The 72,089-nt window shown below is 40.3% G+C and overlaps 6 protein-coding genes across 7 annotated transcripts in view; all 6 read right to left on the reverse strand.

Annotated features, from left to right (window-relative positions):
- LOC110076383 (disintegrin and metalloproteinase domain-containing protein 21-like) overlaps positions 1–4,670 on the reverse strand; it is a 5,223-nt gene extending 553 nt beyond the window's left edge. Inside the window, exon 1 of the mRNA XM_020788457.3 lies at positions 1–4,670. This exon is cut by the window's left edge and continues 553 nt beyond it. Coding sequence (XP_020644116.3) covers positions 1,740–4,079 — 2,340 coding nt within the window. The 5' untranslated portion in view covers positions 4,080–4,670 and the 3' untranslated portion in view covers positions 1–1,739.
- A 6,543-nt stretch (positions 4,671–11,213) lies between these two features.
- Positions 11,214–16,856, reverse strand: LOC110076384 (disintegrin and metalloproteinase domain-containing protein 20). The gene has a single exon (XM_020788458.3). The coding sequence runs from the start codon at positions 14,814–14,816 to the stop codon at positions 12,660–12,662; it is 2,157 nt and encodes a 718-aa protein (XP_020644117.3). The 5' UTR covers positions 14,817–16,856; the 3' UTR covers positions 11,214–12,659.
- Positions 16,857–21,311: 4,455 nt separating this feature from the next.
- On the reverse strand, positions 21,312–25,684 carry LOC110076414 (disintegrin and metalloproteinase domain-containing protein 20). The gene has a single exon (XM_020788515.3). The coding sequence runs from the start codon at positions 23,631–23,633 to the stop codon at positions 21,312–21,314; it is 2,322 nt and encodes a 773-aa protein (XP_020644174.3). The 5' UTR covers positions 23,634–25,684.
- Positions 25,566–27,913, reverse strand: LOC110076417 (disintegrin and metalloproteinase domain-containing protein 21-like). Its single transcript, XM_078390751.1, is given in 2 exon segments — positions 25,566–25,730; positions 25,733–27,913. Coding segments are annotated over 2 exon segments (810 nt in total). The 5' UTR covers positions 26,378–27,913.
- Positions 27,914–29,479: 1,566 nt separating this feature from the next.
- Positions 29,480–33,739, reverse strand: LOC110076409 (disintegrin and metalloproteinase domain-containing protein 20-like). 2 transcript variants are annotated; one of them, XM_072986171.2, is made up of 2 exons: positions 31,767–33,739; positions 29,480–29,580 (listed from the first exon to the last, which is right to left on the reverse strand). In XM_072986171.2, exons 1-2 carry the CDS (start codon positions 33,609–33,611, stop codon positions 29,572–29,574), a joined length of 1,854 nt encoding a protein of 617 aa, XP_072842272.2. In that variant the 5' UTR covers positions 33,612–33,739; the 3' UTR covers positions 29,480–29,571. The 2 variants fall into 2 exon arrangements, with proteins under 2 accessions (XP_072842272.2, XP_078246873.1); XM_078390747.1 differs by lacking the exon at positions 29,480–29,580 and having other exon boundaries at positions 31,311–33,739.
- A 2,925-nt stretch (positions 33,740–36,664) lies between these two features.
- On the reverse strand, positions 36,665–48,488 carry MED6 (mediator complex subunit 6). The gene is made up of 8 exons (XM_020788513.3): positions 48,365–48,488; positions 44,087–44,246; positions 43,173–43,264; positions 42,069–42,151; positions 40,760–40,868; positions 40,237–40,352; positions 39,336–39,363; positions 36,665–38,777 (listed from the first exon to the last, which is right to left on the reverse strand). Exons 1-8 carry the CDS (start codon positions 48,384–48,386, stop codon positions 38,647–38,649), a joined length of 741 nt encoding a protein of 246 aa, XP_020644172.1. The 5' UTR covers positions 48,387–48,488; the 3' UTR covers positions 36,665–38,646.
- Positions 48,489–72,089: the final 23,601 nt, after the last annotated feature.

Below are 72,089 nucleotides of genomic sequence, written 5' to 3' on the forward strand. Positions count from 1 at the left end.
TTTTAAAACATTTTAGTATTGAAGATGTCAGCAGGCCAAACATAAGTATCAAAGACGTTTGGTGGGGTTTGTAGTCCCCTTTGCAAATATTTAGGTGCAGAATGGCACAGCAGAGTTAAAGTTATTTGTATTCTCGAAGGCTTTCATGGCCAGGATCTAATGGTTGTTGTGGGTTTTTCATGCTCTTTGACCGTGTTCTGAAGGTTGTTTTTCCTGACGTTTCGCCAGTCTCTGTGGCCGGCTTCTTCAGTGGACAGGAGTAGGAACTCAGTCCATGCTCTGCTGCTGTTTGTTGGATAGTTGAGTATTTATAGCCATGGGAACAGCTTTTGTCCTTTTCAGGAGATAGGGTGATGATGGTGATCAGCATGTTTTGGTTGTGGATGTATTGTTGTGATAAGAGGGAGAAATTATCTGTCACTGTGATTGATGGGTGTCTTTAGCAGGTCTTTTTTGTGCCATGATCCCTGGTCCTTGTGGCTGGGTAGAGTTCGTTGACCTTTTGCAGCCTGTATTTTCCAGTGCTGGGAGCCAGACCTTATTAAGTTTTAGACTTTCCTCTTTTTTGTTGAAGCTCTGTTGGCGTTTATGAATTTCAACACCAAGGAGCCCAAAAAATCCACAACAACCATTAAAGTTATTTATTCTATAAAAGCATGATTCACATTTAATTCATGTGAGTTAAATATTTCTTTTTACATAATCCAAAAGGTACAAGAGTTTTTCATTGCTTATTACTTGTTCTATTTGCTTTTAAATTAGTTGCTTGTAGCCTCTGTAATTTCAAGGCTTATCAGTCCTTTAAAAGTTTCTTTTCTGTTTTCTCTCACCCATGAGGAAATATCCATGCAGATGCCTCTCACTTCATCTGGCAATATATCTTCATTCTGCTACTACTTTCTTCCTCTCTCTCTCCTCTGGCCTCTTTTCTTTACTGCTTCTTTTATACTGATCTTACTCAGAGACACTCAGCATTTCTCAAGGTCAATAAAACTCCTTAATCTCACCTGCCTGTCTTTTGTAACTTTACTGAGCAGAAATGCTATTTGTAAAATATAACTCCAACAATCTATGCATGCAAAACAGCATTTTATTCAGGCTCAGGGTACATTAGAGCATCATGACCACAATTACAACCTCAGTAGTCTTTTACCAAGATTTGGATGTCTATTTGATATGTACTACATATATTTGATATTTATGTTTTTATAGTTTAAGCCCTGCCTTTTGTATATTAAATTTACACTTAGCAACATTGGAGATTGTATATTTGACATTTTAATACAATTAAAAGGGATATTTCTTATTTTAATATTAATATGTTTGCTATGTTTCCATGGCTAGCCATGTTCTATTCTCATTGCTACTGGATCTGATTAAAAACTAATCTTGATGCAACCAGCATACCTTGCAGATAGGATTTCAGCTAACCAGACAACCCAGAGATGCTTATAGCACTTTCTGCAGGAACAGGGTCCTATTTGAGAAATGGGCTTCTGCTCAGAGACTTCTGTGTTTCCTGTTAGAGGCCAGAAGCTTTTTCCAGGTGGCCTGACAAGAGATCTTTCAGTAGGCTAGAGAATATCAGAGAACGTTTTCCCTGTTGTTGAACCCAAACCTGGAATTAATGATAGTTCTGTGGGGGGAAATTCCACCAAAAAGAAGCTATGAAAATAACAGTGAAAAGCTTGCACACTCCTGCATACTGCTACTCTCCATTATTTTGTTCTTCTTTGTCTTTAATGCTTAATTCTATTCCGAAATTTGTGATGGGCTTTCTTCTTTTTTGGTTCTGTTGGATGGATTTTTGAACTCAGTGTTTTAAAGATGTGCCAGAGCTCATTCCTGTAATACGCAGAGAAGCCAATACAAACCAAAGCAACACAAAGAGCAAATATAATCCCTATAATAGTTCCAGTGATAGCTTTCTTTGGTGGAGGGGGTCCACTGTCAATGCTACCTCCAAAGCCTTTATTTATGCAGTCAGGAGGAGCCCAGCCATAATCACAGTGGCAATGTTTGTAGGTGTTGCATATTCCCCGATTATGGCACTTTGTGGAATTACAGTCATATTTCAAGAGGGACACGTTCACACATACCCTATTAATACACAGCCTATCTTTGCCACAAGGAGTGCCATCTCTCACTGCCCCAATATCAGCTATCTCCATTCCACTATGATAGTCTATACTCCAACACTGCTTATTGCCAACAATTGTTTGAATTATGGTACTGTGTTCTGCTAGAGAAGGTATGCTATCAACATTTTCACACTGAATTCGACCACAGAGGATATTATCTAGATCACATTTTTTATAGATTCCATGCTTAAGTCCACAGTTGCCAAAGCGATCAACTCTAGTATTCATTTTCCTGAAACAGTCCTCTGAAGTTGAAGTGGCTTTTTGGCCAAATATGTTTTTACACTGCTCACTGTGAGTGGTACAAACTCCGTGATAACAGTGTGCACCATCTTTGCATGGGGCACCATCTTGTACATATACATCTTCAGGGCACCATTCTGAAGTCCCATTGCAGTACTCAGGAAGATCACAAATGCCAGTCTTTTGTCTGCAAACTGTTTGAGCAGGAAGGTACTCACACTTGAAGCAACATTGGCCAAAGGCACATTTAGCATTACTTTTCAAAGTACAATCAGATTGGCAACATGAATCCGATTCACATAGAGCTTTGGAACCACAATCACATTGCTCTCCCTTTTCCACTATTTTGTTACCACAATACTTGGGTTTATATATTTTCTCAAGGTCTGGTGGAATTAGTAAGCAATGAGAATTCTTTTGGTTGACATACTCCACATAACTGCAGTTGCTAAACTTATCAGTAGGTACAAGAAATCCAGACATAATACAGGCCTTTCGATCACACACACAGTATTTTTTGTCATGTAGCATTCCAAGATTATGTCCCAGCTGATGGGCAAATAATACAGAGAAGTCAAATAAATATGAAGTCACATACGATTCAACAGCAGATCCATATTGATCATTACATACTCCTCCCATGTAAGCTAATCCATCTGAATTTCCAAAATCCTTATATACAAATAAGTGGCCAACATCATTCTCTATGTGCTTAAGTAGTGAATCTTGCCTCCAACTAGTGAAAGAGTTGAGCGTGTCTTCTATGCTGTCAGATATTTGTATGAGATTCTTTTCTGACCAGATCACAAGACCAGCTATAGACAACTGAACATCAAGGGAGTCATAGAATGAATTTGCAATATGGAAGACATCCATAACATGCATAGCAACAAGAGTTTCATTTTTGCCAAACTTCCCATATAGTTCATAGTCCACTACAATGGCAATCTTGACGTACCTGATGTGCGTCCACCAGAATCTTTTAGATCTACTTTCCATCTCTCCTTTCTTTATCTTCTCCATCATGATCACTTCATGTTTTGGCTCTTTCCCTGTCAGTCCACACCTCAAGTGGGAAGCACCTCCTTTCTCTTCCAACCGATACACCACATGTTGAAAGGTAGCAGATCCCTGGACAGGTTCAATCTCATAGATCTCATTTGCTAATTGCAACAGACCCCTGAGCCCTCCTGAGCAGGTGCTGAGGGTCACTGAAGAGTGAGGGGTGTTCTGAATAAAGCCATTATAGAAACAGCCATTGTTGATGAATGGATAGTCCACATGGAGGTCCCCTTTCTTGCCATATGTGAAAACAGGAAAGTGTTTAGAAATATAGTCCCTCTTCTGCTCAAGGTGCACTATGTGACCCTTCCCTCCAATCTGCAGCAGGTAGCTGATATTCTGGGGTTCCTCTGCAAACCTGGGTGTCAGTTTCCTTGGGATAGTTACCTCATAAAAAGCATATCTAAAACCCTGATATGGCATCTGCCTTGCTGTCTCACTCAGGACATTCTGTACCATCAGTATCAGTATCCAGGCAGTATTGTTCCTCATTTCGCCAGGAAGGGAATGTATTTTAGAATACTCCACTCTACCTTCCTCTTCTTTAGAATAGAGAGGAAGGCCCCTGCAGTGCTGTTCAGCAAGACAGCACATACAATTGCAAAAGGTGGGGGGAGGGGGGGTTCTGACCATAGCAACAGTCGGTAGAGTAATCTTTGGAACAGGGGCGGAGCTTGTTGTCTTAATGATGATAGAGAATGAGCTGCTATTCACGATGGAAGAATAAGAAGAAAAGATGCCTGAGGGATGCAGGAACTAGAGGTAAGAAAGTGAGAACCATATTTAATGAAAATAAAAGATAATGAAGGTAATTGATCACACAGTAATAGAAGACTGTTGTGCTGTGCATTCAGAAAAGGCTTCTCAAAGCTTGCCCTTAATATTGTTAGAGAGAATGGATATTCCTAGTAAAACTGATGAGCTAGAAGTATGAAACACAAAGAATAGCTTCCCAGAAAGGTGTTTGAATAAGCAGAACCACAGAGGCAGTATGTGACTGCTCCTATTGGGTAGCTATATCATAAAGCTTAGTATATTTCAGAGAAGTTCAACCAAGCTATTTATTCATGTATTTTTGTTTCTGCCATCCCAGCCTCCTTGGATGAAATATCCATTTTGTTGTGGGAAAGATAGCAAGAGCAAGGGATACCAGAGATGGCACTACTTAGAGATGGGTAACTTCAAAGCCCCGCCTCCTCTGGCGAGCAACCCCTTGGAGGCAGCCGCTGGTCTTCCCTGCCCTGCCTCCTCTGGGTGCTGCTTCTGAGTGGATGCCCACTGGAGAGGGTGTGGCTTTGAAGCGCTGAACGCCTCTTTGGCTAATAAACAAACTGGCACAAGCTGCCAAACTGGTGGTTCCGACTCATCCCTAGTACTCCTTAATTATCTCTGTCATTTGATAGTGAAATTAAGGAGAACTGCCACCATGAACTCCACAAGCATGCACCTTTGTGGTTGACTGCCAAGTAACTACAGCCAATTTCAATTCTGGGAGTTACACCTGAGAGGCGGACAACTAAATGTGGCTGACCTGAAATCTTGAAATGTTTATTTTCTTTTATTGCTTGATTTGTTCTTTGATTTTAGCTTCATAACTGCCCAGGATTGTGCTTTGTACTAAAGGGTTGGAATATAAAGGACAGAACGAAACAAATAATGGTACTGTATATCTTTTTGTTTCTCAAAAAGAGAAACATGGTCTCTTTTTGTGAGACCATGTTTCTCACAAAACATGGTCCATTCCCAAAGCATCCCCATACCCAGATGCCTGGGCATTACTTTTGTTCTGTATAACTTCTTACCCTTTCTCATGTGCATCTTATTGTTGACTCACCTGACTTTAAGTCAGTGAAGTAACCAAGATCCTTCGTGACACTTCTTTCCATTCCTCAGAATCAAGCTCTCCATCCTGTTGTTCTACAGCAGCCTTGATCTGGCCAGAGCTATCAATTTTTTCTATCCTTTGTTTTCAAGGGTACTCGGCATAGGCTTTCAGTACTCTGGGGATTCACTATGGACAAACTCTCTCTAATTCTGTAAGAATTAGTAGGAGTTCTCTCATTTGTTAAATTTATTCCTCATCATATGTCTATCACTCTTCATTCTCATCAGGGCTTCTGGCTGTGCTGATGAAGAACTCAGAGAAGCTTCCTAATCAATTCATTCTCCATGTGTGCCACACCAGTGTAACAAATTACAGGTGCAATACCTTGCCATACATAGCTTCTGTGTCTCATAAGAATGTGTGCAAAGCTGACTCTTGAGTTTAGTGGTTTATTTATTTTTAATGACAAGCAAGGAGTCTTTGGCATTGTCCCAGTTGTGCCAGTTGTCTTGGGTCATGTACTACTGTGTACACCTCTTGGCTAGGATGAGCCTCGTGGTGCAGTGGTTAAACTGTACTGCAGCCAAGACTGTGCTCACGACCCAGGGTTCAATCCCAGGTAGCCGGCTCAAGGTTGACTCAACCTTCTATCCTTCCAAGGTCAGTAAAATAAGTACCCAGCTTGCTGGGGTGGGGCAATGTGTAGCCTGCATAATTACTGTAACTTGTAAACCGCCCAGAGATTGCTTGAAGCGCTATGGGGCGGTATATAAGCAGCACACTTTGCTTTTTGCTTTAGTTTCCACGTATTGTGTCCTTTTCACAGTTCTCTCTAGCCTACTGCCATGTCTGATACATTTTCTCTGAGTTACAAGGAAAACTCTCATTTTTAGACTCTCCTACTTATTTAATTAATAACTTCTGTTCCTGACATTTCTGCATCATGTAGCAATGCAGGGTACAGGATACTATCAGATTCAATAACCTCTCCTTCATGTTCAGTGTGACTCCGCTTAGCAGAGTTATTCCCCTCTGCTTAAAGGAAGACTATCAGTTATGGGACAATGCTGATGGGAGAAATCACAGGTTACATATAGTCACATATGGGGAGCATCTTGGCAATTAAGACTAGAACTTTCACACAAGGAGCTTCCCTATTATTCTTTCTGAAATATCTGGCAAGAGCAAATGATCTCTGATGGCACAGATCATTGTCAGGATTAGGACTCTCCTTTTGAGCTCCAGATGAAATTAAATTCCCAGGGCTATTATATACTCTCAATCCTGAATTTATACAGAAAATTAAATTGAAATGTTTCTAGATTTTAGGGAATCAACATCATGCGGTGCCATGGTCCTTATTCTTGGCAATAATTATGATTCCAACCTCAACACAGAGAGACCAGCTAGATTGGAAGAACTAGTAGCAATCACATAAAGGTTAGACTCAAACAAAGGCCTCGCAATAGACCTGTGTCAAACTTTCTGAGCTAATGACTCCAGAACAGTGATTCCCTGAGACAATAAGCCTGGAGTCCCTGAGGAACCAGTCACTTCTGCATTTTGTCATAGTACCGTGTTTCCACAAATTATTTTTTGCTTTAAAAATGCATTAGGGCTTATTTTCAGGGGATGTTTTATTTTACAATTATGTCATCTTCTGGTTGCTGCACAGTGGTGGAGGGTGGTGTTTCACTTAACTGGGGCTTATTTTTGGAGTAGGGCTTATATTACGAGCATCCTGAAAAATCATACTAGGCTAGGGCTTATTTTCAGGTTAGGTCTTATTTTCAGGGAAACAGGGTACATTAATTTTGTTAGGCCTTCAGCGCAGAAATCAATGAGGAAATAAATGGGAAGGAAGTAATTTACAAGGTTCTAGAGCAGTAGAGTGGCCTTTTTGGTTATGTGACATCATCAGAAGAGAACTGATAGTTCCAATGGGGATGAGGGTGAAGAAACCCTTGGGGGACAGCTACTGGGCAGCAGGAGTAGTGGAAGGTGATATTGGCAGAGGACCTCTCAAAGTCAATCTCAGTGACACCCAAGGTCCCTCTTGTTAGCACTGTGAAGAAGGCAGCAATGTAAAGCATTTCTGAATATTGCACACTTTGAAACTCCTATGATGAGACGATCCAAAATGAAACAATAAATTATGCTGGAAGATGAGACTTCCTGGTGATTCCAGTAAGCTACTGGGCGAGAGCCAAGGACAAATACAAATAATACTGTCATTAATGAAGGAAATTGATTAAAGCAGAAAATATGTCTAGTGGCTGACATGAGCAGAAGAGAAAGAAAGGTCAAATATCTACGCATACACTTGGAACATGAAATGTGAGAAGTATGGACCAAGGTAAACTGGAAAACATAAAGCATGAAATGGAACATTTAATCATTACACTATGTAGTATGAGTGAACTCAAGTGGGCAAAAATAAGACATTTTCACTCCAGCAGGTTTTTTTTTTTTTACTCTGGGTACGACAAACTCAAAAGACAAAAGAAACATTGTGGCTCTAATACTTAGGCAAATTGTAGCACAGGCAGTTAGGAGCTGTAATGCAAGATCTGACTAAATAATATTAATTAGACTTCTTGGAAAACCTGTCAGTATAACCACCATTTAAATCTAAGTTCCAATGACAGATATTGAAAAAGAAATGGAAAAGTTTTATACCCATCTAGGAGGAAACTGATCACACACCAAAACAAGTTGAGCTGATAATTATAGAAATCTGGAATGCAAAAGTAGGAAACAAAGCAGAAACAAAGAAGGAGAATGTTTCGTAAAGCTATGTGAAGTTGGAAATGTGTTTATTGCAAATACATGCTTCAGGCAATTGAACAGATGACTGTACATATGGACATCACCAGTTCGCCATCACAGAAATCAAACGCAGACTCCATAATTGGAAGTAGTAGATGGAGAAGCTATTTCTCTCCGCCAAAACAAGACCAGGAGCAGATTGTGGTACAGACCACATGTTATTAGTATTTTTAAAAACTGTTAAGCTAAAAACAAATGTAAAAAGAATCAAAATACTGAAACATAATCTAAATAACATTTCTAACAAATTTAAGTCCAAATAAAGAACTGAATGAATGAATGAATGAATGAATGAATGAATGAATGAATGAATGAATGAATGAATGAATGAATGAATGATAGCAGTTCGAAAACATGTAAAAATGTGAATAGATAAATAGGTATCACCTCGGTGGGAAGGTAACAGAGTTCCGTGTCTAGTTGCACTGGCCACGTGACCACGGAAACTATCTTCGGACAAACGCTAGCTCTATGGCTTAGAAACGGGGATGCGCACTGCACCCTAGAGTCAGATATGACTGGACAAAATGTCAAGGGGAACCTTTGCCTAAAGAAGAGATTTGCATAATTAAACTCAATTGCTTGTGTACCAGAAACCAGAGATATTATTAGGAAAGGAATGTAAAAAGACTATTCCTGTTGTAAAAAGAAAAGAAAAGCCTAGATGCATGATGAAAGAAGTATTTAAAATTGTTACACAGACAAAAAGCAAAAGTAAAAGATGAAAGAGAGTCAGAATCTTCAATACAACTCCTCAGTGACTGTCATGTAGAAGGAAAGGGAACGATACAATCATTCATCATCATCATGTTGGAAGGTACTCAATGGATCATTGAGTCCAGCCCCTGTCACAACTTCTCATAAAGGTGGAAGAAGAAAACTGCAAAAGCAGGATTGCAAATAAACTTTATTTTACAATTGTGTGCTATCAAATCAATTCTGATTTAAACTGACTCTCTTGGGACTTTCTAGGTATAGAGTACTCAGAAGTGGTTTATCATTTCCTTCCTTGTCTGTCCCTTTGGGTTGAGTGTGATTCCAGGTACAAGAGGTCAAATCATTCCTGCCCTTCTCCCTTTTCCCACAAAGCAGAGCTGGCCTTGAACTTTCTTACTGGCCAGAAAGAATGTAAATTCAGCCATCTCAATTTCTGGACTAGAAAGAAGAAGAACAAACCAAGAGCACGGCGGTGCTTTCTCTTTTCTCTTTCCTCCCTTTCCACTCCCTCCTCTTCCTATTGCTGGAAGCAGTAGAGATGGACTAGCAGTCAGGAAAAGAGAAAGGAGAGAGAAACGGCCAGAGTAATGAAAGGCAGGGAAGGAGAGAGAGAAAGTGCATGATGTGGCCCTGCTTAATAGTTCGGGGATGGGGTGAACCACGACATTAAGAATGTACAAAAATGAATCACAAAATGGTTTGTTTAAACATAAATTTAATAAAACATCGTTGCTATGTGCTGTTATGGCACACTGATTTGTGGCGACCCTGAGAATGGGTGATCTCCACAATGTCCTATCCTCAACAGCCCTGCTCAGGTCTCAAGCCTGTGCTTTCCTTTAGAAAGCCTATCCATCTCATATTTGGCCTTCCTTTTTTTCCTGCTGCCTTCAACCTTTCCCAGCATCATTGTCTTTTCTAGCAAATATTGCCTTATCCTGATGTGCCAAAAATATGACAGTCTCAGTTTCAGCATTTTTGCCTCCAGAGATAGGCTTGATTTTATCTAGGACCTCCTTGTTCATCTTTATGGCAGTTCAGGGTATTTGCAAAACTCTTCACTAGCATCACATTTCTAGTGAATCAATTTTTTTTTCTCATGTCAGCTTTCTTTACTATCCAGTTTTCAACACCCATGCAGGGAAATATAAGGATGGGGATGATCTTGGTCTTATTCTCCAATGAAACATCCTTACACCTGATAATATTTTCTAATTTCTTCATAACTGGCCTTATGAGTCATGATTTCTTGGCTGCAGTCTCTATTTGAACTGATGATTGAGCCAAAATCTTTTAACAATTTCAGTTTCTTCGTTGTCAACATTAAAGTTGTGTAGTTCTTCTATAGTCATGATTTTCATCTTCTTAAGACAAATCTGCTGTCCTGCTTTGGCACTCTCTTCTTTCACTTTCGCCAGAAGTCGTTTCAAGTCATTGCTGGTTTATGCAATAAGACAGTGTTGTCTGCATATGTCTCTTCCACCAGTTTACCCTTCACCTTCATCTGAATCTTGTCTGTCTTTCCGTAATGTTCTGCGTACAGATTGAACTGGTAAGGAGATAAATTGTACCTTTGTCTGACGCCGTACTATCTCTCCATCTTCTGTCCTAATGGTAGCTCCTTGTCCACAATACAGATTGCCCATAAGGACACTCAAGTGCTGAGGCACACCCATTTCTTTCCTATAGATGTTCACAATCCGCCCAAGCAAGAGCTTTGCTGTTGTCTATCAAACATAGACTGATCTTCTTCTGAAATCCTTTGGTGCACTCCAGTAGACAGCAGATATTTTAAGACGATCTCAGGTGCTCTTCTTTTTTGGAATCCATCTTGAACATCGGACATTTCTTACTCCATGGAAGGTAAAAGCTTTTGTTGCAACACCTTGAGTATCACTTTGCTTGCATGGGAAATTAGAGCAATGGTCTTATAGTTATTGCACTCCATGGCATCTCCTTTCTTGGGAACTGGAACATATATTGAACATTTCCAGTCTGTGGGCCATTGTTTTGTTTCCCATATTTGAGCAATTCGGTCTCTGTGGCTTGAAATGTTGCAAAATAATTTTCTTTACTCTGGCAGTGGGAGTATATTTTAAATTTATCTGCTTAAATTGTACTGAATATATAAAAACACCTTATCTTTTGAGGACACAGACGTGGTATAGAAGCCCATTTTATGTTCTGTAAATGTAACAGCTATGTAGTAGTCTTTCTTTTTAAACATAAAAGGATCTCAGGGAGAGCCTATTTAATGTCTAATGACCTCAAAACCTGTTTAAAACCTTTTTAACCAACTTTTAATAAGTACATTGAGCATTAAAGCTAGATTCTCCTTGATAGCTTTATCATCCTATTTTTCAGTATGTTTTAATGGTTCTTTTAGTGTTTTTAGATTTTTAATTTTTATACTACAGTACATTTAATTGTTTTAATTGAATAATTTATTGCACTGTTAATCTTACATGCATTTTTAATTATTGTGAGCCATTTTGTGTCTTTTTATGGAATAAAAATGGCATAACATTTGTCATTTAGTCTTGTGTGTGTGTGTGTGTGTGTGTGTGTGTGTGTGTGTGTGCGCACGCGCACGTGTGCAAATTTTCATACCAAATTAGACAAATGGTAATTGTTCAGATTTCCCTTTAAATACACTTAAAATTGGCAGGCAAATCATTTAGGTGCTGTGGTGTGAAACCATTATCTGGACTGAGTGGCCAACTGCTGGTACATATGGGTTAAATCAAACACTAGAGCATTATTAGAAGTGCATAACAATTCCACAAAACTACATGGCTAATCAATTGCAATTACCTCCTCTTGATCTGTCACCAAACAAAGCAATCTAATTTGCAAGAAAGGAAGGTGAGAAACCCCATGCCTTGAGAAGCAGACATCATTCAAACCCTTCAGTGATCTGCACTTCTAACCATGTGCTAGCTCCATCATTTGGTTTCAGTCTACATCACTGTACTTTGATTTGGAATGATGACTATTGTGCTTTATTTGGTTTTTTTTCTGCTCTGTCAACCATAACAAAAAAAGAGAGGATATAGTGGTCATTACTCTGTTAAAAGGCTCTGCAAAAAGCATAATAGCAAAGAATTTGCAAAGTAATAAAGAATTTATGAAAAGATTCCTTTCAAATAAAATACCTTTCAAGATCATCAGCATTACTTAGAGGTTGGATTATAGACAGAGATTGTACAAAAAGATAACTTTTCACTATTACACAATTTTTCTTTTTTTTACTTGTGCATAAATGCTTTCAATACTGCAGAATTTTACACCACTTGAACAATAAACATTAATTTAATATGAAAATGTAACAGTCCTTGTGATACTTCCTTTATATTTGTAACACAGTCATTGATTTACAAATGCAGGGATTTTTTCCCCTCCCTGATATATTTCGCATTACCATCAATACTCCAAAATGGATTAATGCACTGGCCTTCCAGAAGGATTTTTTCAGAAATTATTAGTTAGCCTTCCATGTCAAAGAACAAAGGATTTTTCTCAGAGCGGGCTAAACCAATATATTTTTTATAAGAAATGGAATAGAGGCTGCTTCAAAATACAGCAGAATTTCCTTCCTTCCATGAACCCAGGATTTTTATGCACCAACATGCCTAGAAAAAAAATTCATCAAAGCAGCATTAAAAATCAAAATCAAATGTTGCACACTCAAGTGCGTGCCTGCATAATATAGTCCAGAATTGCTTGAGTATACATATTAGATGCACCGTGCATTGGTCACTCCTGGATTCTACTGGGCAGCTTCTTCCTGTATTAACTTCATTGGGTGGAATCTTGTCCTCAGCAATCTACCCTGATGTGTATCAACCCATTCTTACGATATGAACAAACATGCCAAACCAAATAACAGCAACAGCAAGTATATATATTAGTCGTACAATAAGTCCTATTGTAGAAAAACTTAAGCTACGCTTCTGTGGCGGAGGGGGTCCACTGTCAATGCTGCCACCATACCCTTTATACAAACAGTCTGGAGGGGCCCAGCCATAATCACAATGACAATGTTTGTGAGTGTTGCATATTCCCCGATGATGGCATCTTTTGACATCACAGTCATACATCAAATGAGAGATATTCACACATTCACTATCAATGCACATCATGTCAGGGCCACAAGAAGAGCCATCTCTCACTGCTCCAATATCAGTAGCTTCCATTCTATTGTTGTAGTCTATACTCCAGCAAAGCCCATTGCCAATGTGTGATTGAATGATGGTGCTGTGCTCCTCTAAAGAAGGCAAGTTATCCACATTATCACACTGGATTCGTCCACAAAGGATATTTGCGGCATGACACTTGTTATAAGTTCCATTTTTAAATCCACAATTGCCAAAGCGATCACCTTGAGTATTCATTTCTCTGAAGCAATCCTCTGAAGCAACTGTGGCTTGGGTGCCAAATATCAGTTTACACTGCTCCTGGTGAGTAGTGCATTTCCCATGATAACAGTGTGCACCATCATTGCATGGGGCACCATCTTGCACATAAACATCTTCAGGACACCAAACCGAAGTCCCAGTGCAATACTCAGGAAGATCACAGATGCTTGTGTTATCTCGGCAAACTGTTTGAGCTGGAAGATACTGACACTTGGCACAGCATTGGCCAAAAGCACAGGTGGCACCAGAACGAAACATACAATTAGACTGGCAACATAGATCTGACTCACATTCAGCTTTTGAGCCACAATCACATTGCTCTCCATTATCCACTACTTTGTTGCCACAGTTTTTTAGTTTATACATTTTATCAGAGTCTGGTGGAATGAACAAGCAACTAGAATCCCTTAGTCTGAAATAATCATTATAACTGCAGTCGCTAAACTTATCAGTAGTTGCCTGAACTGCAGCCATAATGCAGGCATTTCGATTACAACTACAGTATTTGTCATCATGTTTCATGCCAAGAATATGTCCTAGTTCATGAGCAAATGTGTTAGAAAAATGGAATAAACTGGAAGTCATATATGATTCAACTGCAGATCCCCATTGATTATCACAGATTGTTCCCATGTATGCTAATCCAAGCGTAGTTCCAAAACTCTTATATAAAAACAAGTGGCCAGCATCATGTTGTAGTCGTTTAACAAGGGAGTCTCTTCTCCAAAGTGTAAAAGACAATAGTGTGTCGTTTATGGTATCAGAAATTTGTATGAGGTTCTTGGCTGACCAAATCTCTAGTCCAGCTACAGACAACTGAACAGGAAGTGGATCATACAGTGAATTTGCAGTATGGACAACCTCCAGAACTTGCATAGAAATAAGAGTTTCATTTCTGTCAAACTTCACAAATCGTTCATGGTCCACTACAATGGCAACCTTGACATACCTGGTGTGGGTCCACCATACTCTTCCAGAGTCACTTTTGGTCACTGCATTCTCTGTGATTTGCATCATGAACTCTTGACGCTTTTGCTCTTCCTCTGTCAGCCCGCACCTCATGCGGACAGCATCTCCTTTCTCTTCCAACCGATACACCACATGTTGAAAGGTGGCAGATGCCTGGACAGGTTCAATTTCATAGATCTCATTTGCTAATTGCAAGAGACCCCTGAGTCCTCCTGAACAAGTGCTGAGTGTGACCAGAGAGTGAGGGTTACCTTGTACAAAGCCACGGTAGAAACAGTCATCCCTAATGAATGGATAATCCACTTGGAGGTCCCCCTCCTTACTGTAGGTGAAGATGGGGAAATGTTTAGGGATCAAACCTGTCCTCTGCTTGAGATATAAAATGTAACCTTTTCCTCCAATCTGCAAAGAATAGGTAATATCCTGGTGTTCTCGTCCATATTTGGGAGCCAGTTTCCGTGGGATAGTCACCTCATAAAAGGCATATCTAAAGCCTTGCGGTGGCATCTGTCCTGCAGTCTCCATCAGGATATTCCTCAAGAACATCATGAGTAGCCAAGCCAGAGTACTTGTAATTTTACCATAGAGAGGAAGGAATCCCCTGAAGGACATCCTCTGGCATCTCACTGCAGAATGGGAACACCTCTGCAGCTGTTGACAGTCTGCAAACAAGATGGAAAGGGGCTGTATTTGAATTAGAAGAGGAAGAGGATTCTGTGCCTAGCAACAGTCAATGGCGTGACTTTTGGAATGGAGGCGGAGCTTGAAGGATCATGACTGGAACAGAATGGCAGAGAAAGAGTTGTAATAAGAGGACCCATCTAAAGTATTTGTCCAAAAGATGCACATGAAGTCTTCAGGGCACAATGGAACTCCAACCCCTTATCCTTGCCTCACTCTTTAAGTGTGCTTTGAAATCTAGGACATTATGCTTTCCACAGTTTACTAGATAACTAGCTGTGTACTGAAGATTCCTTCTCATGTCCAACAGCAATGTAGCTATCAGTAACTAACAAAAAATGTACTGATGGAAGATTTCCTCTTCAATTTTCATTTTTTTCCAAGCATGTCATTTTGTAAACGAACTAAATATACAAAAGTAGAGTACAAGTTTAAAAAAAACATGGCTTAGAGGAAGACAAGAGTGCATCTCTAATACTGTGTGACCAGATAAAACAGCATTCCATAAATCATTACCAAAAGGAGGGAGCAGTCCAAGCAAAAAGCCATACCCTTTGATTCATTCTTGATTCAGGACCACAACTGGAAGATTGGAAGTAGACATTATGGGCTTTCAATGTGCTGAATTTTGAGAGGTTTGAAAAAGTTCTTATCTTCTAATTTTTATTTTTAAAAAAGATTTCCACTCTCATTCCCAGTATACTCATTTTGTTACCTTCTTTTGACAGCACACAACAAATTCTGTGTTTGTTTTTCAAATGTTTACTACTGCTTCCTGAAAAGAATATGATTGCTGCTGCAGGTTTTTGACTTGTTGGAATTTTAATTACAACCTCACATGCTATCTGTAGTTTGGGAGGGCCTTTTCTGGATTGTTATTATTATTATTAATTTTATTTATATGCCGCATTTCTCCCAACAAGGGACCCAAAGCAGCTCACAACATTAAAATTCACACAATTTGAAAACACAATAAGTTAAATATTAAAAGATAAATTCAGCAATATATGATTTAAAATTAAATAAAAAGATTAAAGCACGGAAATATTAAAATTATTTGCTGAAATGGGATTCAGGGATTCAGTTGTAATTGTTAAAAGCCTGCCTGAAGAGATGGGTCTTTAGCTTTTTTTGAAAGGATAAAAGGGAAGGGGCCATCCTGATCTCCCGAGGGAGAGCGTTCCATAGCCTAGGAGCTGCCACAGAGAAGGGCCTCTCCTGTGTCCCCATCAGCTGTGCTTGTGTTGGCAACAGGACCGAGATGAGGGTTTCCTCTGCTGATCTTAACTGATGAGAAGACGCATCTAGGGAGATATGGTCCTTCAGGTAGCTTGGACCCAAGCTGTATAGGGCTTTGTAGGTAATGACCAGCACTATGAATTGGACCCAGAAATGAACTGGTAACCAGTGTAGCCACCAGTTGTAACAGGTGCATTATATGCTCCTTGTACCTGGCCCCACTCAGTAGTCTGGCTGCAGAGTTTTGCACCAGCTGAAGTCTTCAAGGGCAGCCCCACACAAAGTGTGTTACAGTAATCCAAACGGGATGTAACTAAGGCATGTCTCACTGTAGCCAGGTCCAACATCTCAAGGAATGGGTGCAGCAGGCACACCAGCTTTAGTGCACTCCTGGCCACCGCTGAGACCTGGGCATCCAAGCTTAGGGATGAATCCAGGAGTACATCCAAGCTGTGGACCTGAGTTTTCAGGGGAAGTGTAACCCCATCCAGCACAGGTAGTTTCCCTATTCCCTCATCTACCTTCCGACTAACCAGAGCACCTCTGTTGTGTCTGGATTAAGTTTCAGTTTGTTTGCCCTCATCCAGCCAAGCACTGGTTTAGAGTCAAGACAGCTTCCCTGGAATTAGGTGGAAAGGAGAGATAGAGTTGGGTGTCATCCACATACTGGTGACACCAAACCCCAAAACTCCAGACAACCTCTCCCAGCAGTTTCATGTAGATGTTAAAAAGTATGGGCACAGAACACTGAGGAACGCCACAGGCCAATGGCCAGGGTATTGAGCAGGAGTCACCCAGTGCCACCTTCTGAGTTCTCCCCTCCAGGAAGGACTGGAGCCACTGTAAAACAGTGCCTCCAAGTCCCATCCCAGAGAGACGGCCCAGAAGGATACCATGGTTGATGGTATCAAAAGCCACTGAGAGGTCCAATAGAACCAACAAGGACACACACTCCTGTACAGATCCCAGTGTAGGTCATCCACCAAGGTGACCAAAGCTGTCTCTGTCCCATAGCCAGGCCTGAAGCCAGATTGGAATGGGTCTAGATAATCTGCTTCTTCCAGGAATCCCTGGACCTGAGAAAACACCACACGCTCCAGTAGCTTGCCCAGGAATTGGATGTTTGAGACTGGCTGGTAGTTATCCAATACACTGGCATCTAGGGAGGGCTTCTTCAGTAGCAATCTTAATTCTGCCTCCTTTAAACAAGCAAGGATCCTACCCTGCTGCAAGGAGGCATTTAATACTCCCCGTACCAAATCGGCCATTCCTCCTCTGGCTCCTTTTATGAGCCAGGAAGGGCAAGGCTCCAGCACACATGTGGTGGCATTCACCTCTCCAAGAATCCTGTCCATATCATCAGGCTGCACCAACTGAAAAGTATCCATTAAAACAGGACAAGCTGGGGCCAAAGTTACATCCACTGGGTCTGTATCAATTACAGCATCCAAGTCAGAGTGAATCTGAGCAACCTAATTTACAAAGTGTTGTGCAAATTCCTCACAGCAGGTTGTGGAGTGGTCAATATTTTGTTCTTTTGGTAGGACGTTACGAAGTCCCTGACCACTCAAAACAACTCAGTTGGACAACTTTGTGCAGATGCAATGGCAGCAGCAAAGAACCTCTTTTTCAATTTATATTGTGTTGATTCTCTGTCTATTCAGCACTAACCAATCAGTGCTTCCAACCTTTTAATTCAAAAAGAGTCCCACCTCTCTGCTGAGTGTTCTGTCCCTCTCTTTTGTTAGCTGGTGACAGTTGTTTATTGCTGCTTATTTGTTTAGCTGGTAGCTACCATGTGTGCAGTAAAGAAAGTGGTACACACAAACCTGCAATTGCAAGCAACTATTAATTTAAAAAAAAATTACTTTTAAAAATTCTTTCTCCTACAAATGTCTCAGAGTGAGTTACTGACATCTTAAGTTTAATGAGAAAGGAATAGACTCTGGAGAACTTGTAATTATTCTCCTCTTGGGATCTCTGTACTTCTCCTGTGTAGCAAAAAGAGAATTTTACCAGAAATTCAAAACTCTGCAACAGGTTATGGGCCCAGAGACCAGAGATACAGACAGAGAGATAACAATTATTTCAGGGACTTTGCTGATTTTCACAGTGTTTGCAATTTTTTTCTTCTCCCTCCCACCTGCATTTTTAACCATACACCTAGAAAACCCACAATTGAATGTATGGTATCTTTCTAATTACACTCACACAGTGCAAGTGTTTTGGGCACTTAAGTATAGTCTACCCAAAAAGAGCATGTTTCTGGATACTGTGTCTGCTACTGATTGTGCCTGTCAGTGTGCTCAAAAGGAAGCCCAACTGAATTCAATGACACTTATTCCTGTGTAAAATTGCAGTCCTAATATACCCTTTTGCCGAGAGGTGAGAGTGCGACTATTTTGTCAAATATCGCAGGATTTGCAGAGTGCTGTCCTCTGAAGATGCTGGCCACAGAGACTGGCAAAACGTTAGGAAGAACAACCTTCAGAACACGGCCAAAGAGCCTGAAAAACCCACAACAACCATTGCAGGATTTGCTTTGCTTATAAAATGGTGAATTTGCAAGGTATTTTTTTAATGGAACACATGATGCAAAGGTAAAGGTAAAAGTTCCCCTTGACTATTTGTCCAGTCATGTCCGACTCTAGGGCACGGTGCTCATCCCCATTTCCAAGCCATTGAGCCAACATTTGTCAAAGACAATCTTCCGTGGTCACATGGCCAGCGTGACTAGACACGAAATGCTGTTACCTTCCCACCAAGATGGTACCTATTTATCTACTTACATTTGCATCCCTTCAAACTGCTAGGTTGGCAGGAGCTGGGACAAGCGACGGGAGCTCACTCCATCGCGTAGATTCGATCTTATGATTGCAGGTCTTCTGACCTTGCAGCACAGAGGCTTCTGCAATTTAACCCACAGTGCCACCACATCCCAATGATGCAAAGGTTGATTCAAATTGGTCCAATCCTTTCAGCTCCTAACTTGGCTTTATTCCTCTGTTGCTGAGGAGGAGCTTCCACTTTTTCAAGCTGGAACAACTCAACAATTCAAAGGGTCTTTTCCCAACGTGGTTAGTTGTAATACGTTTCTGTAAAGATGTGGGGGGTGGTTCTGTAGGTGATGTTTTGGCGGTGTAAATAATTGGGCTGTGATGTTCCGGCTGGGTGGGAGGACATTCCAAAGCAAAGCACTGTGATTTTAATGTGGGGGAATCAGGTGCTAGTCCTGAATCATCTGAGAAGGTGATAGTCCTGAACAGTTTTCAGATCATGTGGCACTTCCAAGTGAATGGCATGGTATAACATTTTTAAAAGTAAAAAATAAGAACCAGAAAAAACAAGAATAAGACAAGCAAACTATGGGGAGGCATCCACACCGTCATTCTTCACTAACTCACTGTACCTGGCTGCTTTCTATTTTGGTCCCCCTCTGCACTAACACTGGGAGGGGAGTATTAGCTACAGCAGCTCCACTATGAAGACAAGTGAAGTTCAAGGCTGTACAGTATTTAGTCATCAGGACAAAGCAATTCAGAAGTTTCCACAACCAGGAACTGCATTTCATGGGGGGAGATGCTAGTTATAGCATCCTTCCCTTCTCTGGGGAAGTCACTGGTATTTGAGGGACCCATCCTTGATTTTTTCATATTGAAGGAGACTTGGCTTTATCACATGTTCCACAATGAAATCCTTGCTCCTCAGGGTATGAGGAAAAAGCTACACCAACTTCCTTAAGACATGGTCTGGCTCCAGTAAGCATGTTGTTTTCTCTCTTTTTGTTAAGAGCAATTTATGGAAATCATAACTTTCCAAATGATGTCTTTTGTCTCAGTGCTTCTGTCCACATGAGGGGGAGCCATGATCAACATTGCCTCTTAACACCACTGAGCTCCATCTGCTGTTCTCCACTCTCTTCTCTGTCCTTTTCCTTCCTCTGTATATCCCATATCTATTCCTACCTTCTCCCCCAACATAAGCACGGGACACTTGAGTTGGGAGAACAAGCAATGCACCCATTCCTAAAGCCCCTTTTTTTAAAGTTCACAATCAGACAAGCTAATTCACCTCAAATAGCCAGGTTCAGGTAACAGGAGTTTATTGGCTGGAAAGGTTTCAGGGTTAAATGCTAATCCACTAAGAAACATACAAAAACAGAATCCAACACAGCGAATCACAGAGGACCATTTTTAAAGGGTGTCTCCCATGGTTTTCAAAGAGTTAATTTCAAAGACAGGTAGATTTCTAAATAAGATAATGGAACTTCCTTCATCAAAGGCTGATATAGGAAGCTACTAAAAGTAATTCTAATTCTTTCCAAAATGTCAAAACCCTTTAAAAACAAAAACAAAGAATCAGTGCCAACAATAGTTGATTTCCAAATGAGATGGAGATTAGAATCAGCCTCTCCATCAAGAAGTGAGCCTTTTAGTGACAGCGCAGATCCCCATCCTGTCCCCCAAACAAGCCAAGCCAACAAAAGCAAGAGAGATTAGACACTCTTACTCCATCCTTCATGAGTTTCAGATTAAATAGATACACCCTTCTTAAATGCTAATGATGAGCTTTGAGTAATTTAGCTCATCCTAATCATACTGTAATTTCAATAGGGTTAGAGATTTCATGTGTTCCACATGTGCAGTATTTTAGTATTTGTACTTCCAGTGTTTCAACCCTGTCTTTTGAACTTTAAAATTAGAATTCATACATTTACAGTTTATTGTGCAATTTGTCATTATGAATCTAATCTGTTTATTCCTATTGCCTTTTTGCCATGGAGTGATTAGGGTAGCCCAGAAGAACAGCTATAGCAGATCTTCTCATTCATATCAGAGTTATAGTTGCTCTAGCCTTCATAACTTGTGGATGGGACATGAGTTACAAAACAACCCAACAGTTTTTTTATGGAAACCAGGCCTTTTGTCTGAGTGTGTATTCCACCATTTAAGAACACTTTTACCTTCCCCTAACGGAGAACAGGAAAATATAACTGTGTAAGCTGTAGGAGGCAGCATACAGCAGAATGTTTCTTCTCTGTTCATGAATCTAGTTCTTCATAAACCTTGGAGATAAATGTCATTAAAAAATAGCTTCAAAGACAATATTCTAATTTTGCACACCCAAATGCATGTTTGCATGATATACTCCATTATTTCCTGCACGCATATTTTGTGCTCTGACTGTTCACATCTGTACATTGTTCAGATCTGTGGCCTCCTGGGCACTTCCTTCCTTTTGAGCCTCTGCTGGATGAAATGTTTCCTGCAGTCTTCTAGTCAGTTTCTTCCTGGAAAATAAAGCCAGGCCAACACCAAAAGCAGCAGCAGAAAGGACCGATCCGATTGCTATTTTGGCATATCTATCTGTGTTGGCAACATTCATATCACATTTCCGTGGTGGAGGGGGTCCACTGTCAATGCTGCCACCATACCCTTTGTCGAAACAGTCAGGAGGGGCCCACCCACAGTCACAATGGCAATGTTTGTGGGTGTTGCATATTCCCCGATTAGAGCACTTAGTGAGATTACAGTCATACTTCAAAAAGGATACATTCACACACTCTCCATTAATACACATCCTGTCTTTTCCACAAGGAGTGCCATCGATCACTGCTCCAATATCAGGTATCTCTACTCCGCTATGATAGTCTGTACCCCAGCATTGACTACTGCCAATCTGTGACTGAACTATAGTACTGTGCTCCTCTAAAGAGGGCAAATTATCAATATGTTCACACTGGAGCCGGCCGCACAGGATATTCTGAGCATGGCATTTCTTGTAAATTCCAGATTCGAGGCCACAGTTACCAAAGCGATCACCTTGAGCATTCATCTCTCTGAAGCAATCTTCTGAAGCGGTGGTGGCTTTGGGGCCAAATATCATTTTGCACTGGCTGTTGTGAGTAGTACAGTTCCCATGATAGCATTGTGCACCATCATTGCATGGGGCACCATCTTGAACATGAACATCTTCAGGACATCTCTCTGAAGACCCATTGCAATACTCTGGAAGATCACAGATGCTAATGTTTTCTCTGCAAATGGAGTGAGCTGGAAGATATTGACACTTGGAGCAGCATTGGCCAAAAGCACAGGTGGCACCAGAACGTAACTTACAATCAGACTGGCAACATGGATCCAACTTGCACTGGGGTTCTGATCCACAGTCACATTGCTCTCCATTCTCCACTATTTTGTTGCCACAGTATTTTACCTTATACATTTTCTTCGGGTTTGGTGGAATTAACAAGCAATGAGAGTTCCTTAGTTTGAAATAATCTCTATAACTGCAATTGCTAAATTTATCAGTGTTTGCTTGAAATGCAGCCATCACGCAGGCATATCGATCACAGGTACAATACTGACCATCATGAAACATGCCAAGATTATGTCCTAGTTCATGAGCAAAAGTGTTAGAAATGAAGAACAAACTGGAAGTCATATAAGATACAACAGCACCTCCATAATCCAAGTTACAAACTGTTCCTATGCCTGCTAATCCCAGTGTAGTTCCATAAGATTTATATGCAAACAAGTGGCCAACATCGCTCGCCAGACGTTTATTTAATGTCTTTGCCCTCCATCTATTGAAAGAACCAAGTGTTTCCATTATGTTGTTGGTAATATCTATGAGATTCACTTCTGACCAGATCTCCAGTCCAGCCAAAGATATTTGAACAGAAAGCGGCTCATAGAATGAATTTGCAGTGTGGATGATATTCAGAACTTGTATAGCAGTTAGAGTTTTGTTTCTGTTGAACTTCACATATCGTTCATGTTCCACCACGACTGAAACTTTCACGTACCTTGTGTGTGTCCACCAGTCTTTTTCAGGAGTACTTTTTGCCTCTCGATTCCATGCATTCTGAATCATGGCTTTTTGATAATTTTGCATTTCCTCCGTTAGCCCACACTTCATAGGGATGTCACCTTCTTCTTCTTCCAATTGATACACCACATGTTGAAAGGTAGGAGATGCTTGGATAGGTTCAATTTCATAAGTCTTATTTTCTAATCTCAAAAGACCCCTAAGACCCCCTAAACAAATGTTGAGGGTGACCAGAGAGGAGGGCTTTCCCTCCACAAATCCCTGGTAAAAACAGTCACTCCTAATAAATGGATAGTCTACCTGAAGGTGCCCCTTTTTAGTGTAGGTAAAGACAGGAATGTTTTTAGGAAAAAAACTCTTCTTCCTGAGACGCACGATGTGACCCTTCCCTTCTATTTGCAAAAAATAGGTGGTATCTAGATATTCTTTTTCTCCATATCTGGGCATTACTTTTCTTGGAATGGTAACCTCATATGAAGCATACCTAAAACCCTGTGGTGGCTTCTCTTGTGCTGTTTCACTCAGGACATTCCGTAAGATCAGCACTAGCAGACTGGTATAACTGTTCATCTTTTTCCTGGGAGAGAAGTACAGCAGTATATTCTGTCTTACTGGGTATGACAGGGAGCCTCTTGCAGCTGCTGCTGTTCTTGAAAGAAGGTTGGAAGGCAGCTGCATGAGCACCTGAGAAAGAGGAGGATTCCGAGCATAGTAACTGTCAATGGGGTTTCCTTTGGAATGGAGGCGGAGCTTGGAGAATAAACGATGGAAGACAATGGAGAGATAATGTCAATAGATGGATAGTACCCAAAAGGTTGATGGTTGGTGAAAGGGTTTCATACGATAAATGTTGGTGTGTGAGAATCAAATGGCCAAAAATAAATAAATAAATAAGCCCCCCCCCAAAGCACCCACATGTCCAGAAGGGGAGCAATGTTGCACATTGGTGGAGGGCGGGGTTTCACTTAACTGATTTTTGGGGTAGGGCTTATTTTACGAACATCCTGAAAAATCATGCTAGGGCTTATTTTCAAGTTAGGTCATATATTCGGGGAAACAGAGTAGTTATGCATATTGGGAGGGGGTGCTGAACCTTCAAATCTAGAAGGTTCCAGACAGACTTTGCACAGGCATAAGCCCTATAAGTCACAGAGACCAGTATTTGTCAGGAAATCATCAGACAACAAAAAAAGATCAAGCACATTATCACTGTTTTATTTATTTTATTGATTTTTTTTAAATTACAAAGGGAGACCTAAAGAAGAATGTATAAAAGACAGCAATAATAGTTTTATATCAGCTTGATTCAGAGGAGGGTGACCAAAATAGCAAAGAGTCTAGAAGCCAAGGCCCTATTAGGAACTTCTGAGGCTGTTAGGTATGTTTAGCTTAGATATTTGAAGAGGTGCCATGTCAAATAAGAGGAAATTTGTATTTCGCAGCTCTAGAGAATATGACCCAACCCAATAGCTTCAAATTGTAAAGTTTACAAAATTACAAAAAAGGAGATTGATTAACTGTTGGAAAGAAATCACTGACAGGAAGAACCATTCAGTAGTGGAAGGGGCCACCTGTGGAGGTGGGGGACTCTTGTTCATTAGGATTTTTTAAAATTCGGACATCATATGTCAGGGAGGTTTTAAGCTTTGGATTTCTTGCATTGATTAGGTTGAACTAAATGACTCTTAGATTGAACTAGATGACTCTCTCTACATTTCTGTTGTTCTGTGATTCTGAGTCCTCTATGGATTGGAGACTATCTAAATAGTCAAAAGCAGAGAACAGGAATAACTTGTGACTTATAGGCTCCCTCTGAATTTGTATTAGAACCTGTGCTTTTAACCGTGTTTATAAATGACCATGAATTAGGGGTGAGGTGGTCAGCTTTGCTGGTGTCATTAAACTGTTTAAAATGGTGAGAACAAGAATATAATCTGAAAGATCCTGGGATGTCAAATGGAATTCAAAGTAGACAAACCTAAAGTGATGCATATTTGGTGTTGTTTTTTAAAGTACACATACAATTGTTGGATTATGAGTTGACAATGACAGACCAAGAAAGAGATCTTGGGGTAGCTCACTGAAAACCCAAATTGCTGTTGATGGGGGCAAAAAGTAAATTCCATTATAGGCATAATTAGAAAAAGAATTTAAAATGAAACCGACAATATATTATTCTTATATAAACCCAGTATGATCACATCTGGAATACTGCATGGAGTTCTGGTCACTATTAAAATATATTGTACAGCTGAAGACGGTACAGGAAACAGCAACTAAAATGGTGAACGGATTGGATTGCAGCAACTCCCTTATGAAGAAAGATTAAAACATTTGGGGCTATTTACAGTAGTTTAGAAAAAAGTCAGGTAAAGGAAGACAAGATAGAGGTATATAAAATTAAGCGTCCTTCTCTCATAGTGCTGGAATATGGGGTCATACACTGAAATTGAATGATCGGAGATGCTGGAGAGATGAACTGAAGCACTTCTTCACACAACACATAGTGATTACTGCTGCCCTGGATGGCTTTAAAAGGGGACTCCATAAATTCATATATACAGTACTGTAAAAGGGGACTCCATAAATTCAATACTGCCACCATACTCTTCAGTCAGGAGGGCCCCAACCACAATTGCAATAGCAATGTTTGTGGTTGTTACATATTCCCCAATTATGGCACTTTGTGACATTGCAATCATATTTCAATAAGGACAAGTTGGCACATTGCCCATTGAGGTGCATCATATCCCTGCCACAAGGAATGCCATCTCTCTCACAGCTCCAATATTGGCTATCTCCAGCCCAGTGTGGTAGTCTGTGCCCCAGCACTTCTTGTTGTCAATTGTTGTTCAAATGATGGTGCTATGCTCCTCCAAAGAAGTTAAAGTATCAACATTTTCACACTGGACTCTGCCACACAACACACTGTCAGCTTTACATTCCTTATAAGGTGTGCCACTGTTGCTATTAATGCCACAATTGCCAAAATGATCACCACAGACATTCACTTCTTTGAAGCAATTGTCTGAAGCTTTGGTTGCTTTCTTTTCAAGTATCATGTTGCACTGTTTGTTGTGTGCAGCACAATTCCCATTATAACAATATAGATGGTCTCTGCATGGGGCACCATTTTGCACATAAACATCCTCAGGACACCACTCTGAAGTCCCATTACAAAATTCAGGGAGATCACAAATGTCAGCCTTTTTTCTACATACTTTTCCTGCTGGAAGAAACTGACAGCTGTAACAGGATGCTCCAAAAGCACAAATGGCTCCTGACCTCAACATACAATTATATTTACATGTATCTGATTGACACTCAGATTTAAAGCCACAGTCACATGGTTCTTCACTTTCTACCACCTTGTTGCCATAGTATTTGGATATGTACATGTGTCTGGAGGTATTTTCAAACATTCTGCATTACCCAACATTGCTACTCTAATTGCCATGCTGCAATAGATAGCATAGCTGCAATTGCTAAACGTATTGGAATGACCATGACTCTTGGCCATTATACAGTGTGGCACATCACAAGTGCAGTAGCTTGTATCATGGACCATGCCAAGGGTGTGACCCAATTCATAAGCAAAAATGACAGCAAAGGAGAACAAATCAGGATTGGTGTATGATTCAATTCCAGATGCACATTCAGGATCACACACCCTTCCAATAAATGATAATCCAAGAGCACTCCCAAATGATTTGTATAGAAATATGTGGCCTACATGTGGTATGAGTGTATTTTTCACAGTGACTGAAGTCGTAAGTGTTGATTCAAAGAGATCAGTAATTGCTATGAAGTTCTTTTCTGATTATATCTCTATTCCAGCTATGGCAACTTATAGACCAAGTGACTTATAAAGTGAATTTACAATATGGATGAGATTCAGAACATGCATAGCAATGTTTCATTTTTTGTCAACCTCACATATTGTTCATGTTCCACCACTATGTCAATTTTTGCATATCTTCAATATGTCTACCAGCCTCCTCCAGAAGCACTTTTAACTGCTACGTTCGTGTCTTGCATCATGACAACTTGATTTGTCCTCTTGTTAGACCACAACTCATGTGGACAAATGCCCTTTTTTTTCTGGTCAATATGTCACAAGTTGAAAGGTAGCAGATGCCTGTACAGGTGCAATTTCATAAGTTTTATTATCTAATTGTAAGACACCTTTGAGTCCCCCTGAGCAAGTACTGAGTGACCAGAGAGGAGGCCTTGCCTTGTATAAAGCCATGAAAGAAACAGTCATCCATGATGAAAGGATAGTCCACTTGGAACTTCCCCTTCTTACTATAAGTGAATACTGGAAAGTGGAAACAAAGTCCCTCTTCTGCCTGAGATGCACCACATGGCTTTTCCCTTCAATTTGCAAAATATATGTCACATGCAATGGTTCTTTTTGTCCATATCCTGGAGTCAATTTCCATGGGATCATCACCTCATAAGCATATTTGAGGCCCCGAGGTGGTGACTGACCAGCAACTTCATTCAAGCCATGATTCAAGATCATCACTAACAGAAAGACAGAATTGCTAATAATTTTCTCCAACACAGGAGGGAATCCCCTGAAGTCCATCTTGTGACCTTTCATCTTTGAACAGAAAGGATCTTGCTGCTACTGACAGGCTAGAAGCAAGATGACAAAAATTCTGCACATTGATTAGGAAAATGAAAGAAGGATTCTCTACATAGCAATAGTCAGTGAAGTTGCCTTTGGAATGAGGGCATAGCTTATGGGCCAAGAATGGAACAGATCAGCATAAGTCCTGTTAGAACAAAGCTCCTCTCCAATTTGAAGCACACTATTTCCCTCAACTTGGAGCAAGCAGGTGATCTCATAAGATTCTCATCACTGGGAGTTTCTACATACTCTTAAAAAAGCAGATGCAGCCAGTGTTTTTTCCAAAGTGGATTTAGAATTCATGGAGATTCCTGCATTTGCAACTGTACTACGTATGTTAGTGTTTTTAAATTTTTTCAGTTTTATGTGCAAATAAGGTAGGCATGCCACACCCTCAGTTTCTACCATTTTTCAATTTTTCTTCATTCTCCCTTCTTTTAAAATATAATCAGAAATGCACAATGATGCATGAACATTTGCACATATGTTCAAACAGAACTTGTGCTGGCAGTATCTCTCTAAGCATGTAATCATATATGTATATGAATATGAATATCTTCTGCACACACACACACCAACATTCTTCCAGAACATTAGCTGGAGTCCTACTGTTGCTCATATAAGGTTTCTGTAAATTGCTATAGCTAATTGATGGGGTTCTGGGGCATGTCTGACCCATGTGCCTAGTCACATGCCAAATGCCAAACCAAGAGTTGCTCTGGCACCTCATCGATTTGCTGCAATAAGCTGCAGCAACTTTGGCAAACCTTATGGAAACACCAATAAGTTTGGTTGTTGTGGGTTTTCCAGGCTTTTTGGCCATGTTCTGAAGGTTGTTCTTCATTTCACCAGTCTCTGGCCAGCATCTTCAGAGGACAGGAGTCAGAACTCTGTCTGTGCACTGGAGAAACTAATAAGTTTCTTGTCATTCCAATTTTAAAGACTATTCTCATTTTAAAGAAGCAACATTTTTTTCAGCAGACATCAGTGGTTTATGTTTGCACCATATACTCTACACTCATGTTTCCCAGGCTGTATCTTGCCTAGAGGAGCACAGAGTAACAACAAACTGGAAGATAAAAATGTAATATGTCACTATTCAAAACTTTATCACAGGAACTCTAAATAAAAGACACTCCACAGGATGTTAGTGGTCTGTTCAGAATAGAGTTTATCACATTTCTAAATCAAACACTTATTTACACACATATACAGACACACACACACATACTTCAGCAGTTAGGGAAAGAGGTGTCCACACCTGCAGGATCATCACAAAAATTACATCTTTATAATACATATGAGGTTGGACTGTTTGACAGCAATATATACATGTTTAGGATTACTACTACTATTAAATATATTTAACTGTATAATTTATGTAGTTCACAGAATTATAATCATATTTCTGCATTATACCTTAATTGTTAAAAAATCCAAAAAACCAAAAAAACCTCTACCCTCAAATCACTAGTAAGCAGTATACCCTCCTGGAGACTGATTTGCATTTTTAAAACTGTTCATAAAATAAAAATACCAATTTGATAATCTCCTGATAAGATCTATTTACTGAGTAAGACATGCTCGGAATTTGACGAGAAAACTGCTACTACCAAGAGATCAGGCTGCAGTAACCTTAACTATACTTATAAAGGAATAAATAAACTTTTATTAAGCACTCTGAAATCATGTCTAAGTAATTGTTTTCATGGTTGTACATTTGTAAATCACATTCTAAATTAGTTACCATATTATACAATGTAATAAGTACAATGTATATGCAATTTCTTTAAAAAAACAAAAACAAAATCTGTTTTAAACAGATTATTATCACTATCCAGAACAGCCAGCAAATCAGTTTTTAAAGGAAACCCAAGTGCGTACTAAATAATGCAGTCCTGATGTATGGATAATGAGGAAATTCAACAAAGAATACTTCAGGTTAGATTAGAATGCAAGGCAGGCTATAAGTAAGTCACATCAGCAAACCTGTAAATGGAGATTTTAAATTAGATCAGTTTTAGCACAGCGTTTGCCCACAAAGACCCATTAAGGACATTTTCCTATCAGAAATGTTTAGTTATTCAAGGAACATTACTGTTATAGCATACATTCCACAAACCAACAGAGTTAAGTATATTTATGTCCTGCAAAAAGCACACAAGAAATCTGACTGAATTGGGAGTGTTTGTTTTTGCAAGTCACAACAGATTGTTTATAACTATACTTGCTGGAGACTCTATGAATAGATGTAACATACTGGAGTTGTGTTTATAGCAGTAATGTCAGTTGTCTTATCCAGAGCTCAGAAGTTACCTTTTGGACTAAAACTCCCCAAATCCCCTGGCCAGCAGCTGAGGAATTCTAAGAGTTGTAGCTCAAAGACTAATTTTTTTCAAGCTTTAATTTCCACCAATGGATGCTGCAATTTCCACTTACACATGATTAAGTACCATTGAAGACAATGGGAGTACTGGTATAATCACAAAACATTTTGTCACTACCCCAGGAATTATACATGGAAACATATAAAATTGCACTAGAAAAGAAATACATTTGTATAGGTTTAATAAAGACTAGTCTGTCCAGCAGGATCAATGTATGGTTAGAATATTTATGCTATGATTCTATGCAGAATTTGCACTTCTGATCTAGCCCTCTGCTAAAAACTTTTGTCAACTATAACAACAGAAATATTGACTGAAAATATCATGAATATGCTAGTTTTAAGATGTTTAATCCTTTTCCTAATGAAATTACAAATGCCTGAGGAAGCCAGTTGTTCTGCTGTTATTGTAGCTAAAAGACTCTTAATTATTCTACATCAAGGTAGATAAAAATCAATGATTTTTTTAAAAAATCAAATTAATTTAAATCAGAGTTTAAATAAGAATTTTTTTTTGAGTTTTGATCCAAAATCAGAGTTTTAAAATTTTAAATTGTGATTTAAATCAAATCCACCCTGTTCTATGTAGATGCATCCTCTAACTTTGTCTCTGGTTGGCATTCTTAAGCTACTTAAATGTTTTCTAATTTTCCAGTCCTCTTTGCTTTACAGCTTATAAAAGTCAGGTCCTGAGCAAATTTTGTCTCCAACAAAAAATATTTGGGAGCATTTTCTAAATTTGTAAATGTGCAAATATTTTACCAGAATGGGTTGTACACATTATTGGCTTGAAGATATAACTATGAAATAGATCTAGCCAAAAATTCATCTTTGTTCTTTGCACAAATTCTTTATAGTGTTCAGTTCCAATGACACATTACTGAGTGCAAGAACCCTTGGAAGTAATTTCACGAAATATCCAGTATATGCTGAAAATGTATGATGAAAAGATGAAAATGCTTAACTTTCAACAAGAACAAAAAACTTGGTTCTTTCATTCAGAAAGCATTTATAAACAGAAAATACACAAGTGCCAATTAGAGTAATGGAAAACTGTTGAACTTTTTTCTGTTTCTTTGACCAGCAATTTCCCTGACTTTTTTTTTTGCATTGCCTCCACATGAACTGTAATACCCAGACTCAACTTATTTGACTGAGTGACACTCGTCCACTACAGAGTGCTATGTTTATGTACAGAGTGTCAAGTGTGAAGGTATTATCAAGCATTGCTATCTGGGTGCTGCTATATATTGACATTAACTGATAAGCACCGGAATCTAATTCTATTCAGTAACTGCCTTTTAAATAAAATTCTTAAGAGGTTAAATTTATCTTACATTGCACAAAAAAAATTATTTGCAGTATAGCATATTGAACGTGTAGCCTTAATATGCTTACCACCTTAGAATAATCTATAACATCAAATCAGACACTTTTGGGGTTATCCCCTGATGACAACTAGTTTGTCATCTGATACAAAGTGGAGCAACTTCAGCAATTCCCAAGTTCCTTATAAAATGTTATTGCTTACCTCAGCTTCAAGAAAAACAATAACAGCAGAAAGAACTATTATAACACCTTCACTCACTCCTGTATTGCCACTGTTGGGTGAAGGGGGTCCACTGTCAATGCTGCCACCATAGCCTTCATTTAGACAATATGGAGGAGCCCACCCATAGTTACAATGGCAGTTTTTATGAGAATTGCAAATTCCTCTGTTGTGGCACTTTGTCTGATTACAGTCATAGTTCAGAAGGGATACTTTTACGCAGTCCCTGTTAATACATACCATGCCGCTACCACAATGGGTGCCATCTTGCACTGCTCCTGTGTCAGCTATGCTCACTCCACTTGGGTAGTTTATGCCCCAGCACACATTGCTGCTAAGAGAAGTCTGAATTACAGTATTATGCTCATTCAAATTAGGAACTTCCTCAATGTTTACACACTGGATTCTGCCACACAAGACGTCACTGTTTTCACATTTTTGGTAAACGTTACCAAGAATGCCACAGTTGCCAAAACGGTCACCTCGAGTGTTTATTTCTTTGAAGCAACTTAATGGAGCAACTGCTGCTTGCCTGCCAAAGATTGTTTTGCACTGTTCATTGTGAGTAGAGCACTTCCCATGATAACAATAGGCGCCATCATGGCATGGAGCGCCATCTTGAACACTGACATCCTCAGGACACCATTCTGTAATCCCAGTGCAGTATTCAGGAAGATCACAGATATTTGTCCTTTCTCTACAAACTGTTCCAGCTGGAAGAAATTGGCAATTGGCACAGCATGCTCCAAAAGCACATGATGCTCCTGATCGCAACATACAATTAGACTGGCAACATGCATCAAATTCACAATGAAATTTTGAACCACAGTCGCACTGTTCTCCGCTCTCTACTATACTGTTGCCACAGTTTTTGAAGTCATACAATTTCTCATGTTCTGGTGGAATTAACAGACATTGTTTCCTACCACTATCCATTAGGTTAGAATAACTATTATAACTACAGTTGCTGAATTTACTTGTGTTGCTTTGCAACGGAGCCATAATGCAAGAACGCTGGCTACAAGTACAGTACTTCTCATCATGCCGCATGCCTAGGTTATGACCTAACTGATGAGCAAAGGTAAGAGTGAATGAGAACAAACTGGAGGTAGTAAATGCCTCTACAGCAGATGCCCAGGAAGAATCGCACACTGTTCCTACAAATGATAATCCAACATCAACTCCAAAATGCTTATATACGAACAAATGGCCAACATCGTGCCTTAGATGCTGGATAAGACTTATTTTTCTCCATGTATTGAACATGTCAAGCAGTTCAGCTATATGTTTAGATATTGGTATAAGGTTCTTTTGAGACCATATCTCCAGGCCAACCACAGCCACACGAATCCCAAGAGGCTCAAAGAGTGAATCTGCAATATGGATGGCATCCAGCACTTGTCTCGCAGCCAGAGTTTCATTTCTGCCAAACTGGACATAACGTTCATGGTCCATCACAAGCGCAATCTTCACATACCTGGTGTGTGTCTGCCAGGGCCTCCCTGGATAATTTTTACCCAGGACATTCTCTGTGCCCTGGGTCATAGCCTCTTGACTATTTTGTCTTTCTTCCGTGAGCCCACACCTCCTGTGGACTGCTCCCTCCTCGCCTTCCAACCGATACACCACATGCTGAAAGGTATGGGATGCCTGGACAGGTTGAATTTCATACATTTTACTGTCCACCTGTAAGAGGCCCCTGAGCCCCCCTGAGCAAGTGCTGAGGGCGATCAGAGAGGAGGGCTTGCCCTGTACAAAGCCATGGTAGAAGCAATCATCCCCGAGGAAAGGAAAGTCCACCTGAAGGTCCCCTTCCTCGCTGTAGGTGAAGACTGGGAAGTGCTTGCGGACAAAGCCCCTTTTCTGCCTCAGGTGCACCACGAGGCCCTTCCCCTCGACCTCCAGGAGGTAAGTCAGGTCCTGGGGTTCCCGCCCGCGTCGCGGCGCCATCCTTCTCGGGATGATCACCTCGTAGGAGACGAAGCGAAAGCCCTGAGGCGGCGCCTGACAGGAGGCCTGGCCCCAGAATACTCCCGAGGCCACCACTAGCCACAGCAGCCCCCTTCCAGCCCGGCCCAACCCCATCGCTCCTGACTAGGGCCGGGAAATGGGGTCGGCGGCCGGCAGCCCCGAGAGCCACCAAGCAGGAGGCGGCACAAGAGAGCCACCAAGCAGGAGGCGGCTTCGCCGGCGCCGCCACCACCACGGCTCCGAGATGGAGGGCAGCCATGGAGTTCCCCCTGCGTGGCTCTCTACAGCAACCGGCTTTTCTCCCGTGGAACTGAGCCGCCAGGAGGGAGGGGGGAGCGGGAGCAGCGCGCCCGGAGAGAGAGCGCGAAAGGCGGGAAAGAAGAGGGAGGCAGCGAGAGAGCGAGCGAGAGCCATGGTGGGTCCCCTGAGGGAGAGCGAGGAGGTTTGAGGAAAGGGAGGCGATTTCCCTCGCCCTCACCCGGTCCCGCCTCGACCTGTTGGCGCGGAAAGCAAACACGCTCTGCCGACCAGGGACGGTTCCCGACTTTTTTTTCCTTCACCGGCCCCTGGTATGGTGGTTGAAGGCACGGGACTTTCAGGGGTTAAAAAGGAAGACATGGCAGCTCCCGCCCGTTTCCAGCTCCTTTCAGGCAAACCGTCCGGGCTCGCTCCCCACTCTCTCTCTCACAGCACCTGAGCTGAGGGGTCGAGGGGTTCGTTCTGCCACCCCAAAAGGTGCAACGCCCGACAGACCGCGACGATCTTCCTCGCCTCCCGCCACCCCCAAGAGTGTCGGTCGTCGCCTCTTTTCTCCTGGTCGAAGCCACCTGGGCTGAGGCCAAAACAATTTTTTGAGCTGACTTTTAGTGAGTGATTTTTGGGTGCAAGTTGTCCAGATGTCCTGTCAAGGAATGACCAAGCTACATTTGTAGGCTTTTGTTGCTGTTTCATATGGGACGGATTGCTCTTTTTTCCAGGGTGGATTTAATTTAAATCACGATTTATATAATCAATACAGATTTTTTAAAAATGATTTGAATAATTTAAATCATTTTTAATTCGAATAGTGGTTTAAATAGATTTTTTTTAAAAAACGCTTGATTTTTTTCTGCCCTTTTTTCCTTCTGAGAAGCTCAGCACTGTCTAGAAAATGCTCAAGGCAAGGCATAAAGGACTCTACAAATACTGTATTTGGCGAAATGAGGATGATAGGTTTAGGAGGAAGTATGTTTGTAGTAAGGATCCTAACTCAATGGATTTGGGAGATACATCTTTGGGTGGGCAAGATCACACACCCACTGTGTACAAGTGTAGGAAATATTTATTTATTTATTTATTTATTTATTTATTTATTTATTTATTTATTTATTTATTTATTTATATCCTGCCCATCTAGACCGAAGTCTACTCTGGGCGGATAACAACAAATTCATAAAACAATTTCATAAAAACAATAGCCACATAAGATAACAACAACATAACATGATACAAGGTGGCAAAAAGAAATTAAATAATGACAGAAAGGACTCCCTAAAGAGCCAAGTCTTGAGCTTGCTTAAAACATCCAGCGAGGGAGCAAGGCAAATTTCTGTGGGCAGACTGTTTCAGAGGTGAGGGGCCACTGCCGAGAAGGCCCGGTTTCTTGTTCTTTCTCTCCGAGTCTCCCTTGGCATTAGGCCCCTCAAACGCCCCTCCTGGCTAGAGCGAGTAATACGGGTAGATCTAGGTGGGAGAGGTTCCGCCATATATTGAGGTCCTAAACCATTTAGGGCTTTATATGTCATCGTCCATACTTTGAAATCAATGCAGAATCAAACTGCAGGGTAGCCAGAGTGGGGGAGACGTGTTGACATTTTCTCACCCCAGTCAGAAGTCTGGCCGCAGCCAGTCCTTCTACTGAAACTATGGGAACACACTTTCTACTACGTCAGTGGTATATTCTATTGAGACTTCTAATATTACCATTGAATAATTATATGTTTTGGTATCTTCGTAATCCCATTGAAATAGTTCCATTGAAATATCTTGTCATGAACCTTTGGGACATTTATATTCTTTACACTGGTACAAGCCTGATGAAGTGGGAAGTCCTAATCCATGAAAGCTAGCAGACTATGTTTTTTTTGTTGTTGTTTTGTCTATAACGGTATCACCTATTATTGCATTTGTATATTCTGTAGCTTTAAAGCAAAGTGTACTGCTTATATACCATCCCGTAGTGCTTAAAGCTCTCTGGGCAGTTTAGTTTAATTATGAACACTACACATCCCCCCCCCCGACCCACTGAGCTGGGTACTCAAATTTATCAACCCTGGGAGGATGGAACACCAAGTCAACCTTAAGATGGCTAACCAAATACTTCAGGATCAAACTCAGGTCATAAGCAGAATCTTGGCTGCAGTTTAACCGCTGCGCCACAAAACTTCATTCAATTAGCATAATAAACCACTTTATAAGGGTTTCTACTAATGACTATATTGCAGAAATCACTTTTTGAGTCTGCTTATTGGAAGTCACTTAATTACAGTTTAATTTAACAAAGGATTTATGGAAGTACACTTAACCTTACCATATACTTTGGTGCCTTCACATTCATCCCCCTTACCAATTTCTGCTCTTCCTAGCCTCAACCAAACTTTACCCACTAACATAGTTATAGTTTCTATATAAGTAAACTAAAATTGTAAGCAGGGATGGAGAATGCAGTAGGTCCCCCACATCCACAGGGGATCAGTTTCACATCCCCCTACAGATACTGAAAAATGGATTACAGTGGTGCCTCACAAGACGAATGCCTCGCGGGACGAAAAACATGCAAGACAAATGTTTTTTGCGATCACTGTGGTGCCTTGCAAGACAACCTCTTCAATGGCCGTGCTTTGCAAGACGAATGTTTTTCGCAAGACCAATGCTTCGCAAGACGGATGGATTATCTTCATCTTGTGAGGTTCCCATAGGAGTGCATTCCTATGGGAAACCACTTTTCGCAAGATGAAAATTTTGCAAGACAGTGCTACTTGCGGAACAAATTACTTCTTGCGAGGCACCACTGTATAGTGAACTGTAGAAGAACCATGAAGGGTATACATAGCATGCTATTTGGCTCCCTCTATTGGCCAGTTCTGAGAACTTCATTATATATAAATATATATATACTGTATACAGACTTTTATTTTAAGATTTTTAATCTTTTCAGACCATGGATAATTAAGTGGATACTGATCCCACAGATAAAGCGGTTCTACTGTACAACATTAGAGTATACATGCCAGTTCAGATTAAAAAGTGTTTCTGTAATCCTGTTCCAAGAGTGATGAGTGAAATGCTTTTACACATGATGGGTGTCATGTACAAACGTATTGGTCATACCTGGTTCTAGTTCACTTATGACATTTGAAACAGTTTCTCTTTTTCATTTTGCCTGTGTGCATGTACATGTAAGGCAGATGTAAATCCACAGTACAAAATATTTTATCTCAGTATTATTTTATCTGAGGATTTTCTATTTCAACTTTACAACAAAGTAGTACTCTAAAATGATAGAAGTAACAAAACTGTTAAAATCTCATGTGAGACAGTCACTTATTTAATTTTATCATACAAAAACTAATAGTTTAAATATATTTTTCAACCTCAATGTAAACTTTATTTTCTTTGGAAGCAAGCAGTTCACATAAGATACTTAAAATAATTTATTTTGCATTGATACAATGCAGATTTGAATAGTGAAGTGGAAGAAATACAAGCTATCAATACCCATCAGTGTGTTTGGAAGAAAGAGGAACCACCAAACAGAAAACATATTCAGAAAATATTTTCCTCCCTTGTTTCCTAATCAAGATAATATTTGCAACTCATGTACTGTATGTCAAATTTCATATGAACCAGATTTCTGAAGTGGTAACAGTTACCACTAAGGTTCAGACACATTATCCGCCCAACATTATCAGATGTGACAACTAAATAAAGCATCTTTGCCTATTGCAACCTAATGTAAACTACACTGTTATACATACTGTATATACAGAATCTCTCTCTCCCAGTTTCAGGGAATTACAGTGACAAATGGAGAAAGCCAACGTTATGGAAGATTATTGTGATTGACTGAAATGACCAACTAGTTGCTGACTATCCATTTTTCAGTATTTTAATGAATATCGATACAATCCCCATACACACTTCTTCCATCTCTCCCTCTGAACAAGATTGCAGCACCATTATCTCTGCTTTAGCCAGTGTCTAGTTTAGAAGCAAAGGATATTTTGCTTGCTCTACAAGCCTTTTTCCTGTGTCTCCTATAGCCCCCGCAAACTTCTCCAGAGAACCCACTTCCCCAGCAATATTAGAAAGAGACAACCATCCATGATTTCTATTGTACTGACAACAATTCTGCCAGTGGAAAAATTAACTGAATACTACCTAATGTCAGGAAGACAATGAAAATGTAAATTCAGAAAAAACTGATAGAGATATACTTTTGTACTGCTGTGACAAGTTAATGCACAAAAAATGTATACAGCACCAGGCACTCAACTTTTAAGGAGACTGATGTTCCACTTTTAGTGTGTATTAAATCTGAAATTTTAACTTTCAGTTATACAGGCATTATAAAGCAATTATGAATAGATTTCTGTCTATACCTATCTATTTCTTTCTTCACACAGTCCCACATTTTGTACTTCCCTCTTGTTTCAAGAGCACTCACAGCAATGAAAACCTAAAGAAAACAATGATGATCAAGGAATAAACTGCTTGCTGTCCTCAAGGTCTTTAAATCATTTTCTAGGGTCTAACTGGGAGAAGTATAGTTATATCACTGGAGGTCATCAAGTACCACCACCTCAAGCTTTGTGAAACAAAGGGACAGGTTTTCAGTCAAATTTGGAACCTTTTAAAACGCATGAAAAACAATATTTTGGAAAAAGCTTCAAAAATGTTTCATAGTGTGTAATCCAGCACTGAACATCAGAGTAGGAAGGCTTTCCTTCCTGTGTGTTGTTAATTTGTAACTAACAAGTGTGTAAACAGTTAATTCATTTTTAATCTGTGAAATGTCACAGTCTACCAAAAACTTTCCAAAGAGCAAACAACTTTACATTCCCTTCTTTACAAATTTCGTAGGAGTCAGAAATAGTGATTTTAATTTTTGTCACTGTAGTCTCATCCTTTTCTCTGGTGGCCCCTTAGCACTAGTGCTCTGTTGTGTGATCTTGGCAGGCTCTTTCTCCTCTTGTTTAATAGCTTCAGGTGCTGGCTCTGACTCCTTCTTGATCTGATCCACTAGAAAAATAAAACATGAAATCCAAATCAAATTGTTGAACATGTCTATTATCAGTGTTGCAAATTAACTTTCAGGTTCATACACAGCCTTTTATACATGGCTGCCTTTGACTGCTAGCAAGAAACATCTGAAATGTATTCAATCCCAATCCATTTTTGCTGGAACAGCCCAATTCCACCAACTGGGCATACAGAGACATCTTGACCTATGAGAACTTTTTTCTGTTGTCAGGCATTATGCTATGACCCACAACAATGCAACACTGTCCAGTCACAGAAACCACTTCAACATCTGCATTCAGGTTCCCACACACACTTACAACAGCATTAGAGTTTCTTGCACCTAGGTTTATACAGAAATGGCAGAATATAAGAGGTTACCATACAGGGATGGCAGGAGATAAGAGGTCACCATACCATATATCTTTCCACCATACGTGGAAAGATATATGGTAAGCATTACAACATTGGATTTAGTCAGTGTCCTTTTTCCGAAAAATCTCATCAGCAGGATCTCTGGATTTGGTCTTAATTTAAAAATGCTATTTGAATTCTCACCTGGGATGGGCTTTTCTCCAGGTTTTTGCTGTGAACAAAACACAGGGGAAATAAGTCACAAATCAGAAATATACAGCTTGGCTCTCACGAAAACTTTATAAACTATCCTTAACAGAGAAACAAAAGAATAAGCACGAGAATAAAGTTTTCCTCTATGACTATACTAGCACAGTAGCGACATGGAGGCAAGCATTCCACTGTTACCCAGGCATTCTAAATTATGATATATTTATTCTGAGTTGGCTACCTGGATTGTAGACTTCCCAACCCATGGTCAGAGAATCTCAGGGAGATGTAACTCTGACAGGTAATGGGGTCCCAAATTGTTAAGGGACTTATATATCAATATCAATGTCTTGAATTTGACATATCCCATTTCCCCCAAAATAAGGCCTAACCTGAAAATAAGCCCTAATGCATTTTTCAAGCAAATAATTAATACATGACCTTATTTTCGGAGAACACGGTAGAAGCATACAGGCAACCGATGCAAATAGGCCAGAACTGGGGAGATATAATATCTCAAAACCCTGACACCAGCCTGGCCACTGCATTTTGTACCTGTTGCAAATTCCACCCTGCTTTCAAGGACAGCACAAGATTAAAAAACACAAAGCAGCAGAATTGTGGAACAAGCTCCACTGAAATAAAGCACTCAACTGTGCAGCACCCTTCATTGCACAACAGACGTTCGAAATAGACAGTGGCCGAGATCCTGTTGCACAGCTCCATACGCACAATGGAAGTGATGTTAGCAACAACTCACCACTGATTTGACAATTTCAGAATATACACAACTTTGTCACACTGTGTATAATACTGTGTATAATATACCATATGTGTTCTTAATGAAGTTATTGAGCCATAACAGAACATTATACCCTTCACATTAACTACATACTTGAACAAATTTTGGAGGAAATTTTTGTCTCAGATCCAGAAGTAAGGCATCCACACGTTGTCGTTGGAAAATTGAGCTTGGTTCTTCCTTCTTTTTGGGTTTAGGTTTGGCTTTATCTGGAAACAGTATTGAAGACATAACCATGAAATATTTCATTAGAACTTATGTTTTATTTCTATTTTCATTTCCTTTCTTATTTTTTTTGGAAAAATATTTTAACTAAACTTTTTAAATATGGGTTCATATTTCCTTCAAATTATGAACTGCAGGCATTAAGACCTGAAAGTGTGGGAATAAAATATTAAGGAAGAAGATGGATATTTTTAGCATTGTCCTTGTCAGGTAGACCACCTGGAATGAATACTTTAATTCTTTCTCAGTTCTTTTTGTGTGTTCCTGTGTGTAATACTTAAAATAATAGCATTAGCAGAGATTTTAACAAACTATACACATTGAACCTAATATTTGAATTTCTGAGAAGAAAGAGAAGGATATTAAAGGCTAATGTGCGTAAGTGCTCTACCTCGTTCCTCTTGGTCTTTGAAATGCCACCAGTAGCCTTTGGACGGGTGATAACGACAGTAGGACATGGCTTCCTCAAAAGCTGACTGGATTCCATGTACAGCAGTGAGCTTGGAAAAAAAAAGATGCATTTTAAAGAAATGGATTATGTTTCTCTTGGTGCTATGTTTTAGCTAATAAAACTAACTAATAAATTTTATTTACAAATACACAGCAGAGTATTCTGAACTTATATGGGCTAATGCAAGAGGTAAGCAGTGTTCCCCCACTTGTAATTTACTCAAAGAAAGTCCTCTTATAGCCTAGCAAGTGTGTCAGGCAACCTATGCAGATTTTGACCCCATTAGCTATTTTAACCAAGGGGGAGGGACTCTAAAAACTCAGGAGTCATTTCTGATAAAAGAAAAAAAAACTTTACACAAAAGTGTTCCCCATAACAACCAGAGGGTGTAAGAGGTTTTTTTTCAGTAAATACTTATATATATATATATATATATATATATATATATATATATATATATATATATATATATATATATATATATATATATATATATATCTTGGTGGGACCAGACATGGACCTATCTGGCCCCTGGACTTTTGTAAGTTGCTCACCTTTGATATAGAGTCCATCTAGGCCTTCTGGAGCAAAGGTGTTGGGTTTTTTTTTTAAAAAGGTCAGTGGTGGGGGAAAAGGAATAAAGAGTGATGGTACAGAACTACCACTTAGTAAAGAAAGCATGTGGAGCAAGAATCAATGAGGAAAGGTGAAAGCAATCTGAAAATGCTCATAGAGCACCACTTTGCTATTCAGATTTCATACACACAGCTCATCCCAGGGGGCCTTCACCAGATGCCTCCACCTTCTGAAGTTTGACTTATGGCCGCTACTGGGGCAGTTCTCAGCTAGGGTGCCTGCTGTGGAGCATTCTCCCCAAGGAGAAGTACTAAGGCAAACTCCTAGTGTACAGCAGTGGTTCTTAACCTTGGGTTACCCAGATGCTTTTGAACTGCAACTCCCAGAAACCTCAGCCAGCACAGCTCATGGTGAAGGCTTCTGGGAGTTGCAGTCCAAAAACACCTGGGTAACCCAAGGTTAAGAACCACTGGTGTACAGTAACTTCCACCTTACATGTAAAAACTATATATATACCATATAGGAGCACAATAGCATCTATTCTGCAATTTTCTTATACATTTCCCCCACTAAAGCTTGCAGGCAAATGAAACAAACAAAAAAACAAACAAACAAACAGAGCCACAGAACTGTTTTCTTCTTCTATTACAGAATACAAAACGCACAGACATACCACTCTAGAATTCACAACTGATCCCAGGTCAGGTGCCTGATAAATTACTCCAGCTATAATGTAATAATCAGCCAATGGGATAACTGAAAAAGAAAAAAGGCAACATTAGTGCAGTTACCAGAAAATTTAAGATAACCAATGGGTGAATTTGCTTAACTCACTGGAACAAAAAGATCATATTAAAGTCCTATTTATTTACTGTTGTATTCACAGGCAACATTTTCTGCAAGATACTCAAGGCAGTACTGACAGTTCCCTTCCAATTATTTTATCTTCTTTTGTAAGATAAGCCTGGCAGAGTTGATGGCAGGCTCTGAAGAGTTGCATATCTAAATGCAAATCTGAGATTAGGTTTCCCCATGATGGGCTCTCTAACCAATATATTGTAGAGGCTCAAGAGAAAAGAATCAGCAAAATTAGTATTGCATCTGGACTTCACTCATTAAAACTATCACTGACAGGAACAGTAAATGGAAAATGGATTGTGAATATAGAATGAGGATATACACAAGCATTTAGCTATAGTGATGTTGTCCAAAATGTATGTGCAATGACATGCTGTCTTGTGTAAATCACTTCAGAAAGTAATAACCAGACACTTTGAAACAGAAAAGGGAAAGGACAGAACACAATAAATGCCAGGACTATTCAACTTTGTTTCCACTGTGAGACAAGAGCCATTGGTATAACTTAAAGCAGCGGCCCCCAAACCTTTTCCGAACTGTGGACTGGGAAAATAGTAATGATGTATCTCCTACCCCAAATACAAAATATGTTCTTCCTTCCCTGGAAGGCACAGCATCCCCACCACAAAAGGATTCCCATTTTTTCTCCTCTTTCTTAACAAGTTGCCATGATCAATTGGAGTTAACATATACATACCCCATATCTCAAAATTTTGTGCAACTTGATTCAAAAACCAGATAGGGAGGCTGGAAAAGGATACAGGAAGCTTGCATAGAGTGCTGAGCAGCTATTCTAGGGACATACACTGAAGGGGAGGCTCCTTGTTGAACCCTATGAATACTGCACCTGTACAGGACGGGCCATGCCTACAGCATTTATGGTTTCCCCCCTTAATTATTATGCTGTGTACATCCTCACCTTGTGTCGGAGATTGTCTTTGCTGCTTTCGAATAATGAAGAGAATTGGCTCTTGTGCATGAAGGAGGATATATTCCACTCCAACCATTTGACTGAAGGAGAAGAGAACAAGACTGACATCAGGAGATACAGCTACTTTGAAGTTATTGCACAGACATGGAAAACAAATGAATGGAGAGCTTCACAAAGATGGAACAATTCCATAATTGTCAGTGGTTCCTCTTGGAGCAAGTCATTTAAGAAATTAAGTGTGACACACTCCTTTTTCTGACAGCTTCCAGACAAAAAAATTATATGTTGAAATTTATACTGCTGTCCAGTATGATGCATTTGTTTTAATATATTTGTTGCCTACTGGACTTCTGACTAGGCATGTGCCATTTTGATTTTTTTTTTTTTACTCCAACTGCCAGAATTCTTTAAGATTTCCCTAAATTGAATTCTGTGAGTTCCAAGCCACAGACCCACACCTATACACTCCTACATTTCGCTCAGCTGGATCGGGGCCTCATCTTACAGGCTGCACAGCCTAGTTCCATCCTACTTCTGTTGTAAATGCACAACAAAGGAAGTTGCCTAGTGCTTCCTGGGAGTTGTAATCTTGTTGCTCTTTAGATTGCATAGATCAGTGGTCTCCAACCTTGGGCCTCCTGATGTTCTTGGACTTCAACTCCCAGAAATCCTGCCCAGCAGAGGTGGTGTGAAGGCTTCTGGGAGTTGTAGTCCAAGAACATCTGGAGGCCCAAAGTTGGGGACCACTGGCATAGATGATCCCTCCCAAAGAATTCTTACACACAACTAATGCAACATTAACCCTACTGCAGGACTTACTCTCATTTAAGTATTTAACAGGACTACAACCTGGATGTTGTTTTATAATATTACTATCATATAAATGTTTCATAGTAACTTACTTCAAGTGGTCCAAGGTTAGTCTTTGCATTTTCACAATTTCGTTGTTGCATGTTCGATCATAGAATGGATTACTACGCTCTGAGAAGTAATCCAAGACACTTCCACTATTCAATATTGGAATCCAGGAACTATCAACCCAGGAGATACCCAGAAGGTTATCTGGAGAAGGGGAAAGAGGGGGGGAAACACTTGTTAGAGCCAAGTACACTTGGTTTTGGGTTTTCCTTGGTGGAGGTGGATACAAGTAATAATATAAACATATGCACTAACAATACACTTTAACAAAGGTTCAATATCCACAAGCTCTTTTCCACCCACCCTAAAAGCAATACATACACACACAAATCTAGGTTCCCCTTATTTTGCAGTCACATGATATAGAAACCTTGCTAGAGCTGATCACATCTGGTCAGTGACTAGAATGGATACCACCTGCAAATCCTATGCATACCTCTTTGAGCTTAGGGAAAGAAAGGTAGAATATAAATGCAAAAACAAACAAGCAGATAAGGTAGAACAAAAGGACTATGTTCTGTTACACACAGAGCACATCCTGCATCAACCAGCAGGACAACTCCAGCAGTAGCTCTAAATGCTTAAGGAAGCCAAATTAAAGGAAAGGAAGCCATAGGAGGAGTCAGAAGTTCATTTTAAACTATGGAAATCTCAAAAATCTTATCAGACTCTCAGTGCAGAACACTTCATATCCATATTAAAAGGTAAAAGTGAACACAGACATGTCACAAACAATAGGGAAATATAATGCGTTTGCATCATTACTACTTGCAAACTGAGAAAACCCACTGCAACTATTTGGTAAATGTATGCCTGCTGAACAGGTTTTGAGTGAGCAAACTCAGCTATACTACTGTATATGAGTATATAAAATATGAGCGCATTGTTTCAGAAAGCTTTTAGAAAGCAAAACCTAGATGCTTGGGAAATCATGATTAATGCAGCATAAATAGGCCTCTGAATAATTCATATGCTGCATCAATAATCTGCTGCTCTCTAACTCTTGCATAAAGGAGCAAGTAAAGAGACAGTCTTGTTACTATGTAAATGTGCTCTGCTCTATTTCATTTCCATAAAAGTTGATCCTTCAATGTTGTAATTTACCCTCTTATATATATAAAAATAGTAGTTGAAATAAACATAGGTATTAAAGAAACAGATGCATACAAGATGACACAACTTTGACAAAACCCTCTCCAGATCTATTTTACTTGAAACCTAGCCACATTACAAATCAAAAGCTACAGGAAGACTTCCAAATAGCATACTTTAAAAATTCAACTGCAATGCAATAAAGAAAACCTATATTAGGAAATATCAAGGGAGTTCCAGATGTTTTCAGTGAGAGGTTGACTAAATCAGGTTCATCTCCATATTAACAGGAAATGTACGGTGCTCAGCTGTGACGGCAGCACTAACGAGCACATTAAAGATTCAACTGCCATTGTAACACCCCCATGCCCTCAATTCAAAGTGCCAGAAAGATTCCAAAACCAGTATACCCTACTCCCCAAAAGATTGGATAAGATGCTCAATTAAACTCCTCACACTTTGTTAAATTTAAATACTAGTCAGTGGCAGAAACCTGCTGTTGAAATTCATCTGCTGGGTCAGACTAACGGTATAGTCCTATGTATAAATTGTAGATTATTTGTTGTTGTTCTTTAGTCGTTAAGTCGTGTCCAACTCTTCATGACCCCATGGACCAGAGCACACCTAGCAGTTTGAAAGCATGTAAAAATGTGAGCAGATAAATAGGTACCATCACAGCAGGAAGCTAACGGCGTTCTGTGTCTAGTCGCGCTGGCCACATGACCATGGAAACTGTCTATGGACAAACGCTGGCTCAACAGCTTGGTAACGGGGATGAGCACCGCCCTCTAGAGTTGAACAAGAGGAACCTTTACCTATGTTCAATGTAACATGTCCCCATGAAGGTGTGTATTGGACAGCAGATTAGCAGTGCCAAGTTCAGCATGTAGATGAAGAATTAAATTATCTATTATTATTTTGGACCCATCAAAATAATTTAGAAAGCAAATACTTTGTAGTAGAAATTACTGCTGTATTTTTGGCAGACCCTAAACCAATTTAACGAGGTGTATACTTCTGAAAACAGTTCAGTTACATTGCATTTAGCAACAGGGAAATTAATGCTGTCAGCACTCCTCCAACAGTATAAATATTTTAAAATATCAGAACCTCAACAAGTTTGGCACAGAGCCAATGTAGATTCCATTATTGCATCTATCCTCTGAATTTAACTGTTTCGGAACTATATATACCCTGTTGCCCTGATAATAAGCCCTAGTATGATTTTTTAGAATGCTCGTAATGTAAGTCCTACCCCAAAAATAAGCCCCCATTAAGTGAAACCCTGCCCGCCACCATTCTGCAGCAACCAGAAGAAGATGACATAACTGTAAAATAAAACATTCCCTGAAAATAAGCCCTAATGTGTTTTTTGGAGCAAAAATTAATATAAGACCCTGTCTTATTTTGGGGGAAACACAGTACAAAGGCAATCAATATTCCCACAGAACAGGAAAAGACACTGCAGAAGGTACTGTATTAATTTCTTCTTCACAGGTCAAAGAAACCTGTGAAATTAGCTTCAATTCCACATTTCACACACTTTGAATTACCAAATATTGATAATTATTACTAATTCTCTGTTATAGTGAAAGAATCATAAAAGGATGGTAAAGGCTTGACCTTAAAAATAGGTTTGTTAAAACAACACATGAAGCAGAAAAGGGATTTCATTTTACAAGTCAGTGGATTTTCTGACACCTTATACATTTAAACACTGTAAAAATTACACTTTAATTAAATTGGAAGGTCCAGCTGCGCAAAATGGGACTTCTTTACAGACCTCCTTAAATTAAGAAAATATGATCTTACATATGCTTCCTCATATAATATTCATTATCTTTATTAAGTAAGTAGATAAACAGGGGACTTAGCTACATCAGTCACAGGTCTAACCAGGTTTGCACCCATAAATGGCCAATTATTATATCCTGAATCCTTTTCAGTGACTGACAGTGGCCAGAGTGTGAATATTTCCTTCTACATATACATTATTCATTTTGAAAGGACTGTTTCATTTTATTAGATCTTCATGTGTTTATAATATCCTAACCATGGCAGCTTAACATGTTAATTTTAAAGTACCAAATATAGCTAAAACACACAAGAAGTTAAAAGTCCTAAAGTACTGTTAGATTATTATCACAAATAATAACTAAATACAATTTAAAACCCATCTAAAAAAGCAACAAAAAATAAGACTAAGCACCATTAAAGACTGTTATTAAATTCTAGTATAGGAGATGCACTTTCCACATCAGAACAATTTTAACAGTTAACATTAAGTAAGATTTCTAAATCCTTTACAGCAGTGGTCCCCAACCGTGGGCCTCCAGATGTTATTGAGCTGCCACTCCCAGAAGCCTTCACCACCACCCCTGCTGACCAGGAGCTGAAGTCCAAGAACATCTGGAGGCCCAAGGTTGGGGACCACTGCTTTACAGGACAGAGAAGTCCTCCAGACCTTTGAATCTGATCTCTGAAACATAAACATTTGTTTTAATAAATGTTTATGTTTCAGAGATCAGATTCAAAGGTTACTCTTTAAGGACTAGCCAGACAAAACCTCTTTAATTAATCTGGATGTACATGCTCTCAGTTCCCCGTTACACAGTTCACAGGCTGAATAAACTATACACATTTTACACACCACGCGCTATAGTTATAAAAGCTGTTTTAATTAAGCCAACATTGTACTTTCCTGGAAGAAACCTGTTCTAAGATTCTTTTTTCGCTTTGCAGATTTTTACTGAGTGCCATTAAAGAGACTACTAATAGTTAGTCCTTTATATCATTTTTCACCCAAAAGGCAGTAATTTTATGATTTTATTAGAGAGTAACACAAGAGATCAAAACTAACTTTCGAAGCTATTTCGAAGCAGGAGACATTTGACCAGCCTTTTTAAATTTTATTTTTACTGTGATTTAAAATAGAATAAGGGTTTTACTCCGCGGACCCACCGACGTTATATCTTTTTTTATATATCCTTGGCTCTGCTGGGGAACTGTTCTTTCCCGTTAACTAGCTCACAGCTCCTGGAAGGCTTTAATGGTAAAAATAAAAACAAAACGTGCCTTTGACAGAATATAAGGGATCGCTTCTAAATGATCTGCTGCAGCAACTAGAAAAATTCCGTCCTCTAGTCTAGTATAAACAACGAACCCATTACCTCGTATATCCACCGCCGCCATGATTTCAGTTTCATCGGTCGCAGTTACCCTCCCTTCGCGCGAATTTATGACCTCATCCGACCATAGAGGCGCTCTACAGACGAGCAACCAAAAGACGGAGAATGGGCTAGAGCGGCTAGAAAAAAAAGAGTGGGCGTAGTTGTGCCTTCTGTTGCCGTAGCAACTGGAGGGGCGGGGAAAGTTGCGCTGGGGATTTACGCACGTAGTATTGAAAATGGAATAGGTTTACGGGGTGAAATTAAAACGATATAATGTTTTAGATCTGCACTGAATACATCAACAATATAAACTGTATTAACAAAACAAATTTCAGGGGCAACGCCTGATGCATTGGCGGTGTGCGTTCGCGCTGAGTTGAGGCTCATGACAAAATTTGCCCACGCGTGCTTTTAACGGTTTAAATACCCCTTAATCATCAGAAATCAACAGGTCGCACATTTCACTGTTTGGAGGACATCACTGGTATATGTGAATGCAAGCTCGCCGATGTTTAATGCATACGAGCAATAACTAATGTAAGGAGTTGCAACTTCCATTATAAAATTGTTACATCTATCAGCCAAAGTACTGTATAGAGTCAGCTACGCGGTGTTCCTTTTCTAACACAATCAGGGCTCTGCTATAAGGCAGCTATAAATAATTAGGTTGTGTTGTAGCATCCGCACTAGTCTTCTGAGTTCTTCAGCCATTACGTTTTTCTGCACCCATGTCTTTTCCCGTTAATTTCACTTTGAACGAGCAGCTGAAACAATCTGCACCTTTTTTTTTTTTGTTTCTCATTGCTTTTTTGTGGAGAATTAGCTTTTTCTGTTCTCGAAGACTTTCACGGCCGGTATCCGATGGTTGTTGTGGGTTTTTCGGGCTGTTTGGCCGTGTTCTGGAGGTTTTTCTTCCTGACGTTTTGCTGGCCAAACAGCCCGAAAAACCCACAACAACCAATTCGCTTTTTGCTTTTTATTTGACGAGGACGCACTCGAATAACATGGCGAAGAATACTGACCCAAGACCTGAAGGCAGTACCTTTTTACATGGGAAGACGCCAAAACACTGGCACAAGGCTGAATGAGCTGGAGAATCGTTGCTGCCTGATACGCTGCCTAACATGGAACTGGATCATATTATTATTGGTTTATGATTTCTTGATCCAGCTGTCCCTGTTCCTGGAGGAGTCAAATGCCTTAGTTACAGCCTGTAATACGCTCTGTGTGGGGCTGCCTTTGGAAAGGGCGTGGAAACCTCAGCAGGGGCAAAACAGTGCAGCCAGATTGTTAACTGGAGCTGATTACAAGGATCATATAACCTCACCACCCCCAGTTGCAACAGCTCCATTGGCTGCCAGTCTGGTTCCAGCCAGGCACAATTCAAAGTGCTGGTTTTAACATACTGTATAAAGCCCTAAACGGTTTGGATCCAAGCTATCTCAAAGACCATGGTCTCCCTTTATTAGCCTGCTGGAATATTATGATAATCAGGGGAGTCCTTTCTCTTGATCCCTCCACCTTCACAGGCACATTTGGTGGGGGACATGGGACAGGGCCTTCTCTGTTGCTGCTCCTAAAATCTGGAATCCCCTCCCACATAGGGTTGCCAGATGTCAGGCAAAAGGAGGACATGTCCTCCTTTTTAGCCTAATGTCCTCCATCAGGCAGGCAAAGATAAAATGTCAGGCTTTTGTATATTTTATGTTATAATTTTGGGTGGGGGGGAGAGGTGGAAGGACCCCCTTCCCCCTGGCTTTCCCCTCCCCCACCTGCCCGCCCAACCCAATATTTTTTTTAAAAGCCTCCATTGAATTTATTTTTAATTTTTAACATGACTGTTTCTTGGTCGGTTCACTAAGAGACATTTTTGGCAGCTATTGTAATAAAATTGTATTGATTGTGGGTTTAATCTGGAATGATTCAAATGAAATATTCAATATGTCCTCCTTTGTCCTCCTTTTTGTCTTTCTATGTCCTCCTTTTAGTACCCGTGTATCTGGCAACCCTACTCCCACAGGAGGCCAGGCTGGCCCCATCTTTGCTGCCCTTCTGCAAGCAGGTGAAGACCTTTCTCTTTAGGCAGGCTTTTCTTTAGTCTGAGACCGGTTTTTAAACAGATTCTTGTGTCTTGTTGCTGTTAAATGTATCTTTAGTAATGCTTTTACATAACATTTTTAATATAATGTTATAAACTCTTTTTGAAATACAGTATTTAAATAATTTATTGTTTTTAGCTTTTAAAAATTGGGTTTTTAATTATGTAAGCCACCCTTGGGTTCTTTTTTAGGAGACAAGTGGGATAAATACTGTATATATATACTGTGACTAGGAACCAGGTCTTCTCAATGTCGGCCATGACACTTTGGAACACTCTGCCTGTGGAAATACACTAGGCCCCTTCCCTTTTAACGTTCAGAAACTTTATTAAAGCAGAGCTCTTTAAAGAAGCCTTCAAGAAGATCCGCCCCCCCCCCACTAGATCTTTTGACCCATAGTGTCTAAATGTGTAATTTCATTAGCTGACACCATTAGGGTAACTTGGTTCTGACTTGACAGCACATAACATAACAACCCCCTTAAAATTCCTTACTGATCCTCAGTTTATATATTAAAAGCCTGCCAGAAAACAAAGGTACAAGGTACAGTATTTTCCTTGTGGCAGAAAGACAGTGGTGGTAGGGACTGCCAGTCTATTCTCCCCTGGGAGGAAATTCTACAGCCTGTGAGCTACTACTGGATTTTTGTTTTTTTCTGTTTCCACACCTATCATTCTTGTGAGGGTGGTGGGACCAAGAGAAAAGCCTTCCCTGGGAGATCTTAAAACCCAGAGAGGCTGAAATGGTGAGATGGAATCCCTCAGATAGCCATTGAGGGCGTTATTGGTCAAATCCAAGACTGAATTATGCCTGGAAATGGATCAATAGCCAATGAACATGTTGTAACAAGGAATTTCTGTTTTCTCTCTGGCCAGCTCCTGCAGCATTCTAGACCCCCTTAAGTTTCCAAACAGTTTCCAACAGCAGCCTTATATAGAGCACATTAAACTAATCCAAATGAGATATCACTAAGGCATTGTTCATTTCATAAATCTCAAAGCTACCTTATTTTTCAACAGGCTCCAAATTTTTATTTTGGATCTATAACTGCCATTTTTGTGCCACCTGCATTTTATTGATTACCATGAAATTTGTTTTCTGAATGTTAATTTTAGTTTGTGATCAAACCACATCAGATTGAGGGTGCTGGTGTGAACACTGCCACTGATACAATCCGAAGTCTCCATGTGATTACTAATCTGAACAGAAGCGTAAAATAGGCTGTGAATCAAGCTGCACCAAAGCTGAATAGCTCTGATTCAGCTTGCCAGTGTAGTCAAAGCCTCAATTTCTACTCCAGACACATATTGTTTTGTAAATTCACTTTAATTCATTTTGGAACAAAATATGGCCTTTCCACTTCGAGTTGGACCTTATACAAAATAGGTCCAAATCAGGGCAATTCAATTTTTAATTCTGGATTTGTCCAAATCCAGTGTAAAGCCCCAGTCTAAATAGTCAGCTAGTGATACACTGTATTGTCTGCACATCTTGATTGACAAAAACACTGTCATTTGGATTGGCAAATGCTGATGGCGCACCCAGTAATGCACCCAACACTTCGTTGATGACTGATAATTTGCCACCAAGATTTACATGATTCCACAAGCATAAATTGGCAACACGATTCTGTGCCACCTGTTGATGAAAATGTGCTACTATTTTTGTTTATTAGGACATTTTTAATAGAAAAATATTAAAGTATTACATGAATATTTTATTTATTACCACATGCAACAAAAACAAGCTTTAAAATGTTGGATCAGCTGAACATAAGCAAACTTTTAAAATCCATTAGCCAATCAGAAATAAGGAGGGGCAAAAAGGGAGAGTTTGCTGAAAACCAGAATATTGTATCACATCAAAACATTTTGGAACAGCTAATTTACAAAACGGATGGCCACATGTCTTAAAAAATTGTTCTAATGGGATAATTCTGTGTAGACGGGAACAAAAACAGAATATGTTTCCCCCACTGCCCTCCATAGTGCAGTCCTGTATAGGGGTATACATACACATACCAGCGCCCCACCTTGCTTTATGAAACTTGATCTCTTTCAGCCTGTGACACCAGATATGGTGGACAAGGTGCTTGACCACTGTCATGCCACCTCATCTTCTCTTGACCCTTGCCCAGCCTGGCTAATCAAAGCAGCCTACAACAACCAAATGGGCCACTGCAATAATTAATGGGTCTCAAGGAGACACTCATTAGGCCCATTAGGAAGAAACCAAATTTGGTGGTGGACAATATTGGCAATTATATGCCCGTCACCAATGTTTATTTCATTAGTAAAGTGGTAGAGAGGGTGGTGGCTGACCAGCTTTAGGCCCTTCTGGATGAAACCAAAGCCCTGGATCCATTTCAGTCTGGCTTCAGGCTGTGCCACAGTATGGAAACAGCATTGGTCACCGTGTTTGATGACCTCCTGAGAGAGGCCAGAAGGGACAAAATGTTTCTGTTGGTCCTTCTCAATATCTCAGCCGCCTTCAATTCTATCGACCATGGTATCCTCCTGGGGAAGCTCTCCGAGTTGGGAATCGGTGGTCTGGCGTTAGCCTGGCTCTGATCCTTCTTGGAGGGCTGTCCTCAGAGAGTGCAGCTTGGGGACTGTGTTTCGGCCCAGTGGAATCTCAATTGTGGGGTTCCGCAGGGCTCAATTATCTCCCTAATGCTGTTTAATATCTACATGAGGCCGCTGGGTCAGGTCATCAGGAGGTGTGGGGCTTTGTGTCATCAGTACACTGTTGTCACCCAACTCTACATCTCCTTTTTTCCTACAACAATGGATGCCGTTCTGTCCCTTCAGTGCTGTCTGGATGTCATACTGGAATGGATGCAGGCAAATGTTATGAGGCTGAACCCAGACACGACAGAGGTCCTGAGGGTGGGTGGCTCAGACATTGGTGGTTTGACTCTCACCACAAAGACTGAGGTTCGCAGCTTGGGGGTACATTTTGATCCGGTGCTTACCATGGAAACTCAGGTAGCATCAGTGGTCTGCACCGCCTACTTCCATCTTTGGTGGATCGCCCAGCTGCATCCCTATCTTGATGTCGGGGGCCTCACCACTCTGGTCCATGCGCTTGTAGTCTCGAGATTAGATTACTGTTATGCGCTCTGCGTGGGGCTACCTTTGAGATTGATGCAGAAGCTTCAAGTGGTGTGGAATGCAGTGGCCAGACTTTTTACTGGGGTGAGAAAACATTAACATATCTCCCCCACTCTGGCGGCCTTGCATTGGCTACCTGTTCGTTTCCACATTGATTTCAAAGTATTAACGATGACATATAAAGCCCTAAACAGATTAGTACCTCAATATCTGGTGGAACGCCTTCTCCCACCTTGATCTACCCGTATCACTCGCTCTAGCCAGGAGGGGCGGCTGAGGGGCCTAACACCGAGTGAGGCCCAAAGAGAAAGAACAAGAAAGTGGGCCTTCTTGGCAGTGGCCCCTCAGCTCTGGAACAATCTCCCCCCCCCCCCCGAAATTTGTCTGCTTCCTCGCTGGACGTTTTTAAGAGCCAACTTAAGACCTGGCTCTTCAGACAGGCCTTCCATCCTGTCGACACCTAACTTATTTTGCCATCCTCTAGTGCAGTAATACAGTTGTTTATTTTAGTACCATCTTTAGCCACCCAGAGTAGACTTTGGTCTAAATGGGTGGGATATTTTGTTGTTGTTGTTGTTGTTGTTGTTGTTGTTGTTGTTGTTGTTGTTGTTGTTGTTGTTGTTGTTGTTGTTGTTGTTGTTGTTGTTATCGTTGTTGTTGTTGTTGTTGTTGTTATACCTTCCTTTTGATTGACCAGGAGATCTCTGTCTTATCTAGATAAAGTTTCAATCTGTTTGTCTTCATGCAGTCCAGTATCCATTATTGATAATAGACACTGGTTTAGAACAGGAACAACTTGTTGTGGTTAGGTGGAAAGGAGAGATAAGAGTTGGGTATCATCCGCACATGGGTGACACCAAAGTCCAAAACTCCAGAATTCTCCCAGTGGTTTCATGTATATGTTAATCAGAATGGGGGATGAAACAGACCCCACAGGCCAACGGCCAAGGTGTTGAACAGGAGACTCTCAGCACTACCTTCTGAAATTGCCCCTCCAGGAAGGACCAGAGCCTCCAAGTCCCATCTGAGATACACAGCCTAAATGAATACTATGTCTGATGAATCAAACCTGCTGAGAGGTCCAGCAGAACACACTCACTCTGTCCAGTTCTTGCCATAGGCCATCCACCATGGCAGCCAAAGCAGTCTTCATCCCATGACCAGGCCTGAAATCAAACTGAATGGATCTGGAACCCTGGAACTGGGAAACCACACAAAGCTCCAACACCTTGTGCAAAAAAGGAACACTGAAGACTGGATGATACTTGTCCAGCTTATTGGGATTCAAGGAGGGCTTTTCAACAGCAATCAGACTGTTCTCTCCTGGAGTCCTGCCTTGCTAAAAGGAGACATTCACACTCTTTTCTCACTCAGCCAGTCTCCCTATGGCTGCTTTTAAAAGCCCGGAAAGGTAAGAATTCAGCAGACATGTGGTAGTCTTTATCTCTCCAAGGATTCTGCCCACATCATTGGGTGTGCAGACGGAATCATATCCATTAACACAGGGCAAGCAGGGTCCAATATTACATCCAGAAAATCTGTATCAACTACAATATATGAGTCAGATCAGATCCAAGCAACTTAGTATGCAATATGCCATACGAATTCACACCAATGGGCTATTGAGTGGTCAGCATCTTGCTCTTATGCTGCAGCATGTAATAGGCCCTGGACCACTGGAAATAGCTCTGTGTAGATGCAGTTTCTGTAATGGTACTGAAAACCTAAATTCCATATCTTCCATTCCAATTCCATTCTATACCATTCCAAGCAGCCTGCAAACTGAAGGAAACATCTACTTCCAGTCCTTTTGGCTCTACATAGTGGGTAAACTAAATTTTAACCACGTCCCTTGATGGAGGCCTTTGGGTATTTGTGTTCCCTGTTTCCCAGGCAAAAAGAGAACTCACAGTTTCAAAAGAAAGCTAAATATAGGTGGGCACATGCATATTACCTGGCATTTATTTGTTTGAGGAGCTGTGGGGGGGGGGGGGGTGATATCCAGCCAACAACTACTTGGGGTTAGCTTGAAAGTCACACCTCTGTGCAGCCTGCATGTTTTCTAATTTACTTATAAGAGGTAAGCCTGGCAGAACCATCTGTTGTGAACTTTTGGGACTCTCGTTTATATAATTGTTCTGCACTATCCACAAGACATTGCTGGTCTTTGACCCAGATTAATTGATTGTTTAGTGGTCTAAGAAAGGTATTGCCTACTCCTGCATTTATATTCCATTTTTATGGTGTCTTTTCAGTGTTTTTCCATGGTCCTCAGCCTTCTACTATGTATTTTCAACATATTTTCTAACTTTTTATAAAATGTTAAAATAAGTGCATCATTTTCTCCAGAAATCTAATTTGGTTGGCCAATTCTTTGACACAAAACCTTAATCTTTGTCTGTTGCTGGCCTTTCATGTTATTCTTTACTAGTGATGGTTGCCTAGTAACCTCACCTCTATCTTTCTCTCCACTAATTTCCTTCCTCCCACCATTACCACAGCTTCTTGTAATACACGATAACATTCATACACACTGCAATTTATTTCTTCTCCATCTGTGCTCCTTTGACACTATCTCCTGGAGACTGCCAAGTGACCAACATATGGAGCACAACCTGTTGTTTTGCTTTTGTGACAGATTAGAAGGCTGTTCCTTGACTTTTTCCCACTACAGAGAGCAAAGTTCTAGACAGCTGAGGAAGCAAAAATGTTTCATGCACTCATTCTCTTTCTCTGTTGGTCTTTTTTTTGTCATATGCTCATACCAAGCATATCAGAGATAAAAGCGAACTTAGAAAAGATACCATCTTAGATTGCCATTCCCAGAAGCCCCCTGTCACATGACCATTGATAAAATTAATTTTCCATGATCTGGGTAAAGGAACATAAGTAACAAAAATAGCTTCTATTTTATGATGCCAGCAGAAGTGAATAGGGGACAAAAATAACAGGCGGAGTGAGCCATCTCTCCCTCCAATGAGCATTTATCCAGATCTTTCCTTTTGCAAAAATTAGTTTAAGCCTGTCCCTAACCTAGGTTAAATAAAAAATAAAGATTAGTGTTGAAAAAATTGTCAACTTGCTGGTACACCTTTTCTAAAAGCAATAGGGGCACAGTGTCATGTTGATCTTGTGGTCTGAAAACATAAGCTTTGTGTGTGAACAGGAAGGGAAAGTCATGTTACCTTCTTAACATTTTCTGCAATGCAGAAGCAGCTTCACAGAATGGTGAGTTGGTAGATGTTCATCATAGACTTAATGTTTTGAGTCTTGTGTGAGCTAGTTCCAGTTGGTGTCATGTTGCTCCACAGTCATCTTCAGTGATGTAGAGTAGCAAAAATTAAAGGCACCCCAAGGACCTCTTTTGCCTCTGCTCTGGCACTCTAATCATGCCCTAGTGCTTGAAATGGCTGTTTTCCTGGATCAGCATATGCTGCTATGTTTGTAAATTGAGTACATAGGCACTTTATGACTGAACAAGAGAGGGTTTTTGTGTAGTCATTAAGTCATGTCCGACTCTTCGTGACCCCATGGACCAGAGTACGCCAGGCCTTCCTGTCTTCCACTGCCTCCCGGAGTTAGCTCAAAGTCATGTTGGTCGCTTCGATGACATTGTCCATCCATCCCGTCCTCTGACGTCCCCTTCTCCTCTTGCCTTCACACTTTCCTAACATCAGTGTCTTTTCCCAGGGAGTCTTCTCTTCTCATGAGATGGCCAAAGTATTGGAGCCTCAGCTTCAGGATCTGTCCTTCCAGTGAGCACTCAGGGTTGATTTCCTTCAAAATGGATAGGTTTGATCTCCTTGCAGTCCAGGGGACTCTCAAGAGTCTCTTCCAGCACCACAATTCAAAAGCATCAATTCTTCGGCAGTCAGCCTTCTTTATGGTCCAGCTCTCACTTCTATACATTGCTACTGGAAAAACCATAGCTTTGACTGTGCAGACTTTTGTTGACAAGGTCATGTCTCTGCTTTTTAAGATGCTGTCTAGGTTTGTCATCACTTTCCTCCCAAGAAGCAGGTGTCTTTTAATTTTGTGGCTGCTGTCACCATCTGCAGTGATCCTGGAGCCCAAGAAAGTAAAATCTGTCACTGCCTCCGTATCTTCCCCTTCTGTTTGCCAGAAAGTAATGGGACCAGTGGCCATGATCTTAGAACAAGAGAGAAGCCCCCCTCAAAATGAAGAATCAAATATAGATAGTATGCTTTAATGCTAATTAAAATTTGATATTCCTTCCCATGGAAATGAGTGGGATGTATGTAAAGGGGCTTTATTTCAGTGGAGTGTACACAGGTAAATTTCCCACTAGATTATGCCTCATTGGTTATGTCTACTTGTCTTCCACTCTGCTATCTGAAACGTTGCTGAAAATTTGCCACCTGAATCTGTCAGTTTGTCTCACCTTATGGGTAGGGCCACTTCTGTGGCCAGCAGTGGTCCATCAATACAGCAAACACTCATGTAGTGACAGGATGGTCCTGCTCCCATTGGATGGTCAACCACCCCTATGATTATGTGACCAACCTGCAGGGCCAGACCATCCTGGGTGTAGAGGTTTCAGGAAGTCAGAGACTCACTGCCCGTTAGACTTTTGATAAAGACCTTCTGAAGAACTACAACTCACAGAAAGCACTGCAGCAAGTTCAGCTTTTAAAAATTTTACATCAGGCAGGATAAGGCAGCCAATATAAAGGGGATGCAACAGCATTGGAAGTAAATAACCCAAATGCCCTTCTTTGTTGGGGTGTGTGTGGCAAAAATCTACAGGTTTGCAGATTTGTGTTTTTGGGCTGTAAGTTCCAGAATTCTGCCTGGATAATTCTTGGAGAATTATGGGAGTTGCAGTCCAAAAACATGAAAAAACACACCCTTATCTGCCATAAACCCAAGAAGCTTTTTCCAGGCCTCAGTATCTTTAGGAACACCCCTTCCTTCTTGTTGCTTCCTTTGTAACCTCCATTTTCTCTCTTCTTCATTTTCTGCTCTCTAGAGATTGTTGTGTGTAAATGTAGCTTCACACTGTTTATATAAAAGAACGAGAGGGTCTAGGTCCTAGAGCCAGTGTTCCCTAATCTGTAACCCCCTACATGTCCACCACAGCATTCTAGTGTGCAAATTGTAATTCAGCACATTTAGAAGGGACAAGATTGGGGAAGACTGATTGAATGGGGAGAAAAAAAACCTATCCTATTTTGGATCATTGTTGTTGGGTACATTGCTTAGAAGGAGCCACATTAGAGTTTATGTATTTTTCTCACTTAGAAAACAGCAGCATAGGGATGTGATCTGGAATGGAACAATATGTTGAGGGGAACAGAGAATTATCCTTCCAAAATATTGTCCCGATTGAACAAATGCATGCCACTCATCCACACCACAGTGTTTTCTGTAGTTGTTCTGAGTCATTTTGGTCCTTCTTGTTGCAGACTAGAACATTCTCATATCTCTCAGAGTGGTGTTTGTTTTTCCTTTTTGGTATTTGTATACTTATTGTTTTAGTTTTAATATTGTCTTTTAATGATGTAAGCTACCTCTGTATAGTCACAGTTCTTAACTTTAAATATTGTACAGGTATTTTAATGATGTAAACCATACTTATTGTTTTCAGGTTTAAATTTTTGTCTTTCTATGATGCAAGCCACTTATGGTCCTTTTTAAGGAGAAAGGTGGGGTAAAAATATAAATAAATAAATAAATAAATAAATAAATAAATAAATAAATAAATAAATAAATAAATAAACAAACAAACAAACAAACAAACAAACAAACAAACAAACAAATAAATAAATAAATAAATAAATAAATAAATAAATTTCCATCTACATATGGGGAGAGTTTACATTACTGGGTTGTCCCTAATGTCTCTCTCCCAACACATATCGTTCTCCCTGTGTCCTATTTTCTCTATTGTCCTATTTTCTTTATCATGGGTGCAAGAAAAGTTGAGCAAATGCTCAGTGTAGAATGGTCTACACAAAGACTGCTGCTGTATCCCCCTCTTCTGTATTGTATCTCCCTTGTCTGTTCTGGCTCATTCATATTGGGGAAAAAAGGATCATTGTCTAGCCCTGACTTTGTTGTCATGACACTCAGAAGCATAGGCAAACCTTGTAAAATAGGGGACATGGATTCTATGGCAACTTCTTGACACTGAGCTCTTCAACTAGTTTGACAAAGTTATTGTCAAAAGGTTGATCATTGTGTGGTTGGAGAGAAGAAATATACTTTCTTCTTTAGTATTTGAACAAGGGAGCAATGTTCCATAGACTTGTTGCCTTCTTGTTATACAATCCTATCCAGATAAGAATGGTCTGTGCCCTTGCAAATACCAGGAAGAGATCCTCAAATAATTATGGAGGTTTCATTTAAAAACACACACACAGTATTTGAATTGGGTTAAGCAGGTTTGGAATTGATTTTAAAATACATCCGTTTACACAATGTACAGCTCAGCAAACCTTCCCCCCCTCCCGAAAGCTTGGGGGTGGAATGCAGTGTAAAATAAACAGTCACCAGGAGCTTGTTTATTTTAACTTGATTGTGAACTTCATTCCTTTTGAATCAATTCAGCATATATGAATGCTTCTGTTGAAATACATTGTATTTGTGGGGTTTGTCATGTAATAAGACACCAGGATCACAGGTTTCAGGCTTCCAGAAACATTGAAGTCTGAACTTTTTAATTATTTTTTTATCTATAATACTGACATAGTGATATGCCAGTCTGAAAGAAATAAACCAGTGGGAGGGGGAAAGTGCTACTTCCTTCACAAGCCTAGAAACTGCTAGTCCTTGTCAATGTCTCTAGCCAGTTTCTCTTGCCTTCCCTTTTGCCAGCACTGACTGCCAGATTTCTCTCTCTCTCTCTCTCTCTCTCTCTCTCCCTCTCCCTCTCCCTCTCCCCTCTCCCCTCTCCCCTCTCTGCCCCCTGTGGGTGTCTTCACTCAGAACTTTTCAGGTGAGGAGCAGAGGCTGGTGTTACTTTTGAAATTTACTGAAGGAGGAGCACTCCCCACAGGGTGTGGGGGGAAGTGGGAGCAAGGAGTCCAGCAACGAGGGCTTGCAAGAGAGAACAAAAGAGAAATTGACAAAGACCAGGAGCTTCTGGGCTTGTGAAAGAGTGGGCACTTTCCCCCAGCACTGGCTACCCTTTTAAAAATTATTCCATCTGTAATTCTGACATAGTTTGAAAGAAATAAAATAAATAAATAAATAAATAAAACATTAAAAATAACACCATACCACCAGCAGCAGCAGCAAGTGGCGAGCGCAATGGTGGGCAGATGGGCACAGGACAAAGCCTCAACTGCAACGATTTTAAAAGCCTGTATAGTCCCTTCACCCAATATACAACACAACTTAAAAATGGATTAAAAAATTTCCAAGAGGATGCAACACCAACAAATACCATGTGACTCCCACATGACTTTAACCCAGTTTCGAAAACCATGATCCAACTATCAATACATTTCCATAGTGTGACTGTTCTCTGAGACAGACTATGCTGCCCTTTCCTGCATGCTGTTGAAGGCCGCAGACCCAGACTATGGAGAGCTGGCAAGAGTCTCGCATGAGAGGTGGAGGAAAAGGCCCTGAGATGCCAGTGGGCATTTTCCACTGCTTTATGCACATCAGTGAATCTTCCTGTAGCCAAACTGTCTCTGCTAGGCCAGATGGGGCCAGTTGCTTAGTATTTATAATAGGAATATTGGTGTGGACGTGAGAATTAATTAGGCTTAATTGTGCACAGAAGATAAATGCCTTCCAAGAATATAAGTAATCTGCTCTCAGCAAACAGCCTAAGCAATAATTAAAACTCCCTCATAACTCTGCTTTCCATACCAGATAAATGGCAGTCCTTATGCATTCAATGCCATTGTCCTGCATGCAGCAAAAATCAGCTGCATCTTTCTACAAATGAAGGAAGGCTAAAGCAGAGAAAACATAGTAGTGTTAAGACACTGCTTATTTATAGAAACAGCTAATTCTCATGCCCATAGGGGTTCTTTGTCCTATATATGTAGGGGGGAAATGGAAGACAGAAGAATAGCATCATCCTCACATGACAAGCATTTCTATAACATTTATATTTCAAGTGTTGATTCTGCTTCCCTTATTTCATTTTTCATTTTTGCCCTCTCCTGGACCTCAGAGGGCCCCACACCTCTCCCAGTGCTTCTGCCTCCTCAAACTCTCTACCAATTCCCATCCCCACTCATATTCTCCAGAGGTTTCATTTTACCTTGTGAACACAATCTTGCAGTGTAATCCTTTACAGGGCCTGTTTTAGGGTTTTGAAGGCCTTTTAAAAACAGCAAGTGACTGGGTATTAAAAATATTTTGGATTCAAAGGCTCTAGAGATGCTGGCTCATCACCCTGTGTATGGGAAAAGTGTCCCTACATGTCTAAAAGTTGCTTAGAAAAGTGGCAAGCTACACCTGCTGACATTTCCTCCTCCACACAACTATTAAAGATATGGGAACTCTGTCCTCTGTTTAACCACTCCACTAGACTAAGTCTCTGTGTATGAGAAGTTCTTTTGTTGTTTATTTTTATTTTTAATTTAGCTTGGGAACAGCCGTCTGGGTTTGATAGTACTAATCCCATCTTCCTGGTTTTACTTTGGTCCTGCCAGCTCCAGGCTATGGGGTGAAGTTGGCAGAATCAAGATGAAGCTAACAAAATGAAGTTTTCACACCGATTCAGTTTCTTGTGAGTGTGGAGAAGAACAGGCAACCTCACACCTATGTCAGTGTACTCTATGGTCCACAACATGTACCATGGAAGATTTAATGGTTACTGCCCCAAATCCTCTTGATATTGCCTGTTACTGGGTGAAAATTACCTGATACATTTATTAACTGTACTGCGGTGCTTCTGATATGAACAAAGAAAAAGACTTCATATGCGACCATACCTTCATCCAAAAAATATAGTCAGAGACCCTATATTTCCCATTCCGTTTGTACAATAACCTGATGTAATAAATTAGTCTGAGAAATAGTGACCAGCCTCCAAACCACTCAGTAAATTTAATGTCTTAATCATTACCTCTCACCCTGGCCTGATCCTTTAACCCTTTTAGCCTTTAACCTTTTAACCCTTGCATCACACTGACAGATATGACTTACTAAGAGGTTTTGTGATTGTGGATATATGATTTCATATCCTATCAATGGATCACATTGCACAATTATTGCCTTGTTTTTTTTTTTTCAGGTGACTGCATTTATGAAGAAAAAGATTACTTACAGCCCAAAGTCTTGGAGAGAAGGGGTCTGGATGAGCAGATTCAATATGAAGAAATGAACAGGAGATCCCACTGGTGCCCTCAGTGTGCAACTGTGTGGCCTGGGCAATTCTTAACATGCTTTGCAAGTTCAAACATGGATGGTCATCATTATGTAAAGACCGCAAAACAATGTCTTGATAGAACAAAAGATTCAGATAAATTATGAAAGTGGCTCAGTCATTATTGGCTCTTTTTTCATCATAGATGCAGCCAAGATATTCAGTAATGTCGAACAGCTATTAAAAGACTGGGGAGGGATTAGCAACTTTCCTCAGCTACTATGCCCATTAAATGCAAATATATAAATGTCCCAAGTACACTTACTTTGGTGCAAAACCTCTTTACCTTTGTTATTGTTACCTGCTGACCCCACGGATGAGTGATCACCATGTCCTGTCCTCAACAACTCAGCTCTTATAAACTCAAACCTGTGGCTTGCTTTAGAAAGTCAATCCATCTCATATTTGACCTTCCTCTTTTCCTGTTGCTTTCAACTTTTCCTAGCATTATTTTCTTTTCCAGATAATCTCGCCTTCTTGTGGTGTTCCCAAAGAATGATAGTGCCCAATATCAGGCTTGATTTGCTCTTGGACCCCCTTGTTTATTTTTCAGGCAGTCTGGGGTATCTGTAAAGCTCTCCTCAAGCACTATATTTCAAATGCATCAATTATTTTTGAATCAATTATGTAACATGGACCAGTATAAAACAGAGTGAATCATATATGCACAATTACAAAACTTGTTAGCAGCACAGTTTGCTGTCTTTTGAAGATGCCGGCCACAGAGACTGGCAAAACGTTAGGAAGAACCACTTTCAGAACACGGCCAAGAAGCCCGAGAAACCCACAACAACCACTTGTTAGTTATATTTTTCAAATCCATACATAGTGATTGAAAATACCACAGTGTGGATGATTATAGCCTTGGTCTTCAGTGACATATCCTTACACTGGAAGATCTCTAATTCCTTCATTGTTGCTTTTCTGAATCTTAACCTTCTGATATCTTGGCTAGAGTTTGAACTGATGATCAAACCACGGTGTACAGAACTGTACACTTCCATTTCTTCAATGTCAACATTAAAGTTGTGGTGTTCTTCTGTAATCACAATTTTGTCTTCTCAATGGTCAACTGCAATCCTGCTTTGGCACTTTCTTCCTTCACTTTCAAGTCATTTCATTATCGATAAGATGGTGTTATCTGCATAGCTTAAATTACTGATATACAGCCTTGTTGTACTCCTTTCCCAATTTTGAACCAATCAGTTGTTCCATATCCAGTTCTAACTGTTGCTTCCTGTCCTACATATAGATTTCTCAGGAGATAGATAAGGTGGTCAGGCACTCCCATTTCTTGAAGATCTTGCCATAGTTTACTGTGGTACACACAGTCAAAGGTTTTTGCGTAGTCAATGAAGCAGAAGTAGATGTTTTTCTGGAACTCTCTGGCCATGTTAGCAATTTGGTCTCTGGTTCCTCTGCCCCTTCGGAATCCAGCTTGTACTTCTGGGAGTTCTCGGTCCACATACTGCTGAAGCCTACCTTGGAGGATTTTGAGCATAACCTTGCTAGCGTATGAAATGAGTGCAATTGTATCATAGTTGGAGCATTCTTTAGCACTGCCCTTCTTTGGGATTGGGATATAGACTGATCTTTTCCAATCCTCTGGCCACTGCTGAGTTTTCCAGACTTGCTAGCATATTGAGTGTAGCACCTTAACAGCGTCATCTTTTGAGATTTTAAATAGTTCAACTGGAATGCCATCACCTCCACTGGCCTTGTTGTTAGCCATGCTTTCTAAGGCCCACTTGACTTCACTCTTCAAGATGTCTGGCTCAAGGTCAGCAACCACACTACGTGGGTTGTCCAGGACATCCAGATCTTTCTGGTATAATTCATCTGTGTATTCTTGCCACCTCTTCTTGATGTCTTCTCTTTCTGTGAGGTCCCTACCATTTTTGTCCTTTATCATGTCCATCTTTGCACAAAATATTCCTTTAACATCTTCAATTTTCTTGAACTGATCTCTTCTATTCTTTTCCTCCATTTGTTTTCACTCCATTTGTTTTCCTCCATTTGTTCATTTAAGAAGGTCCCCTTGTCTCTCCTTGCTATTCTTTGGATATCAGCATTCAATTTTCTGTAACTTTCTCTATCTCCCTTGCATTTTGTTTCTCTTCTCTTCTCTTTGTAAGGCCTCATTGGACAGCCACTTTGTTTTCTTGCATTTCCTTTCTTTGGGATGGTTTTTGTTGCTGCCCCTTGTACAATATTACAGGCCTCCATTCATAGTTCTTCAGGCACTCTGTCCACCAAACCTAGTTCCTTAAAACTGTTCTTCACTTCCACTGTGTATTCATTAGGGATTTGGTTTAGATTATACCTTAGCCATGGTCCCATCACCTCCTGGGAAATAGAAGGGGAAGATATGGAGGCAGTGACAGATTTTACTTTCTTTGGCTCCATGATTACTGCAGATGGAGACAGCAGCCACAAAATTAAAAGACGCCTGCTTCTTGGGAGGAAAGCGATGACAAACCTTGACAGCATCTTAAAAAGACATCACCTTGCCAACAAAAGTCCGAATAGTCAAAGCTATGGTTTTTCCTGTCATGATGTATGGAAGTGAGAGCTGGACCATAAAGAAAGCAGACCACTGAAGAATTGATGCCTTTGAATTGTGGTGCTGGAGGAGGCTCTTGATAGTCCCCTGGACTGCAAGGAGAACAAACCTATCAATTCTAACGGAAATCAACCCTGAGTGCTCACTGGAAGGACAGATCCTGAAGCTGAGGCTCCAATACTTTGGCCATCTCATGAGAAGAGAAGACTCCTTGGAAAAGACCCTGGTGTTAGGAAAGTGTGAAGGCAAGAGGAGAAGGGGACGACAGAGGATGAGATGGTTGGACAGTGTCATTGAAGCTACCAACATGCCTTTGAGCCAACTCCGGGAGGCAGTGGAAGATAGGAGGGCCTGGCGTGCTCTGGTCCATGTGGTCACGAAGAGTCGGACACGACTAAACGACGATACCTTAGCCAATGGTTTTTCCTGATTTCCTCAGTTGAAGCTTGAGTTTTGCTATGAGAAGCTGATGATCAGAGCCACAATAAGCTCCAGATCTTGTTTTTGCTGACTGTATAGAGCTTCTCCATCTTTGGCTGCAGAGAATATAATCAATCTGATTTTGGTACTGCCCATCTGGTGATGTCCACTTGTAGAGTCATCTCTTGTGTTGTTGGAAAAGCGTGTTTGTGATTACCATCTTGTTCTCTTGACAAAACTATATTAGCCTTTGCCCTGCTTCGTTTTGAACTCCAAGGCCAAACTTTCCTGTTGTTCCTTTTATCTCTTGACTCCCTACTTAATATCCCAGTCCCCTATAATGACAAGAACCTCTTCCTTTGGTATCAGTTCTAGAAGGTATTATAAGTCTTCACAGAATTTGTCAGTTTCAGCCTCTTCAGCAGCAGTGGTTGGTGTATAAACTTGGATGACTGTGATGTTGAAAGGTCTGCCTTGGATTCGTATTGAAATCATTCTATCATTTTGGGGATTGTATCCCAGTACAGCTTTTCCCACTCTTTTGTTGACTATGAGGGCTATTCCATTTCTTCTATGGGATTCTTGCCCACAATTGTAGATATAATCGTCTGAATTGAATTCTCCCATTTCCGTCCATTTTAAAGCAAAAAGCAAAGCGTGCTGCTTATATACCACCCCATAGTGCTTCAAGCACTCTCTGGGCAGTTTACAAGTTAATTATGCAGGCTACACATTGCCTCCCCAGCAAGCTGGGTACTCATGTTACCAACCTCGGAAGGATAGAAGTCTGAGTCAACCTTGAGCCGGCTACCTGGGATTGCACCCCAGGTCGTGAGCACAGTTTTGGCTGCAATACAGTGGTTTAGTTCATTGATGCACAGGATGTCAATGTTTATTCTTGCCATCTCCTGTTTGACCACATCCAATTTACCACGGCTCATAGATCTTACATTCCAGGTTCCTATGCAGTATTTTTCTTTGCAGCATCGGACTTTCCTTTCACTTCCAGGCACGTCCGCAGCTGAGCGTCCTTTCGGATTTGGCCCAACCACTTCATTAGCAGTGAAACTATTTGTACTTGTCCTCCACTCTTCCTCAGTAGCATGCTGGACGCCTTCCAACCTGAGGGTCTCATCTTCCAGCATCATATCTTTTAGCCTTTCGTTTGTGTTCATGGGGGTTTCTTGGCAAAGATACTAGAGTGGCTTGCCAGTTCTTTGCCAGTTCCTGCTCCAGGTGGATCGCATTTAGTCCAAACTCTCCCCTATGACCTGTCCGTGTTGGGTGTCCCTGCACGGCATAGCCCATAGCTCCTCTGAATTACTCAAGCCCCTTCACCATGACAAGACAGCAATCCATGAAGGAGAGAAGAATTTTACTCAGGTACAAATAGACATCATCTTCCTCACCAGATGCAAACAACAAGACTGCATCCCCTTTATGCCGGCCACAGAGACTGGTGAAACATTAGGAAGAAAAACCGTAACAACACGGTCAAACAGCCCAAATAACCTATAGCAACCAAAACCCCTTTACTTTCCACATATTCCATGGACTCATACTTTTAAACTATGGATAAATATTATTTAAATTTACAGTTCTTTTTACTTAGAGATGTATTCTCTGTCTGTTGTTTTTAAATGTCCCTTATTAGGTTGAGCTGTTGTCTTTTTAAAATGTAACATAAAACTTTATTTTTTAGTTTAAATACTTTTGCTCCTGTATTTTGGACTGACTTAAGTATTTGCCTACAACTTTAGTTCAGTTTTCATATATCCTTAAGCATTGTGCTTAAGGATAGCTATAAGCCTTTTTTATTTTTACAACTCTAAAATGTTTTGCCTATATGGAACATACAGCAATGTAGATAAATAAAGCTTGTAGAATTTGCCAAGCTGATGTTGCTTGGAATTTGCAACAACTAAAGACTTATACTTTAATACTCAATTATCAAAATAATTTTGATATAATTGTCACTGATGATCTGGCTTCTGATTCTCTCCTCCACTCCCAGGTCTATAAAGTTCTATAGGATTCCTAAGAAAAATCAAGCATTAGTTTATCTAACTTGAGAATACCATAGTTCCAATTACCAAGAGCAGCCCTAATGACATCATAGTTTTGCAATGTTTGTACAAGGAGCTCAGACTTCTTTGATAACCTCCACTGGGAAGGAGTTCAACAACAGTATGTTATTTGTGGTTGTGGCAATTATATTTTAACTTTGGGAAATTTAAGATGATCTTAGAAATCATAATGAGATGAGGGGGGTGTATTAGGTATATCAAGATATTTTGAGTTTTAATTATCAAAAATAGCACCTCCAAAGTATACTCGGGGTAAAAGACAAAAATGAGAGATGGTGAAGCACTAGGTCATAAACTCCCAGATGTCCAACCTTGTTAAGATGCAAGAAATTTCTGAACCAAGGAAAGGCCAACGCACAATTGTTTATCATAATCTACATGTACTATAAAATCCTATTGGTTCACTCTTCAGGAATAATATTGTATTTTATGTTGCACGTACACTGTAACACACATTAAAGGAACAGCTAATTATAAATTATCCAGTTCAAAATTGGGAGATCTAACCTTTCGATTAAAACATGACAATGACAGGCACAAAGAGTGACAAACCCAGATTGTCTCATTTTGGATTTTATGGCACCAGAATCTTATTGACAGGGTTTGGTTTTTTTTTACTCTAACACATTACATGGAGATGAAGGGGACTGTATTGTTTGCCAAGCATAAACAAATTTGGCAAGGTGAGTTAGGTTGGTAGCAAGTGCAGATCACAATAGAGAGAAAAGCACAAAGGAAGCAACAGAATATGAAGGACCAGTGCAAATTGATGATGCCAGCAGCTGCCTTCTCAGATCACTGGCACTTATGCTTTCCAGAATAATGAAGCAAAGTGAATTTTGAGTATTTGAGTGTTCAGTTTTTCTGGAAAAAACAAAAAAGGCACAATGTAGACATCTGGAATGAAAGAAAATATAGGCCTGGTGGGGGGGATATTTTACTACTACTACTACTACTACTACTACTACTACTACTACTACTACTACTACTACTACTACTACTACTACTACAGATCCTCCTAGAAGAAACAGTTAATATCTTTAAATGCTGAAAAAGACTGTCTGTTCTGAGTCTGGATGCAAAAACTGACATCTTTCTTGGAACGAAAAAGGGTTAGCATGAGAAAAGATCACTTGAACTGAAGATGGGTGCTATCAGCAACTGATCTTAAAAAAGATAAATTGCACTACTTGGGAAGAAGTCTCTTCATTTAACTCTTCTGCACGACACTGAATTTGGTATTTGCCATCAGATTAAAAATCTTGAAAATATTGAGGACATTGAGAGACAAAATGATTTAAGCAGTGCCCCAGAATTGTACCTTATGGAGGACAGCTTACACAAGGTTACAGCAGCACCTTATTTTGCCCAGTTAGAGCAGCCCAGGCATAGAAGGGCGTTTACTCTGGTCTGGCTTAACACACTACCTTCAGCAGTGTAGGAGGGATGGTACAAAAAGCTCCCCTTTGCCCATGTGGAATGGAGCAGGTAGAAACAACTGAACACATCCTGTTGTGGTGTACATGTTACAAAGAAGTACGTGAAGAACTTGTTTCCCCTTTGATTGGCCGATATCCTGGTTGTACAGAGCAATACTGTATGCATGTGCTGCTGTCTGACTCCAAGCCCATGCTTATACATAGTGTTGCCAAATTTCTTACTGCTGCAATGGGCTTTAGAAAAAGGACCCTAAAAGTAGATGAGCCTCTGTAGTTAGAGCATGGTTTGTTAGACATTTTGGAATTGCTTTAGGGGAGATGTTCTGATGCTGTTGTTGTTCTTAACCTCAGAACCGATTATTGCTCTGCATTCAATCCCAATATCTTTATATACTTCTGTGTATTTATATTTTTGATGTTTTATTTGTGGCTGGTCTTTTGACCATAATATTTATCTATCTTGAAAATAGTCTTGTGTCTTATTTGTTTTTAATCCAGAATTCCAACAATTGCAACCATGAAACTAAATTAATGCTTTAGAACCAAAAGCCAGAGGGTAATTTTCTGTAGTCAGGGGGTAGGATTCGGTGCTCTGAATAGCTCTTTGTGAAGAATGAAATTGACAAACTGCTGCCCAGTAATGGTATTCATACCTGTAACATGAGGTAGGTTTCCCTGCCCCTCTGAATGGTCAGGCTAGCATTTAAAAGTTGCCATTGTATGCACTGTGTTTCTGAACAAATATCTGATCATCCTAACAAAAAACCCTCTTCCTCCTCCAGTTGCAACTGTATCTTGCTACTCAGATTAATCTCTGACTTAATTCTAAGGTAAGAACAAAGGCAAACATTGAATGATAGGCAACAACCTGCTTTCTGTTAACCTATGTGTTTTCTCTTGACCCAACAGCCTTTTCTGCTAACTAAGAAGGGCAGGAAAGAAATAAACATGAAACCTATCAAATACTGAGACAAAACATGGCTTTGGTACATGTTTTTCAAATCAGAACAGCTTGTACTGTTTACCTGTATTCCTTATTATTTACTGTCAATAAACAATGAAATTTTGCCTGTGAATGTTTTGAAGAATGACTACATATACATTCAGATCTCCTTTAAAAAGAGAAAAAGAAAAGAATTTCAGTTATTCATGTCATTCACATTTGCCCAGCTGCTTGATTTTAAAATATATGCTCCATTATCTTGAGAGCCCTCAACAATAAAATGAAGCCAGGTTCGCCTTGACATTTAGTCCAGTCGTGTCTGACTTTAGGGCGCGGTGCTCATCCCCGTTTCCAAGCCACAGAGCCAGCATTCGTCCGTAGACAGTTTCTGTGGTCATGTGGCCAGCGTGACTAAAATGAAGCCAACCACATCTCAGATGTTGCTGGGGGGAAAAAAAATTAAATATTTGTACCATGGTTAGGGTGATGTCTGAAACAATTTTCTAGTTGGAGTGCCTTAAATAGCAAGCCCACTGCATTCATAGAAAATATATGTTTGTGTGTTATGCATCAAGCTTGTTAGTCTGAGTCAAGGGGTCACAACTGAGTCAAGGAGTACAAGATCTGTACTCACAAGGAAGTCCCACTGAGTTCTCTGGAGCTGACTCTCAGATCAGGCAGATACAATATTGCAGCCTAAAGGTTTTGGAGAGTATACAACAACCATCAGTGATGCTGTCAAAACAGCCGGTCCCAGGCTGGTGCTGGAGAGACAGTTACTACTTGCCAGATGGCTACAGCAGCTGAAAAGAAGTGGGTAGAGCAAAGATATGCCTGCTTACTTATTTACATTTATCTCCTTCCTTTTCTCCAAACAGCACACGCGATTCTTTTCCTTGACCCTCTTGTCGTCACAGCAACCCGGTTTTCTGGGCCCAGTTGGGAGACTGTCACTGGCCCAAGGTCACCAACTGAGTTTCATGGCTAAGTGGGGATTGGGACCCGGGTCTCCAGCCCTCTAGCCATGAATTAAGGCAGAACTGTGGGAGGTTAAGGTATTCATTTAGGTGTATTGAGCTTCCCTTTAGGGAAGGCCGAATAAGGGTTTCTTCTTACAGCTCTCATCTGGTAACTACTACATTCATGTGTTTCTAACCAATCGTTGAATTTGGTATTTGCCAAATCATCCTACCATAAGGAATTGGGCTATTGCCAGCCCATGATGACGCATCTCTGTCTAGTCTACCCCAAACCTTTCCCTTTGGAAAAGGCAAGAGGAAAGGGAAACAGAGTCTGGTGGGAGTTGCACCACCAGGCTCTTGGAGGACCTCCTCGGAGTGACTTCCAACTTCTCCAGCATGCACACAGAAATATGGGACAAATCAGAACAACACTAAGTGGGACTGAACTCCATGACAGCCATATCAAAGGGATGGGTGACTGAATGATCTCTTAAGAGATGTTTCAAATATTTGAAAGGTTTGTATTCGCGAAGGCTATTTGAAAGGTTGTCATACAGAGAGGGAAAGATCTGTTCTCGATCATCCCAGAGTGTGGGACATGGAACATGGGCTCAAGTTAAAGGAAGCCAGATTTCAGTTGACTATCAGGAAAAACTTCCTAACTGTTAGAGCAGTACAACAGTGGAACTAGTTACCTCGAGAGTTGGGTAGATAAACACCTGGCAGATACGCTTTGACTGTATTCCT

This window comes from Pogona vitticeps, chromosome 1 (genome assembly GCF_051106095.1).
Source record: "Pogona vitticeps strain Pit_001003342236 chromosome 1, PviZW2.1, whole genome shotgun sequence".
Classification (NCBI taxonomy): domain Eukaryota; kingdom Metazoa; phylum Chordata; class Lepidosauria; order Squamata; family Agamidae; genus Pogona; species Pogona vitticeps.

What these genes read in the sequence shown, in the direction of transcription:
- LOC110076384 (XM_020788458.3), bottom strand. Translation starts at nt 14,816, where the DNA reads ATGTCCTTCAGGGGATTCCTTCCTCTCTATGGTAAAATTACAAGTACT.
- LOC110076414 (XM_020788515.3), bottom strand. Translation starts at nt 23,633, where the DNA reads ATGCAGCTGCCTTCCAACCTTCTTTCAAGAACAGCAGCAGCTGCAAGA.
- LOC110076409 (XM_078390747.1), bottom strand. Translation starts at nt 33,611, where the DNA reads ATGGGGTTGGGCCGGGCTGGAAGGGGGCTGCTGTGGCTAGTGGTGGCC.
- MED6 (XM_020788513.3), bottom strand. Translation starts at nt 48,386, where the DNA reads ATGGCGGCGGTGGATATACGAG. An exon ending in AAGACAATCTCCGACACAAG is followed by an intron (nt 42,152 to 43,172) that starts GTGAGGATGTAC and finishes TTTCTTTTTCAG; the next exon opens with TTATCCCATTGGCTGATTAT. An exon ending in TTCCTCCAAAATTTGTTCAA is followed by an intron (nt 39,364 to 40,236) that starts GTATGTAGTTAA and finishes TTTTGTTCACAG; the next exon opens with CAAAAACCTGGAGAAAAGCC.